The 71,766-nt window shown below is 36.0% G+C and overlaps 2 protein-coding genes and 19 non-coding genes across 22 annotated transcripts in view; 12 read left to right on the forward strand and 9 right to left on the reverse strand.

Moving 5' to 3' along the window:
* The first annotated feature begins 17,781 nt into the window (after nucleotides 1-17,781).
* LOC128550401 (U5 spliceosomal RNA) lies at nucleotides 17,782-17,899 on the forward strand. The gene has a single exon (XR_008368264.1). It is a non-coding gene; the product is annotated as a U5 spliceosomal RNA (small nuclear RNA).
* A 565-nt stretch (nucleotides 17,900-18,464) lies between these two features.
* Nucleotides 18,465-18,568, reverse strand: LOC128550404 (U6 spliceosomal RNA). Its single transcript, XR_008368267.1, has one exon. It is a non-coding gene; the product is annotated as a U6 spliceosomal RNA (small nuclear RNA).
* A 2,591-nt stretch (nucleotides 18,569-21,159) lies between these two features.
* On the forward strand, nucleotides 21,160-21,277 carry LOC123537666 (U5 spliceosomal RNA). The gene has a single exon (XR_006683606.1). It is a non-coding gene; the product is annotated as a U5 spliceosomal RNA (small nuclear RNA).
* Nucleotides 21,278-21,842: 565 nt separating this feature from the next.
* LOC123537676 (U6 spliceosomal RNA) lies at nucleotides 21,843-21,949 on the reverse strand. Its single transcript, XR_006683615.1, has one exon. It is a non-coding gene; the product is annotated as a U6 spliceosomal RNA (small nuclear RNA).
* Nucleotides 21,950-22,705: 756 nt separating this feature from the next.
* Nucleotides 22,706-22,822, forward strand: LOC128550400 (U5 spliceosomal RNA). Its single transcript, XR_008368263.1, has one exon. It is a non-coding gene; the product is annotated as a U5 spliceosomal RNA (small nuclear RNA).
* A 565-nt stretch (nucleotides 22,823-23,387) lies between these two features.
* LOC123537675 (U6 spliceosomal RNA) lies at nucleotides 23,388-23,494 on the reverse strand. Its single transcript, XR_006683614.1, has one exon. It is a non-coding gene; the product is annotated as a U6 spliceosomal RNA (small nuclear RNA).
* Nucleotides 23,495-24,250: 756 nt separating this feature from the next.
* LOC123537684 (U5 spliceosomal RNA) lies at nucleotides 24,251-24,368 on the forward strand. The gene has a single exon (XR_006683623.1). It is a non-coding gene; the product is annotated as a U5 spliceosomal RNA (small nuclear RNA).
* Nucleotides 24,369-24,933: 565 nt separating this feature from the next.
* LOC123537674 (U6 spliceosomal RNA) lies at nucleotides 24,934-25,040 on the reverse strand. Its single transcript, XR_006683613.1, has one exon. It is a non-coding gene; the product is annotated as a U6 spliceosomal RNA (small nuclear RNA).
* Nucleotides 25,041-25,795: 755 nt separating this feature from the next.
* On the forward strand, nucleotides 25,796-25,913 carry LOC123537664 (U5 spliceosomal RNA). Its single transcript, XR_006683604.1, has one exon. It is a non-coding gene; the product is annotated as a U5 spliceosomal RNA (small nuclear RNA).
* Nucleotides 25,914-26,477: 564 nt separating this feature from the next.
* LOC123537672 (U6 spliceosomal RNA) lies at nucleotides 26,478-26,584 on the reverse strand. The gene has a single exon (XR_006683611.1). It is a non-coding gene; the product is annotated as a U6 spliceosomal RNA (small nuclear RNA).
* A 756-nt stretch (nucleotides 26,585-27,340) lies between these two features.
* LOC123537663 (U5 spliceosomal RNA) lies at nucleotides 27,341-27,458 on the forward strand. Its single transcript, XR_006683603.1, has one exon. It is a non-coding gene; the product is annotated as a U5 spliceosomal RNA (small nuclear RNA).
* Nucleotides 27,459-28,022: 564 nt separating this feature from the next.
* LOC123537671 (U6 spliceosomal RNA) lies at nucleotides 28,023-28,129 on the reverse strand. Its single transcript, XR_006683610.1, has one exon. It is a non-coding gene; the product is annotated as a U6 spliceosomal RNA (small nuclear RNA).
* A 754-nt stretch (nucleotides 28,130-28,883) lies between these two features.
* LOC123537662 (U5 spliceosomal RNA) lies at nucleotides 28,884-29,001 on the forward strand. Its single transcript, XR_006683602.1, has one exon. It is a non-coding gene; the product is annotated as a U5 spliceosomal RNA (small nuclear RNA).
* Nucleotides 29,002-29,567: 566 nt separating this feature from the next.
* On the reverse strand, nucleotides 29,568-29,674 carry LOC123537669 (U6 spliceosomal RNA). Its single transcript, XR_006683609.1, has one exon. It is a non-coding gene; the product is annotated as a U6 spliceosomal RNA (small nuclear RNA).
* Nucleotides 29,675-30,429: 755 nt separating this feature from the next.
* LOC128550397 (U5 spliceosomal RNA) lies at nucleotides 30,430-30,547 on the forward strand. The gene has a single exon (XR_008368260.1). It is a non-coding gene; the product is annotated as a U5 spliceosomal RNA (small nuclear RNA).
* Nucleotides 30,548-31,112: 565 nt separating this feature from the next.
* LOC128550402 (U6 spliceosomal RNA) lies at nucleotides 31,113-31,219 on the reverse strand. The gene has a single exon (XR_008368265.1). It is a non-coding gene; the product is annotated as a U6 spliceosomal RNA (small nuclear RNA).
* Nucleotides 31,220-31,977: 758 nt separating this feature from the next.
* LOC128550398 (U5 spliceosomal RNA) lies at nucleotides 31,978-32,095 on the forward strand. The gene has a single exon (XR_008368261.1). It is a non-coding gene; the product is annotated as a U5 spliceosomal RNA (small nuclear RNA).
* Nucleotides 32,096-32,661: 566 nt separating this feature from the next.
* On the reverse strand, nucleotides 32,662-32,768 carry LOC128550403 (U6 spliceosomal RNA). Its single transcript, XR_008368266.1, has one exon. It is a non-coding gene; the product is annotated as a U6 spliceosomal RNA (small nuclear RNA).
* Nucleotides 32,769-33,525: 757 nt separating this feature from the next.
* Nucleotides 33,526-33,643, forward strand: LOC128550399 (U5 spliceosomal RNA). The gene has a single exon (XR_008368262.1). It is a non-coding gene; the product is annotated as a U5 spliceosomal RNA (small nuclear RNA).
* A 1,942-nt stretch (nucleotides 33,644-35,585) lies between these two features.
* On the forward strand, nucleotides 35,586-55,023 carry LOC123536813 (uncharacterized). Its single transcript, XM_053528303.1, has 10 exons — nucleotides 35,586-35,807; nucleotides 36,061-36,300; nucleotides 36,535-36,563; nucleotides 37,024-37,492; nucleotides 37,593-37,929; nucleotides 38,076-38,208; nucleotides 41,311-41,660; nucleotides 43,981-44,191; nucleotides 47,241-47,683; nucleotides 52,847-55,023. The coding sequence occupies exons 4-7, from the start codon at nucleotides 37,053-37,055 to the stop codon at nucleotides 41,451-41,453; spliced, it is 1,053 nt and encodes a 350-aa protein (XP_053384278.1). The 5' UTR covers nucleotides 35,586-35,807; nucleotides 36,061-36,300; nucleotides 36,535-36,563; nucleotides 37,024-37,052; the 3' UTR covers nucleotides 41,454-41,660; nucleotides 43,981-44,191; nucleotides 47,241-47,683; nucleotides 52,847-55,023.
* Nucleotides 55,024-62,999: 7,976 nt separating this feature from the next.
* Nucleotides 63,000-71,766, forward strand: part of LOC123537395 (uncharacterized) — a 20,384-nt gene continuing 11,617 nt past the window's right edge. The window contains exons 1-3 of one of the 2 annotated variants that reach the window (XM_045321095.2): nucleotides 63,000-63,154; nucleotides 69,120-69,188; nucleotides 70,463-70,635. In XM_045321095.2, the coding sequence (XP_045177030.1) occupies nucleotides 70,474-70,635 (162 nt within the window). In that variant the 5' untranslated portion in view covers nucleotides 63,000-63,154; nucleotides 69,120-69,188; nucleotides 70,463-70,473. The remainder of the gene's footprint in view (nucleotides 63,155-69,119; nucleotides 69,189-70,462; nucleotides 70,636-71,766) is intronic. The other variant, XM_045321096.2, reaches the window with a different exon arrangement.

The raw sequence follows: 71,766 nt of genomic DNA on the forward strand, positions 1-71,766 counted from the left end.
ATAAGTTTTCTTCATGCACAAACTCCAGCAGGCTTGTATGGTGTAGCCATTAGATAAAAATGTGCTATTTTGGAGGCTTAAAGTTAACTTATAAAATCTTTGCAGTAGTACAAAAAACCCTGCAACCCCCGGGGAGCCAGGCTTAACAATATTGCATCATTGCAGAAGTTTTGATATATAATTTATATAGGTTACTACTGGCAATGATTTGTCAAAATGTGAGAATTTTCATCAACGTACTTTTAAAAAGTTGAAGCAGAGAAAATGAAATGAAAGGAAAAACAACCGTTTTCATCAGAAATAATAAAATTGTTACCAGCACATCTATTGTACAATGCAACCAACATCAGCAGTTAAATTTGTGACGGTCATAAAGTCAATCCCTCGTCCATTATGTATATTTGTTGGGTCTCTTTGATTTTGTATCAAAGAAACATTAATTGCACCCTAATGTCTTTCATGGCGCGATTTATTACAGAGATATTATGCAGTAAAATTTTGTAATTTTTTTTTTTTTAATTCTAGCATTGTAAATGTAGGAATTTTAAAGAAGCAATTTGAAATATATATAAAAATAAAGAGATGTCTATGTCAAAATATTTTTATTACTACGCGTATTTTATACGCTGACCAGTGGTCAATACCTTTCAGAGACTATTGTCTACATTTATGGTTACGTGCTAGGATACTTATTATTAAGATGTAAACATTGTTTATCCGGCCGCTGGGTCTGGTTTCCTTCGTGTTGTAGTACAGAATATTGGCGAGCTGTTTATATGCATTTCATTGGTTCTTATTTGATAAACTATTCATGTGATGTATGATTGATTAAAAATCTATTGGATAATTAAGTTTTAAGGAATTTTAGATAAAGAAACAAGGGGAGGAATTAGGTTTTGGATCTCCAACCGGAATATAATATTAGAAGTTACAATATTTCAAAATATCCTGTTTTTACCAACCATGCCAACGGAGAATTTATCCGTCCGTCGTCCGTCCGTCTACACTTTCCTTTAAAGGAGTATTCCTTGGATGGTCTTCTTTAAAAATTATTCAAAGAAATGAATTCCATGTAGAACTCTGGTTGCCATGGCAACCGAAAGGAAAAGCTTTAAAAGTCTTCTTGTCGAAAACCACAGGTCATAGGGCTTTTATATTTGATATGTAGCACCTAGTGGGCCTCTACAAAGGTTGTTCAAATTATTCCCCTAGGGTCAAATATGGCCCCGCCCTTGGGGTCACATGGTTTACATAGACTTAGATTGGGAAAATTTTGAAAATCTTCTTGTCCAAAACCACAAGGCATAGAGTCACAATATTTGGCATGTGACATCATCTGATGGTCCTCTATAAAGATTGTGCAAATTATGCCCCTGGGGTGAAAAGAGGTCCCATCACGAGGGTCCCAAGTTTTACATAGACTTATATAGGAAAAAACTTAAATAATATTTTTGTCTGAAACCAAAAGACCCAGGCCTTTGATATTTGGTATGCAGTATTGCCTTTTAGTTCCCTACCAATTTTTTTCAAATTATGCCCCTGGGGTGAAAAGAGGCCCCGCCCCGGGGGTCTCAAATTTTACATAGACTTAAATAGGAAAAAAACAAAAATCTTCTTGTCTGAAACCACAAGACCTAGGCCTTTGATGTTTGGTATGTAGCATTGCCTTGTGGTTTTCTACTAAGATTGTACAAATTATGCCCCTGGGGTAAAAAGAGGCCCCGCTCCGAGGGTCCAAGTTTTACATAGACTTATATAGGATTTTTTTTAAAAAATCTTTTTGTCTGAAACTGCAAGGCCTATGCGTTTGATTTTTGGTATGTTGCATGCCTAGTGGTTATTTACAAAGATTGTTCAAATTATGCCTCTTGGGTAAAAAAGGCCCTGCCCTGGGGGTCCCATGTTTTACATAGGGAAAAACGTTTAAACATCTTTTTGTCTGAAAGTTCAAGGCCTATGCTTTTGATATTAAGTATGTAACATCGCATAGTGGCTCTCTAACAAGATTGTTCAAATTATGCCTCTATTGTGAAAAGAGGCCCCGCCCCGAGGGTCACATAGTTTTTATATGAGTTATATAGGAAAAATACTTAAATAATTATCTGATCATATTTCCTTAACTGCTTAATTATAATTACCGTATGACCCCAAGTAATTAGGGTTCATTTGACTGTAACCTTGGCCTACTGACCTACTTTCTTGTTTTTTAAGATAGAGCATTGAAATTTGGATGACATGTGCAGTTTTGCACACCGATCTTAAAACTGACTTTCAGTGACCATGAATATGACCTACTGACCTACTTTCTTGTGTTTTAATATACAGCCTTGAAATTTGGATGATATGTACAGTTTTGCACACCGATCAGTCATCAGTCTTGGCTCTGATTATGTTCTAAGAAGAAAAGGGACATAACTATACAAAATTTGAATAGCTTCAGGAGTTATCTCCTGTGAACAAAACACATCTCTGAACACACTATAGAAAGCCATGCTAGAATTTACTTATGTTAAACACAGCTTTCAAACAGTATATATTTTGCCACTGTGATTTCGTTGTTATTAATCAAATGGCTTTTCTCTCGCCGCTCTTTCAAAAACAATTGACGAAACTTTGGAACTAGCATCATCATCATAATCATCAGAATCATCAAATTCGATATTGTCATTATATTACAGGTTCTTAACATAATTTTTCATTTCGGCTGGTTTGAACGTATAATTATAACAGAATTATTTTTTCTAAAAAAAGAAAAAGGGTAATTAGTCAGTAGCCAGACTAGGCTTTCTATAGAGAATTAAAATCATTTACTTGTGTGTTTTCCCTAGCTGACTTAAAATCAAGAAAGGTGACATTGAATTTTTAACACAGTTTATATATATATAGATGTATAATAAATCAGCAAGTTGATAAACACTAATTTGAAAATAAATAGAACTCTCACACCTTGGTTAATTATCAGACGCGGAGAATCAACAGGCCCATAAATCAACGTGGTCTGGGATATATAGGTCAGCAACAATAAATAGTCGAGGCTAGCTGTGGTATTTACGTCGCAGATAATTTTGGGCGGCAATGCCAGTGTGAGAATTCTAGTTATCATTCTGTTAAAAAAGAAAACATATGGATATATTCACCAATGGTTTAAGGTCAGTATTCAAATATTTTACTATAATAAAAAATATAATTATATTAATACTTTAGTAGTGTATTTGAATAGCATAGAAGAAGTGCATGCTGTACGTTTAGCGCGTGCGTATGGTGCAGTGTCACAGGTTATACCCTGCGCTTGGACGAATGGCCGCCGTGTTGACTACCCACCTTGATTTTTGACCGATATCATTTTTTTTTATAATCATCGGTGAATTAAGAATATTTTGTAAAAAGCGTTTAAATCAAAAATTTTGGTTATTTGGTGACAACATGTGTAAGCAATTTCAATATGATAGATATCGGTCAAATCACGGCGTGTAGTCAACACGTCGGCCATTCGTCAGCCGCAGGGTACCTGTGTGCAGTGTGTGGGATGAAAAAATCGAGAATTCTGTTGAAACACTACAGTAGATTAAGCAAATATTTTAAAATAATAAGTTTATAGTCTTCTACGAGAAAGTGACAACCTCGAACCACAGGTCTTTGACGCTCAATCAATAAAAATGTATATGCAGGTTAGATAATCTCTTAAAGAGATGGTATATTAAGTGGGTGGAATATGAAAATGCATACATTTATTTATAGAGCGCTTCAAGCGCATGTGCTCCAATCTAGCTCCATTACAAACAGGAGTCTGGCGAAAGTCAGTTTTGAATTACCGTTGTTTAATGGATAATAATAATAATAATAATAATAATAATAAAAATATTCAGGAGATGGTTAATACAACTGAGAAGAGTTTATATTCAAGAAATGATGAAATATTGTGAAAAAAAGTGAATTTGACCTTTTTCTGAGTACTCCAGGTCCGTTTTTTAAATCATACCAAGTTTGTTAATTTCCCTCGTACCCCTTTGCACAAGGTACACTATGCACAAGGTACACTGTGCACAAAGTACACTGCCTTGCTAAAATATAGCAAGTGTAAGTAATGTGCATAATAACTGATAATAAGGGATTAATAATTAACAGGCAATAAAACACTTGTAGATCAATCATCTCCCACTGGGTAGACTGTGGAAAGTTGTGATACGGAGATACCTAGCCAAAATAAACTGCGGAAAATGTCATCAGATTTGTGATATAGTGAAAACACAATAACTTGATTTTGTTGACGAACAATTACTGCCGATAAAATAATGATAAAGGTCATAAAACTGAAGGCGATCTTACCTCAGTATGCATGGAAAATGGTACAACGTACAACCATTGTTTTATCTGCGACGGTAGTCAGACATATAATAATATAACGGGACAATACCATATTATTGTTTTCCTCTCTGATCTATTATATAATGAAATTCCTGTCTCAAATACATTATTATATTTTATGTATTTCAAATGATTGCGTCTCGTCGTTCCATGCTTAAAAAGTTCATCGTTTAAAAAAGATTTTTTCGCAAACAAATAAATTTACCATTTTTGTCTTCATTTTTGAACTGTATTATTATAAAATTACTAACCAGTGAGCCATAGAATATCGTTTGATACACCAAGAAAGTGAGCAAATGTGATTTTCTTCCATTATATACTATGGCTTAACATCTTTTTATCATATAAATGAATAAAAGCTGCTGATACTGCTGCTGATGATGATGAATGGTAATAATCAATGGGAATAATGATTATTGAATGATAAGTTTAAGAATGAATAACGATGACGCTGTTGATTAATATTTATAATGATTGCTGATGATGATAACGGTGAGGATGTTTATAATGGATAAGACAGATTATGACTGATGATTGGATAGACGGTGATGATGATTGAATAAATGACGAATGACAATAAGCACGATGTCATGAATATTGACGTATGATGATGATGATAATGGGTGAAAGCTGGATAAATGATGATGATTTGTGATGATAATAACGATAATTATGATGATGATTAGTGATGAATAATTATGATAAGTGATGAATGATTATCATGAATAAAACTGTTAAATAATGATGGTGATGAATTAAAGAAATGGATAAATGATGATAATAAAGCATAATGATGACGATGAATTTACCGAGACGCTCAATTAAATTAACCACATCTTGAAATTTCATGGTGAAAACCCCAAAACGCTGAACATAACATTTATTTTAGTGAAATGTGGCAGAAAATATATGAATAGATGAAAGTTCTTAATGTAGATTTTTTATTAACTGTCTTTCAGCTGTAAATTGTCTTCGTTTATATGATTTTATTTGAGACATGTGCCAACTTTAGGAAAGAGGATGCAATTACTCATAAATTATGATTCCATAATGCCTGTTAAAGGTTGTATTCTAGGTTATAGGGATAAATGGCTTCAGATACAATATCATTTAAAGCATTTTAGTTTCAATTGTTAGTCGTGGCATTTGTTCTCAACATAGCTCATAATGAATATTAAAACGTAGCAGAAAAGTTGTTCAGTAAACAAGTGCAGGATTAGTCGTATTGTATTTTCGCAGTATTATTCTAACTTAAACAGAAACCGATGTCCGCCCATTACATGGGAGCTTAAAAATAAAAATGTGATCCACACAATTGACTTGCCTTTAAATGGCCTTTGATACAGCAACTGTATCGCAAAAGTCCAAGCTCACTTCCTTTGTTAGTCAGTAGATCAGCATTCTAATTTTAGCGATCGACTGGCTTTCAATTTATCATTGGTGTTAAGGGCGAGCGTTCTTGACCGTTAGAGGGGCCTTTACCTAAATGGTCGGCCGAAGTGACTGTCGCTTATTTAGAAAGGTGTTTCTCAACTCTGGCCAAATGATAAGTGATCCGTCGGCAGTGGAAAAAGTGCAACGTACTTGTAGGTCAATACATATGCTATATAAATTATATAAATATATTTGTGGATCACTTTGCTACAAACCTCTATAACCTTGATCTGTTGGAACAGACATGAACCTCCACCCTCCCCGTTTCCTTAGTTGAGTGTGCAAGTTTGTGCAGTCATTAGCTTGCATGGTTAATAATTGCATTGCACAAGTTGCCCCATCAAAACAGGCAACCGAGCCTGTTATAAAAACATTAAAATGAAGGATGAAACATTATACTAATGCATCAGATTGAAATTTTATTTTTGCTAACACAATTTAAGTGAAACTAATATTGTATCCTCATGCACTTGCATTGAATTCATATTTTGGTTTCATTATGTTGAAAATTCGTCGTGCATTTAGTAGAGACTTACCCTAAGCCCTCAGGGAAACAATCTGTTTAAATGAATTTTTATGGTATTGAACAAAACGATTTTGATTTTAAATTGTAAAATAACCTCTAGACTAAATCAATCAAATAAGTCAATCATAACAAATTCTAAGCTAGTAATTTTCTGTATACGTAGAGTGTTAACAGACCCTACTAACGACGGTAGGTTTTTGTTGTACAACAAATTAATTATGTCAGCAGATTACTTTAGATTGTACATTGTTCCGATAAATTAGTATGTTCATTCGATAGTTTCTACGAATATTTGACCAGTACAAGCATTGGTAACAATTACTGAAAGAGCAGTGTAATTCCATGAAAAATAACAAATTAATATCATTAATGGTTCCATGATATGAGTGAATGATAGCAGTTAAATGATTTGAACCCGCCATGAGAAAACCAACATAGTGGCTTTCGACCTAGCATCGACCACCTTGCATCGTGCAGGTTTTTCGTAACATGGTTTCTCCAAATCGCATTAGTTGAGTTAAGAAACCGTACACTATCTGACCAGACTGCGCGAGATGCTGGTTCCGGGAAACGCACTATGTTGGTTTTCTCATGGCTTGGCTCAATCTTATGTGTCATGCTTAATCATTCATAGAGCCATTTTAATATCGAATATTATGTTTATTTTTGGTCAATTTGTTTCTGATTTCATGCACTTGTTTACCATAATCTTGATTTACCATGGTGTGGTCTGTCAACGTGGTGACTAAGATAATACTTACGAAATTAGGACATGTCCTAATCTGTAGTCAAACTTAAGATTTACGAAATCAAGGAATAGCATCGTACACACGGTAATATTTGGCTGTACATCTTGAATTTAATTGGTGTTGTACAACAAAAACTTACCGTCTGTAGAGGGCTTAACAAAGTGCTTTATCAGTTAATCCCTTAAAGCTTAACAGACGGTGGGTTTTTGTTGTACAACACCAATTAAATTTAGGATGTACAGCCAAATATTATCGTGTGTACGATGCTGTTCCTTGATTCCGTAAATCTTAAGGTTTAGCAGTATATCACAAAACAACAGATTTTTTTAACGAATGAACAGCATCTTGACACACAACTTATCTGTCCAATACATGTTTTACTGTTCTGTCCCACAGAGTTGGATACTTAAAATATTCTTAATGAGTTGTCCCCCTTTAAATAAGAATGCCATTTGTAAAGAAATAAATGTAAACAACTGTCAAAAATGATGTTTTACGTAGTTATGTAAAGTTTAAACACTCGCACAATGTTGCAAATGCATCAAAACGAAGACGTGTAACAGCTTTTAAAAAATGGCGAGTTTTTAAAGGCGCTGAACTGCCCAGAAGTGTGGCCCCTTCATGCAGTCCCTTTCCGGAATTCAATACATATATCAGTAAATTGACAATGGTTTTGTAGAATAATATAAATGTTTTATATGCTGTTAAATTTTCAAGTAAAACAGTGCTTTCTTTCTATGATTTGATGACGTTCGAACTTTTTTCTCCGAAACATGGACCTATACCTTAAAATTAGGACATGTTCTATTTCGTAAGTTTTGCCTTACGTACCATCCACGTTGACAAGCAACAAATTGGTAAATAATTAGTTGATAAGAGGCAAGTGAATGGAATTCCAGAAACAAATAACACAAATCTGAATATAAAATGGCTTCCAATGCATAATGGAAAAAGGATGACACTGAAAAGTTAAATGATTTGAACCGCGCCATGAGAAAACCAACATAGTGCGTTTCCGACCAGCATCCGCGCACTCTGGTCCATGGTGTTCGCTAACGGTTTCTCGAATTGCATTAGGTTTTGAAAGCAAACATCACTGATCCTGACCAGACTGCGCGGATGCACAGGCTGGTCTGGATCCATGCTGGTCGCAAAGCCACTATGTTGGTTTTCTCATGGCTTGGCTCATTTGTGTCATGCGTAATCAAATTCATAGGGCATAAATAGGTGAATATTATTTTTTATTATTAATGGTTACATTCTTTTCAGTACCTGATGCACTATGTTTACTAGGTAAATCTCTGTGATTTATATGGGAGTGGAATACTGTCTGAATGTGAAAGATAATTGTACATCTTTGTGATAATTAGTGTTGTACAACTAGAACCTACCGTCTGCTGAGGCCTTTACACCGCTTATAATATAGACTTTTTCATTTAAGATAACTACCAAGCTAGTTTGTGGAAGCTCGAAAGAAGCCATATGACCTAAACTGTGTGTGCATGAGGGATTGTGCACAACATTTCATTACTTCATGGTCAGAATTTATTAAACCAAGTATGTTTTATGTCTGCTTGGTTGCGCAAAGCGGGCGTACTTTTAGAGTAGCGGATTCCATTCAATGTAAACTCTGATTAAGCCAGTATGAGGGGGCATGAGGGGTGTTATATATTTCATTACCTCCCATTATTAGACTTAATTAAATCGAGTCTGGTATTATTTTCTTTGCTTGCAAAGGTTCTTCTAAAATATTTCATTCAACCGGGATTACAGCCTATATTTGTTTTAATTAATATCAACATCTCATTGCATGTAGGTATACTCAAGATCCATTACATGATACAGCTATTGCAGGCTTTGCATAGTTTGCCAGACACTTAAGCTGTAGAAACCGGTAAATATGAATTAAAATTAATAAAATTTCATCCGGGTAGACACATTTATCCGTAAATATATAATATTTCTAAATTACATACCTCAGTAAAATATTGTGATTTGTACGGGAAAACAAAATAAAATATGTTCTAAAGGTCGTTTGCAACCGAGTGGGTAGATGCGTTTACAAAAGTTTCTGTTTTCAATGAAGTGAACAAAAAGAGTTAATGACTCCGGATTCTGTTTTCAATGAAGTGAACAAAAAGAGATGCAATATGGGCAGACAGAAATTTATTCAATATTTAGTCATAATTATACCCGTTGCATAATAATTTATATTTGAACTTGACAATTATGGTCACATTCTGAAAATGATTGTCGATGGCGGATATACGCGTAAAGGGTACATTCATGAGAAATAAACCTCGCTGTTTTAGTATTTAGTCTCACAAAAGTTTTCCTGACAAATGCAAAGTTGTGACAGGAGACTATGTATTTTAGTTCTAGTACGTTAAAAGTGCAGTTACAAAGAAAAATATTAAATTTGAATTGAAACTACTCATCGTGGGTTAAACAATAAAACATAAGACTTTTTGTTTTCAACGTCTCTATATATTTCTAATGGTCTAAGTTATGTTTTCAGATTTTTCAATAAAGTTGATTTGTGTATGTTCGGTCTTTTTTTTTTTTTTTTATAAAAATACGGCTTAAGATTTTTCACATAAATCATTATACAAAACACATTCTAGCAAAATATATTGATTTCTACTTTAGAAATTGTATTGTTTGATAACTTGTACTCATTGTTATAACCAGGTTACGCCTGTTTACGCCTGGCTTTGGATTCGTCTCACGCCTGTTGATGAAAACGTGGCAATTAAAACGGCTTAGTCGTTGTTACTCCTTTGGTCCCGAATTAAACGAAATTTACCAAATTTTCAAATTAAAATGTTTAATAATATCTAAAATTAATTCAGTATCTAAACGTGGATCGGTATACCAGTGCACACCACAATACAATATACATATACATAACATTAGCCTGGCTCCCTGGCTGCATGGTTATTTCTTATATAAATAAAGGAAACATTTTATTAGAAAATTTTAAGCCTCTAAAATAGCACAAATATATACGATGGCTGAACCTATGTTTGGAGCCAGGGGCAATAAAAAATGTCAATGTAGAAACAACCCACTGGAGTTACTTCCCTCTTAATGAAGAAAACTGATATATGTAAATAAGAACAAACAAAGGGACGGGAGCCAGTCTAACATAACATATAAACCTCTACGGACAAAAGGCACGCTGAAAATGGGACGTGACATCGTTTAGAAATGGTCAGAAACTATGAACAGTGAACAACTTCACACTTTAGGATCTAATAATCAAGAAACACATAAACAAAGCGGTAAACTAAAAATAAAACAAAGAACAAACTAGTTGGGCACCGTCTTGCTTTGCTTTGCGTGTGCGTGCGTGCGTACGTGGATGTATATTTGTATGCGTGGACCTTTTAGTGCAAGAATTTGCAACAATTTTGCACCTCCTGTAAAAAGGACGAAGCCTCGGTGCCAATACACCTTTTAATTCTTAAGTTAACTTTAGCTGTCTCAGCAAAATAAAAATTAAACAATCTTCTTTAAGGAAAACTATCAAATAATGCTGTTTAACTCGGGCAAATTCACATGGGCTTTTGGTACTCACGCTCAAAACGTTTTCAAATTAAACTTCTTTGACATCATAATTTGAGCTTTGAACTACAGACTGCACGGCCCTTTGCAAGTGAAATTCTTTGTCATAGAAGACTCCGATTTCACATTGTCATAAGGATTTTAGCTACCTTTTCAAAACGCATAACAGTGAGAGGAAATAAATAACGGTGACTACAGGAAATCGCTGTTAAAATTTCATATTCAATATGTATCGAACTCGAGTGACAGCTAATTATACATAAAATATTTACAAAAATAAACGTAATAAAGGCAACTTTATGACAACTAATCATAACTTTTACCAACAATTACCTTACCAGCAATTACCTTATACGCTGGTACTGTATTACAGTTTGTAATAGTACATGTATATTGAATACCGGACCTCCAGCCTGCCCAGTACGGGTTGTTTAGAGGTCCGGTTACCGGACCCCTAGCCACTTGTGGGTTAGGAGGGAAATTTTGATCGGGTTTCTTACTGGTCACCATGTATTCAGTTTGACAAAAAATAACAATTATAATCTACAAACCTTTTTAGCTCTTGTACTACTTCCATGGCTTCTGACAAGTCGGTCAAAATATTTGCACATCCGGGATTAGTCTAAATAATGAGACCTCGGGTAGACCGATTTTACATTCTAATATTTCACGTTGTCTACCTAGAGGAGGGAGATATCGATCAGTCAAAAAAGTTTACGATATTCAACTCTTGAGTACCTTTCGGGATAGGCTACAGTCCGCATTCTGTTGACATTTGTAATCAACGCTTCCAACCGGACAATGGCGCGTGAGTCGTTATATGCTCTATTATCGTTCTCTCAGTGACAACAGTAATTACACTTCACTAATTGCCACTTCACTGACTTTTTAAGGGGCATCCCAGGCAGAGTGGTTAAAATCGCTGACTTTGAATCACTTGTCACTCACTGATGTGGGTTCGAGCCTCACTCGGGGCGTTGAATTTTTCATGTTAGGGAGCCATCATGCTGGCTTACGGAAAGTCGGCGGAATAATGCACGGATGGGGCACCTGGGGTATTCCTCCACCATCAAAGCTGGAAAGTCGCTATATGGCCTATAGTTGTGTCGGTGTGACATTAAACCCAACAAAAAAACTTGCAAAAATTGTTAAACCTTCAATATAGCCCTGTAGGACCAACAGATTTCGTACGTATGCGATCGCATTCGTAACAGGTAAAATGTGTTACGAATGTGTTTGTCCAACATGAGGGCTGACAAGAAGCACATTTGTACATGTTGAGTTTTATACTGCAAATCTTCAACAGTCGGTTTTCCATCGCAACATCATTAAATGACTGCCATAAGCACCATCACAAGTTCGTCGTCATCGACGTCACAAATTTATTTGAGCCGCATCATGCGAAATGGACCTTCGGGAATTCGAGGCTTTGCAAACCATTGTGGGCCCAAATCAGGCCAGATCAGCCTGACATCACGCAGTTTGATCACGGGAATACACCGATCGCTGTTATTTCAAAGAATCGCTTATTCTACCTGAATATGGACTTTTCTGACCCTAATTCAGATGCAAAAATGCACGGGTCAGCCTGAATATAGACTTTCCGGAAATTCCAAAAATGCCCGAATGCCAATTTTTCGTGACGTGGCTCAATTCTTATTATCATTTCTCATCCAACTGCCACTACCACTATAATATGATTACAACTTCAGCTACTTCTACTGTTCCCTCGACTAGCTGAAATGTAGACCTACAGGCTCAGGTCACTGGTTTCGAACCCGGGTTGGCCCGTCAACTGTGTAGCTATCTTTCGTTATAAAGAGCTGTTTCAATTTGGGGTTTGACAAACAGGAATTGCTTATGTCGTGGGACAAATTATATATAACTTGTCATGGACGGGGGTCGTTAGCCTTAAGTTAGGGGCCGATCTTGTTGCGGACTATGTTATGAGATTTTAAGAAATTACATTTTATTTTTTATTACCCTCACCCCACTGAGCCCGCCTCAGAGGTAATAGGCCTTCCCTATTATAACCCGCCGTGAAATAGCGGAGTTTGTGCGTTCGTGCAGTTATATATAGGTTTCTTGCCCTTGGTATAACTTGCCCATGCATAATTAGATTTCAAATATTTGGTACAAATGATCAGCAGGGATAGAAGGTTTGTTGCGATCATGATCCAATGTTGCTATATCCAAGATCAAGGTCACAGCTTTGAACTAAGATTTGTTTTGTTATTTTGTTGTAAATATACTTTTGTGTCCAGATCATAACTCGCTTTAGTCAGATTTTCAAATACTTTCGTACAATAACCCCATTTAGTGACAATCTGTAGTGTCATATTACACTTTTTACTGCAAACGTCTCAAATTTTGGCCCCTGTAAAATGGTTTTGATGAATATTATGTTTGTTTTTTGGGATTCAGAGCCCCTGTTTTCAACAGTATTTAGGTAATACAGTTTAGTGCAGTTATAATCTTACATTGATCCTACAAGGACCGTCCAAGATGATGATGAGTTTATGAAGATGATGATGATGATAATGATAATAAAAATGTCAATAATATTAAAATCAGTACAACAGTATCTTTGTTAGTAACAGAAAACTTCCAGCTCGAAACAGCACCGATATGCGAAATCCGAACAGATACGAAGTAGCTTTCCCGTTCTCGAACGTTCGTCCTTGACACTCTAGCGATGGTTAGTTCTTCCCATTAATTCAATTGAAATTATACCCTGGCTCATATACGATTTTTACACTCGTACTTTCGTTTACGGGTCGGTAAAACGCACCGATACACGTAAGTCTTAACTGGGGGGATGAGAAACCAATATCTCTGGAAATTCCCGGCCCGAACGCAGACCCCAGGCTGGCAAGAAACTCTCTTATTAAATATAATCCAATAAGAGTTCACGTCAGGGTTTTAAATGGGACATATTTCATTTGATGTATCAATTGTCGTCATTTTAAGTTTTTTTTTTATATATTTTGATGTTTAAAGCAATGCGAATTGACAAAGAAAAACAAAACGAAACGAAAAACATCTTGCAGCGAACCGCGGACGCCGACGACATCAGGATCAGACAATAGACATGAGCAGTCTAAGAATAGTCAAGTAGTCACTATTTTAAAGTATACTAAATGTATATATACCGGTTTTCTACGGAAACAAGCTTTTACAAGACTTCTACGTTAGCTGAGAATGCCTTGTTTCTTGTTTTTAGTGACATTTTATTTGTTGTTGAAGCGATACAAACCAGCGATTTATCGATTATAAAAGTTGAACAGGGATTGCATGTGGTGTGCATCTTCCCTTTAATCTTACATATCATATGCTTTAGTAAAATAAAAATCTTACAAACCAAGACCGATATGGGAAATTTATAAGTGATATGTACATGTAGTACCATGGTACTATGAACAGACCATCATGTAAACTGTTTTTCCCAAGTTTAATTGCCAGATAAACCCGTACCAAGATATTAACCTGACCGGAAATATCCCTCTAATCAAAAAGAGGGTCGTCATGACCACATCGCTCACATGAGTAATACTACATTATACATGTTATTAAATCTGCGATATTTGCCATTTCAGGGGCCCTAACTCTAAAACAAATAGTGTGATGTGGCTACTCTTCGGGGAAAAAAAGCAAAAATTTTAATGAATAATATTTCAATGCAAATTTGGTCAAAATCAAATAACAAATTAATGTGATCTCTGTCATGTTTACAATGCAAAGTCAGCAAATTTTGTCATTTTAAGGGCCATAACTCCAGGGCAAATGGTGCTATATAGCTGGTTTTCGCAAGGAACGAGATGTTATTAGATATATAACTTCTATACAAGTTTGGTCAAAATGAAATAATAAAAATGGTCTTCTCTATTGTCTTCAAAGACTAGAATAAGCAAATTTTGCCATTTCAGCCATAATCCCAGACGAATGGCGCGATATGGCCGTTATTAAAGGAAGTAGATCGTTCTAAGTTTTTAAAAAAATTAAATAACAAATGTAGTCTCATTGTGTTGACAAAGGGTAAAAAAAATAATGTTTTGCCCTATTTCCAAGTCACATGATGCAATGCGGTTGTTTTTGAAAGGAACCGAGATCTTATAGATATATAATTGTGTGCAAGTTAGTCAAAATAATGGTCTCTATCGCGTTCCCCAAGACTAAATCAGTAATTATTGCAGCTCTGGGACTATAACTCTAAGACGAATAAGGTGATATAGTTGAAAGGAACCCAGATTTTCATAGGTATATATAAGTTTGTGCAAGTTTTTTTAAAATCAAATAATAAATGTTGTTTTATATCGTATCACAAGAAAATGTGAACGGACGGCGGTTCGGACGACGGACGACGTACAAAAGATGATCAAACAGCTTACTTTGTCACTTCGTTTAAAAATGAGCTAAAACATGTTACAAATGTGTTTCAGATGTTTTAAAAAGCACTTTTTTTCATTTTTCCGATTGAAAATGACTTTTGACAAATGTGATCAGGTGTCACATCAAAAATCGGCATCGAATCACATTTGTCTCAAAATTGTTACAAATGTGCTTGATTTCTGTTACATATGCGATCGCCTTTGTAACACCTGTTACAAATGCGATCTGTTACGAATGTGGTCCTACATAGCCCCAAAGAAACATGTCTAAGTTGAGCGATATAGGGTCATTATGACCCTCTTGTTTTTTTTATGTTGGGTATAGGAAGAAAGCATTTTATATGCATATAAAATAGATTACATTCCTAATAAAACAGACGTGATATTGCCATATGATCGTCCATTTCCTCCAACAAAGGTACGCGCAAAGGTCCACTGCGCGCAGTAGTAAATAAATTTGCTATATGTTCTATACATGTATATAAAAATAACAATCTTCTGAGAGCTGTAACACATAGCCAGGCCCGTTTTAAAAACGAATTACTAGCCGTATGTTCTTAAATAACCTAAAAAGCAACAAGAAAAATAGGGGTCATGTATCTTCTAAGAGAGATATTTTGTCTGACAGGCCAACGCTATGTAATATTTTCCAAACTAACAGCTAAACTGTATGAACAGAGTAATAAGGTTTGTTTACCTAATGCAAAACATCTGCTTGAAAATGTTCCCAAAATGTCAAGTACAGGTCCAGAGTGAGAACAAAATGAAATACATAAAACATGAAAATGCCACTTCAACTGGAAAAAAAGAGGATTTTTTCTTTTCGCCATTATCCAAAATTGTACCTATTCCTTTCGTTGCTCTGAACATATTCCAGTTCCAATAGACGAGACGAATGGAATGCGCCTTATTAATTTTGGCTTTGGCTATTGTTTCGAAAGTGGCTCGGGTACTATTTTTGCATAACAGAAGTACAAAAGTATTTATATGACCATTGCTTATGACAATAAAAGAAAAGGATATTAAGGTACAAAAATAGGTATTTCATGATCAGAATAAATGATGATAATACGAATTTTTGAAATATGATAAATTTACAGCTGTAAGATATCTTAGTCCGTGCAGATTAAATTTAGATTTCAGGCTGCTAAATTACTGGAAATTTAGCGGTCCAGTTATGGATTTATCATCAAATAAACACAGCTTTCAGAATAATGGTGGCATAATTATAATAATATTAGATAATAATTATCACGATACTGACGATGTTTGAATGATCGAGTACAACTGAAAATTGATTTTCACTGTCTTACATAGGATTACTGAAATCAACATTTCCTTAACGCTAAATTAAACTGCTCTTAAAACGTTCGCTTACTTGTCGTACCTCATCTGCCATGAAGCAGTATTGATGTCAATCAGTAAGAGTCGGTTACTGATTTCAAATATAAATGAGCCGCGCCATGTGAAAAGCAACATAGTGCGTTTGCGACCAGCATGGATCCAGACCAGCCTGCGCATCCGCGCAGTCTGGTCAGGATCCATTCTGTTCGCTTCCAAAGCCTATTGTAATTAGAGAAACCGTTAGCGAACAGCATGGATCCTGACCAGATTGCGCGGATGCGTAGGCTGGTCCGGATTCATGCTGGTCGCAAACGCACTATGTTGGTTTTCTCATGACGCGGCTCAAATACGCTTTTAATGGAAAATTAATGATATAATATCACTCGACAGCAACCTCATTTTAAACCCAGTGCAGATCGGGGATTTTGATTTTGGGAAAGAAGAGGAGTTTCTAGGGCCTGGCTGTCGAATTGGCCGATCCTCTCGGATATGAAAGAAAAAGTATTTTCACACAACTGCGAGTGCGTGTGCGTGCGGATTGGGTGTAGATATTGGCAAACGCTGAGCCCATCTTTGATCGCCGTCATAACATGGTAGTTGTACTTGATGTAGCAGCAGTGGTGGTGGTGGTGGTGGTGGTGGTGGTGTTGGTGGTTGTAATGGTGGTGGTTGTAATGGTGGTGGTTGTGGCGGCTGAGGTGGTGGCTATGGTGGTGGTGGTGGTGGTGGTGGTTATGGTGGTTGTGGTGGTGGTTGTGGCGGCTGAGGTAGTGGTGGTGGTGGTGGTGGTGGTGGTGGCGGCTCTGGTGGTGGTGGTGGTGGTGATGATGGTGATGGTTGTAGTAGTAATAGAAGGAACTGCAGTTATATCAAATTATTATAATGGCGGCGGCGACGACGACGACGACGACGAAGACGACGACGGCGATGATGGTGGTGGTGGTGGTGGTGGTGGTGATGATGATGATGGATGATCGATGATGATGAGCTGAAATGCAAATATATAGATATAATTATATGATTATATATATATATATATTAATAGATATATATAATATTATCATAATTATATATTATACACATGATTGCCAAGGATGAAGTTCCAACTAAACCTTGGGATGACAGGCCATCTTTCCCTAAAAGATACTTTATCAAAAGTGAAAAGTAGTATGGGGGCCGTTTTGACTGCAAACGTTCCGCATGCGCCTAACACAATTGTATTAATTGAAACGAAATGTGGATTTTTCTAAACAAAAAATCGAAGGAGAAAATTAATTGACAGGTTTAAAACTTTCTCAACAAGTAGTAAAAAAAATCAGACAGCTATCATTTTGACAGTTCAGAATCAGCCACGGGCAAAATGCATCCTGGTGTTCATATATAAATGTGTGAGGAATATATGATAAGTCAACTCTGGTTTCTCTACAGTCACGTATAAAATCTTTCGCTTTACTAAAGATTTCCGTGCGAGGAACATGCTCATGAGTCTATGTTGACTTATTCTGTGTCCCTTATAATTAGGGGATTTATTGGTAAATTCCAGCGTGATGCTTGTTAGACATTGTTGAATGAGTTGAGATTATGCGCGGCGTTGATGCATGTGTTGAAGATAAGATTACATACGCTGCGTTCTCTGTCATTACAAATAAAATATGTATACGTATTGTTGAAGCCATGGTTGTGTATGAGGTCGTCTTAAAAGGTATAAACTCTCGTAAAATACTCCCGCACGTTTGGATCAAAATGTTTCTAAATTATAGAGGGGTGATAAAAGCTGTGATTGTTTTTTTTAGTAAGGTAGTTAGAAAATCGGGCAAATAAAAAAAGAAGGGCCGTGTGCTTGGCTTGTGCTAGACAAAATGAAAAATTCGGAACTCAGCAAAGTGTTCATAAGGGTGTCTACTGGAGGAAAGAATCGCATTTTTGATGACACTTCGCAAGAAAAGAAGATTATATTTCACAAAGTAGAGGTACCGAAAGTACTCCACCATTTGTAATCCGCATATTTGTCTATGATGTGGTCCAAATTAAAATGTATAGTTCGGAGAGTGCTGCTTATTACAGTGTAAGACCATAATATGTAATAGAAAAAAAATATTGGAACGCTTCACGAATTGCGGTCATCCTTGCGCAGGGGCCATGCCTAATCTTCTCTGTATCGTTCAATTTTAGTATATGTACTGCAAGCAAATTAGTGTTTCTGGAATCCTTATATACAGGGTTATTTTTCTAACCACAAGGCTTATGTAATATCACCTACAGACTTGTTAATGAGGAAATATGCCAAGTTCTTGTACGGTATTTGTGTTCATCAATTAATGTCTATTTCAAATGAAATAAAGTTCCTTTGATCCTTTCTTGAATCCCTTTCGAGGAGAAAGCTTTTCATACAAATCGTATAATTTGTATACATTTAAACTTATACTTTATAAGATTCATACCATGCTGGCAACGCGCGCGCGTTTTACGGACCTATTTGATTCCAAGCGGCTTTATGATACGGCCTTTAAAGAATAAAAGAGATAGTTTTAAGACACTAAGACGCCCCCCCCCCACCCCCTACAGCGAAGTAAAGGCCAAAAGCGAAATATCCAATAACAACAAAATATTTAACCTAAACGTCACAGTAACGTACAGATCGCTTTTTCCAAGATGAAATACTGCATAAAAAAATAAAAAAATCTGTAGAATTGTTTGTGATATATTATGCGGTTTAGTTTTGGTACTGCGAATCGTATGAAAATCATGACACGGGCAAAATGCATCCTGGTGTTCATATAATGTGTTGAATATATGATAGTCAACCCGTTCTCTACAGTCACGTATAAATTTTCGCCTTTTACTAAAGATTCGGCAGAGGAACATGCTATGAGTCTATAGACTATTTCTGTTGTCCCTTTAATTAGGATATTATGTAAATTCCACTGTGCTTTGTTAGAATTGTTGAATGGAGTGGATTATCGGCGTTGATGCATGTTAGATAAGATAATTACCTTCGCTTCTTGTCATTTAACAATAAAATATGTATAGTATGTTGAAGGCGGTTTAGATTAATCTAAATACCCGTTTGATCAAATTTCAAATATTTTAAATGATTGTTGTTCGAAGTTAAATTCGGAAATAAAAAAATGGCATATGGCTGTGTGCATTGAAAATTGGAAAAATTCAATAAGAGTTCTAAGGGTTTTGAGACTTTGAGAATTTCAAAGTTAAAAGTATCCAAATATCATTGTTATCCGGCATTGTCTATGATGTGGTCAATAAAGTATGTTCGGACTATATTTAAATAAAAAATAGAATAGATTGCGTCTCTGCGGGCATGCATCTTCCGTCTTAATTTTAATTCCAATAGTATAGTTCCGGAATCCTTTTCAGGATTTTTAACAAGGCTTTTATAAACACAGTTATGTTACATCGCGATTGCATTTAGGATTATTTGTTTTGATTATGGTTAATTTCAAATAAATAAATTTACTTTCTATATCCTTTCAAAGATTTCTTCAGAAAACATTATTTTGTACAAATTAACATATCATTTAAATTACGCATGTGAACGCCCGCGCGTTGGAACCAAATGTTTCAACGGCAATAGTTAACGATAAAGGCGTTTTAAGACAAGATTCCACAACCTAACACCCACCCCTACAAAGCGAAATATCCAAAAAAATATTTAAACAAATTAAGCGTAACGCGTACTTGTGTTTGCATAAAAACACAAAAAAATTAAATTGTTTGGGCCAAAAGCTCTGTGTTCATATATAAATGTGTGAGAATATAGATAGTCAACTCTGTTTCTCTACAGTAGTATAATTTCCTTCAAGATCGTGCAGGACATGATATCTTAGCTTATTGTTTCTTAATAGGGATTTATTAATTCGTGATGTTTGTTTAGAATGTTGAAGAGTGAGATTATCGCGCGTATCTGTGTTGAAAAAATACTAGCTTGTATCTTGTATAACAATAACTATGTTACGTATTTAAGCACTGTTGTAAGTCGGCATTAAAATATTTCTCTAAATATCCGCAGTTTCAATATTTTTAAAATGATATGAAGGTGTTTTCTTGTAGGTAGTTAGAAAATTCGGAATAAAAAATAGGGCGTGTCTTGGTTTGCTGAAAATTTGAAATGATCACAAGTATTAAGGGTTCTACTGGAATCGCTTTTTGATGACTTTCGCAGAAATTATTTCCAGTGTGTAGAAAGTACACATTTGTAATCGGAATTGCTTTGGGTCAATAAATGTATTTCGGGGCTTGCTATTCTTAAACATAATATAGTATAGAAAAAAATGACGTTCCGAATGCTTACCGGCAGGGCCATCAATCTTCTTGTATCTCCAATTTTAATTTAGCAAGCAAGACTTGTGTTCTTTGTGACCTAATACAGGTTATTTTCACATAAAGTTCTAATGTAATATCCCTCAGTACTTTCATCTCAGGAATAGCCAAGTTCTTGTACGGTTATTTTGTTCATCGATAGGCTTTAAGAAAATTATTTCTTGACCTTTATGAACGCCGTTTGAGGAGAAAGATTTTTAGCACAAACGTATAAATTAACAATTTAACGCTTCGTACGTAGAATATCATATCCCATGCCGTCGCAAGCGACGCGCGCTTTGAAGAAAATATGATCCAACCTATATACGCTTTTCTATGAATTGTTTGTGATATTATTATGCGGGTTGTGAGTTTTGGTAACTGCGAAAATCACGTAACTGAAAATCATTGACACGGGCAAAATGCATCCTGGTGTTCATATATAAATGTGTGAGAATATATGATAAGTCAACTCTGGTTTCTCTACAGTCACGTATAAATCTTTCGCCTTTTACTAAAGATTTCCGTGCAGAGGAACATGCTATGAGTCTATAGACTTATTTCTGTTGTCCCTTTAATTAGGGATATTATGTAAATTCCAGCGTGATGCTTTGTTTAGAAATTGTTGAATGGAGTGAGATTATGCGCGGCGTTGATGCATGTGTTGAAAGATAAGATTACATTACTGCTGTCGCTTATCTTGTCATTTAACAATAAAACTATGTATACGTATGTTGAAGCCACTGGTTGTGTATGAGGTCGGTTCATTAAAAAGGTATTAAACTCTCGTAAACTACTCCCGCACGTTTGGATCAAAATATTTTCTACAATATAGAGTGTGATTGAAAGCTGATTGTTTTTATCTTCGTAAGGTAGTTAGAAAATTCGGCAAATAAAAAAGATAGGGCCGTGTGCTTGGCTTGTGCTAGACAAATTTGAAAAATTCGGAACTCACGCAAGTTTCATTAAGGGTGTCTACTGGAGAATCGCATTTTTGATGACACTTTCGCAAGAAGATTATTTTTCACAAAGTAGAGTGTACGAAAGTACTCCACATTTGTAATCCGGCATATTGTCTATGATGTGGTCAAATAAAATGTATAGTTCGGAGTGCTTGCTTATTACAGTTTAAGACATAATATAGTAATAGAAAAAAATATGGAACGCTTCACGAATTTGCGTGTCATCCTTGCGCAGGGGCCATGCTAATCTTCTCTGTATCGTTCCAATTTTAGTATATGTACTGCCGAAGCAAGTACATTAGTGTTCTCTTGTGAATGCCTTTATATACGAGGGCTTATTTTTCTCAACCATCAACAGGCTTCTTAAATGTAATATCACCTACAGTTACTTGTTAACATCTGCAGGAAATATGGCCAAGTTCTTGTACGGATTATTTTGTGTTCATCAGATTAATGGTCTAATTTTCAAATGAAAATTAAAGTTTCCTTTGACTCCTTTCTAAATGAATCTGCCGTTTCAGAGGAGAAAGCATTTATTTCATGCTACAAATCGTGATAAATTTGTATACAATTTAAACACGCTATCGGTACGTTATGATATGATTCATATCCGCCATGCGCGTGCGCAAGCGCGACGCGCGCGTTTTGAACGGAAACAATATATTGATTCCAAGCCGGCTCTGTATGATACGGCCGTTTTAAACGAGAAATGACCAAAGAGATAGTTTTAAGACACTAAGACGTCCCCCACCCCCACCCCCTTACAAGGCGAAGGTATAATGGCCTCCAACAAAGCGAAAATATCCATATATCAACACAAAATATTTTAAGCGGCGTAAACGTCACAGTAACGTTACAGATTCGCGCTTTTTGCCATAAGCTGAAATACTGCATCGAAAACACAATATAAAAATTGCTGTATGAATTGTTTGTGATATTATTATGCGGGTTGTGAGTTTTGGTAACTGCGAAAATCACGTAACTGAAAATCATTGACACGGGCAAAATGCATCCTGGTGTTCATATATAAATGTGTGAGAATATATGATAAGTCAACTCTGGTTTCTCTACAGTCACGTATAAATCTTTCGCCTTTTACTAAAGATTTCCGTGCAGAGGAACATGCTATGATCTATAGACTTATTTCTGTTGTCCCTTTAATTAGGGATATTATGTAAATTCCAGCGTGATGCTTTGTTTAGAAATTGTTGAATGGAGTGAGATTATGCGCGGCGTTGATGCATGTGTTGAAAGATAAGATTACATTACTGCTGTCGCTTATCTTGTCATTTAACAATAAAACTATGTATACGTATGTTGAAGCCACTGGTTGTGTATGAGGTCGGTTCATTAAAAAGGTATTAAACTCTCGTAAACTACTCCCGCACGTTTGGATCAAAATATTTTCTACAATATAGAGTGTGATTGAAAGCTGATTGTTTTTATCTTCGTAAGGTAGTTAGAAAATTCGGCAAATAAAAAAGATAGGGCCGTGTGCTTGGCTTGTGCTAGACAAATTTGAAAAATTCGGAACTCACGCAAGTTTCATTAAGGGTGTCTACTGGAGAATCGCATTTTTGATGACACTTTCGCAAGAAGATTATTTTTCACAAAGTAGAGTGTACGAAAGTACTCCACATTTGTAATCCGGCATATTGTCTATGATGTGGTCAAATAAAATGTATAGTTCGGAGTGCTTGCTTATTACAGTTTAAGACATAATATAGTAATAGAAAAAAATATGGAACGCTTCACGAATTTGCGTGTCATCCTTGCGCAGGGGCCATGCTAATCTTCTCTGTATCGTTCCAATTTTAGTATATGTACTGCCGAAGCAAGTACATTAGTGTTCTCTTGTGAATGCCTTTATATACGAGGGCTTATTTTTCTCAACCATCAACAGGCTTCTTAAATGTAATATCACCTACAGTTACTTGTTAACATCTGCAGGAAATATGGCCAAGTTCTTGTACGGATTATTTTGTGTTCATCAGATTAATGGTCTAATTTTCAAATGAAAATTAAAGTTTCCTTTGACTCCTTTCTAAATGAATCTGCCGTTTCAGAGGAGAAAGCATTTATTTCATGCTACAAATCGTGATAAATTTGTATACAATTTAAACACGCTATCGGTACGTTATGATATGATTCATATCCGCCATGCGCGTGCGCAAGCGCGACGCGCGCGTTTTGAACGGAACACATATATTGATTCCAAGCCGGCTCTGTATGATACGGCCGTTTTAAACGAGAAATGACCAAAGAGATAGTTTTAAGACACTAAGACGTCCCCCACCCCCACCCCCTTACAAGGCGAAGGTATAATGGCCTCCAACAAAGCGAAAATATCCATATATCAACACAAAATATTTTAAGCGGCGTAAACGTCACAGTAACGTTACAGATTCGCGCTTTTTGCCATAAGATGAAATACTGCATCGAAAACACAATATAAAAATTGCTGTATGAATTGTTTGTGATATTATTATGCGGGTTGTGAGTTTTGGTAACTGCGAAAATCACGTAACTGAAAATCATTGACACGGGCAAAATGCATCCTGGTGTTCATATATAAATGTGTGAGAATATATGATAAGTCAACTCTGGTTTCTCTACAGTCACGTATAAATCTTTCGCCTTTTACTAAAGATTTCCGTGCAGAGGAACATGCTATGAGTCTATAGACTTATTTCTGTTGTCCCTTTAATTAGGGATATTATGTAAATTCCAGCGTGATGCTTTGTTTAGAAATTGTTGAATGGAGTGAGATTATGCGCGGCGTTGATGCATGTGTTGAAAGATAAGATTACATTACTGCTGTCGCTTATCTTGTCATTTAACAATAAAACTATGTATACGTATGTTGAAGCCACTGGTTGTGTATGAGGTCGGTTCATTAAAAAGGTATTAAACTCTCGTAAACTACTCCCGCACGTTTGGATCAAAATATTTTCTACAATATAGAGTGTGATTGAAAGCTGATTGTTTTTATCTTCGTAAGGTAGTTAGAAAATTCGGCAAATAAAAAAGATAGGGCCGTGTGCTTGGCTTGTGCTAGACAAATTTGAAAAATTCGGAACTCACGCAAGTTTCATTAAGGGTGTCTACTGGAGAATCGCATTTTTGATGACACTTTCGCAAGAAGATTATTTTTCACAAAGTAGAGTGTACGAAAGTACTCCACATTTGTAATCCGGCATATTGTCTATGATGTGGTCAAATAAAATGTATAGTTCGGAGTGCTTGCTTATTACAGTTTAAGACATAATATAGTAATAGAAAAAAATATGGAACGCTTCACGAATTTGCGTGTCATCCTTGCGCAGGGGCCATGCTAATCTTCTCTGTATCGTTCCAATTTTAGTATATGTACTGCCGAAGCAAGTACATTAGTGTTCTCTTGTGAATGCCTTTATATACGAGGGCTTATTTTTCTCAACCATCAACAGGCTTCTTAAATGTAATATCACCTACAGTTACTTGTTAACATCTGCAGGAAATATGGCCAAGTTCTTGTACGGATTATTTTGTGTTCATCAGATTAATGGTCTAATTTTCAAATGAAAATTAAAGTTTCCTTTGACTCCTTTCTAAATGAATCTGCCGTTTCAGAGGAGAAAGCATTTATTTCATGCTACAAATCGTGATAAATTTGTATACAATTTAAACACGCTATCGGTACGTTATGATATGATCATATCCGCCATGCGCGTGCGCAAGCGCGACGCGCGCGTTTTGAACGGAACACATATATTGATTCCAAGCCGGCTCTGTATGATACGGCCGTTTTAAACGAGAAATGACCAAAGAGATAGTTTTAAGACACTAAGACGTCCCCCACCCCCACCCCCTTACAAGGCGAAGGTATAATGGCCTCCAACAAAGCGAAAATATCCATATATCAACACAAAATATTTTAAGCGGCGTAAACGTCACAGTAACGTTACAGATTCGCGCTTTTTGCCATAAGATGAAATACTGCATCGAAAACACAATATAAAAATTGCTGTATGAATTGTTTGTGATATTATTATGCGGGTTGTGAGTTTTGGTAACTGCGAAAATCACGTAACTGAAAATCATTGACACGGGCAAAATGCATCCTGGTGTTCATATATAAATGTGTGAGAATATATGATAAGTCAACTCTGGTTTCTCTACAGTCACGTATAAATCTTTCGCCTTTTACTAAAGATTTCCGTGCAGAGGAACATGCTATGAGTCTATAGACTTATTTCTGTTGTCCCTTTAATTAGGGATATTATGTAAATTCCAGCGTGATGCTTTGTTTAGAAATTGTTGAATGGAGTGAGATTATGCGCGGCGTTGATGCATGTGTTGAAAGATAAGATTACATTACTGCTGTCGCTTATCTTGTCATTTAACAATAAAACTATGTATACGTATGTTGAAGCCACTGGTTGTGTATGAGGTCGGTTCATTAAAAAGGTATTAAACTCTCGTAAACTACTCCCGCACGTTTGGATCAAAATATTTTCTACAATATAGAGTGTGATTGAAAGCTGATTGTTTTTATCTTCGTAAGGTAGTTAGAAAATTCGGCAAATAAAAAAGATAGGGCCGTGTGCTTGGCTTGTGCTAGACAAATTTGAAAAATTCGGAACTCACGCAAGTTTCATTAAGGGTGTCTACTGGAGAATCGCATTTTTGATGACACTTTCGCAAGAAGATTATTTTCACAAAGTAGAGTGTACGAAAGTACTCCACATTTGTAATCCGGCATATTGTCTATGATGTGGTCAAATAAAATGTATAGTTCGGAGTGCTTGCTTATTACAGTTTAAGACATAATATAGTAATAGAAAAAAATATGGAACGCTTCACGAATTTGCGTGTCATCCTTGCGCAGGGGCCATGCTAATCTTCTCTGTATCGTTCCAATTTTAGTATATGTACTGCCGAAGCAAGTACATTAGTGTTCTCTTGTGAATGCCTTTATATACGAGGGCTTATTTTTCTCAACCATCAACAGGCTTCTTAAATGTAATATCACCTACAGTTACTTGTTAACATCTGCAGGAAATATGGCCAAGTTCTTGTACGGATTATTTTGTGTTCATCAGATTAATGGTCTAATTTTCAAATGAAAATTAAAGTTTCCTTTGACTCCTTTCTAAATGAATCTGCCGTTTCAGAGGAGAAAGCATTTATTTCATGCTACAAATCGTGATAAATTTGTATACAATTTAAACACGCTATCGGTACGTTATGATATGATTCATATCCGCCATGCGCGTGCGCAAGCGCGACGCGCGCGTTTTGAACGGAACACATATATTGATTCCAAGCCGGCTCTGTATGATACGGCCGTTTTAAACGAGAAATGACCAAAGAGATAGTTTTAAGACACTAAGACGTCCCCCACCCCCACCCCCTTACAAGGCGAAGGTATAATGGCCTCCAACAAAGCGAAAATATCCATATATCAACACAAAATATTTTAAGCGGCGTAAACGTCACAGTAACGTTACAGATTCGCGCTTTTTGCCATAAGATGAAATACTGCATCGAAAACACAATATAAAAATTGCTGTATGAATTGTTTGTGATATTATTATGCGGGTTGTGAGTTTTGGTAACTGCGAAAATCACGTAACTGAAAATCATTGACACGGGCAAAATGCATCCTGGTGTTCATATATAAATGTGTGAGAATATATGATAAGTCAACTCTGGTTTCTCTACAGTCACGTATAAATCTTTCGCCTTTTACTAAAGATTTCCGTGCAGAGGAACATGCTATGAGTCTATAGACTTATTTCTGTTGTCCCTTTAATTAGGGATATTATGTAAATTCCAGCGTGATGCTTTGTTTAGAAATTGTTGAATGGAGTGAGATTATGCGCGGCGTTGATGCATGTGTTGAAAGATAAGATTACATTACTGCTGTCGCTTATCTTGTCATTTAACAATAAAACTATGTATACGTATGTTGAAGCCACTGGTTGTGTATGAGGTCGGTTCATTAAAAAGGTATTAAACTCTCGTAAATACTCCCGCACGTTTGGATCAAAATATTTTCTACAATATAGAGTGTGATTGAAAGCTGATTGTTTTTATCTTCGTAAGGTAGTTAGAAAATTCGGCAAATAAAAAAGATAGGGCCGTGTGCTTGGCTTGTGCTAGACAAATTTGAAAAATTCGGAACTCACGCAAGTTTCATTAAGGGTGTCTACTGGAGAATCGCATTTTTGATGACACTTTCGCAAGAAGATTATTTTTCACAAAGTAGAGTGTACGAAAGTACTCCACATTTGTAATCCGGCATATTGTCTATGATGTGGTCAAATAAAATGTATAGTTCGGAGTGCTTGCTTATTACAGTTTAAGACATAATATAGTAATAGAAAAAAATATGGAACGCTTCACGAATTTGCGTGTCATCCTTGCGCAGGGGCCATGCTAATCTTCTCTGTATCGTTCCAATTTTAGTATATGTACTGCCGAAGCAAGTACATTAGTGTTCTCTTGTGAATGCCTTTATATACGAGGGCTTATTTTTCTCAACCATCAACAGGCTTCTTAAATGTAATATCACCTACAGTACTTGTTAACATCTGCAGGAAATATGGCCAAGTTCTTGTACGGATTATTTTGTGTTCATCAGATTAATGGTCTAATTTTCAAATGAAAATTAAAGTTTCCTTTGACTCCTTTCTAAATGAATCTGCCGTTTCAGAGGAGAAAGCATTTATTTCATGCTACAAATCGTGATAAATTTGTATACAATTTAAACACGTATCGGTACGTTATGATATGATTCATATCCGCCATGCGCGTGCGCAAGCGCGACGCGCGCGTTTTGAACGGAACACATATATTGATTCCAAGCCGGCTCTGTATGATACGGCCGTTTTAAACGAGAAATGACCAAAGAGATAGTTTTAAGACACTAAGACGTCCCCCACCCCCACCCCCTTACAAGGCGAAGGTATAATGGCCTCCAACAAAGCGAAAATATCCATATATCAACACAAAATATTTTAAGCGGCGTAAACGTCACAGTAACGTTACAGATTCGCGCTTTTTGCCATAAGATGAAATACTGCATCGAAAACACAATATAAAAATTGCTGTATGAATTGTTTGTGATATTATTATGCGGGTTGTGAGTTTTGGTAACTGCGAAAATCACGTAACTGAAAATCATTGACACGGGCAAAATGCATCCTGGTGTTCATATATAAATGTGTGAGAATATATGATAAGTCAACTCTGGTTTCTCTACAGTCACGTATAAATCTTTCGCCTTTTACTAAAGATTTCCGTGCAGAGGAACATGCTATGAGTCTATAGACTTATTTCTGTTGTCCCTTTAATTAGGGATATTATGTAAATTCCAGCGTGATGCTTTGTTTAGAAATTGTTGAATGGAGTGAGATTATGCGCGGCGTTGATGCATGTGTTGAAAGATAAGATTACATTACTGCTGTCGCTTATCTTGTCATTTAACAATAAAACTATGTATACGTATGTTGAAGCCACTGGTTGTGTATGAGGTCGGTTCATTAAAAAGGTATTAAACTCTCGTAAAATACTCCCGCACGTTTGGATCAAAATATTTTCTACAATATAGAGTGTGATTGAAAGCTGATTGTTTTTATCTTCGTAAGGTAGTTAGAAAATTCGGCAAATAAAAAAGATAGGGCCGTGTGCTTGGCTTGTGCTAGACAAATTTGAAAAATTCGGAACTCACGCAAGTTTCATTAAGGGTGTCTACTGGAGAATCGCATTTTTGATGACACTTTCGCAAGAAGATTATTTTTCACAAAGTAGAGTGTACGAAAGTACTCCACATTTGTAATCCGGCATATTGTCTATGATGTGGTCAAATAAAATGTATAGTTCGGAGTGCTTGCTTATTACAGTTTAAGACATAATATAGTAATAGAAAAAAAATATGGAACGCTTCACGAATTTGCGTGTCATCCTTGCGCAGGGGCCATGCTAATCTTCTCTGTATCGTTCCAATTTTAGTATATGTACTGCCGAAGCAAGTACATTAGTGTTCTCTTGTGAATGCCTTTATATACGAGGGCTTATTTTTCTCAACCATCAACAGGCTTCTTAAATGTAATATCACCTACAGTCACTTGTTAACATCTGCAGGAAATATGGCCAAGTTCTTGTACGGATTATTTTGTGTTCATCAGATTAATGGTCTAATTTTCAAATGAAAATTAAAGTTTCCTTTGACTCCTTTCTAAATGAATCTGCCGTTTCAGAGGAGAAAGCATTTATTTCATGCTACAAATCGTGATAAATTTGTATACAATTTAAACACGCTATCGTACGTTATGATATGATTCATATCCGCCATGCGCGTGCGCAAGCGCGACGCGCGCGTTTTGAACGGAACACATATATTGATTCCAAGCCGGCTCTGTATGATACGGCCGTTTTAAACGAGAAATGACCAAAGAGATAGTTTTAAGACACTAAGACGTCCCCCACCCCCACCCCCTTACAAGGCGAAGGTATAATGGCCTCCAACAAAGCGAAAATATCCATATATCAACACAAAATATTTTAAGCGGCGTAAACGTCACAGTAACGTTACAGATTCGCGCTTTTTGCCATAAGATGAAATACTGCATCGAAAACACAATATAAAAATTGCTGTATGAATTGTTTGTGATATTATTATGCGGGTTGTGAGTTTTGGTAACTGCGAAAATCACGTAACTGAAAATCATTGACACGGGCAAAATGCATCCTGGTGTTCATATATAAATGTGTGAGAATATATGATAAGTCAACTCTGGTTTCTCTACAGTCACGTATAAATCTTTCGCCTTTTACTAAAGATTTCCGTGCAGAGGAACATGCTATGAGTCTATAGACTTATTTCTGTTGTCCCTTTAATTAGGGATATTATGTAAATTCCAGCGTGATGCTTTGTTTAGAAATTGTTGAATGGAGTGAGATTATGCGCGGCGTTGATGCATGTGTTGAAAGATAAGATTACATTTACTGCTGTCGCTTATCTTGTCATTTAACAATAAAACTATGTATACGTATGTTGAAGCCACTGGTTGTGTATGAGGTCGGTTCATTAAAAAGGTATTAAACTCTCGTAAACTACTCCCGCACGTTTGGATCAAAATATTTTCTACAATATAGAGTGTGATTGAAAGCTGATTGTTTTTATCTTCGTAAGGTAGTTAGAAAATTTCGGCAAATAAAAAAGATAGGGCCGTGTGCTTGCTTGTGCTAGACAAATTTGAAAAATTCGGAACTCACGCAAGTTTCATTAAGGGTGTCTACTGGAGAATCGCATTTTTGATGACACTTTCGCAGAAGATTATATTTCACAAAGTAGAGTGTACGAAAGTACTCCACATTTGTAATCCGCATATTGTCTATGATGTGGTCAAATAAAATGTATAGTTCGGAGTGCTTGCTTATTACAGTTTAAGACATAATATAGTAATAGAAAAAAAATATGGAACGCTTCACGAATTTGCGTGTCATCCTTGCGCAGGGGCCATGCTAATCTTCTCTGTATCGTTCCAATTTTAGTATATGTACTGCCGAAGCAAGTACATTAGTGTTCTCTTGTGAATGCCTTTATATACGAGGGCTTATTTTTCTCAACCATCAACAGGCTTCTTAAATGTAATATCACCTACAGTCACTTGTTAACATCTGCAGGAAATATGGCCAAGTTCTTGTACGGATTATTTTGTGTTCATCAGATTAATGGTCTAATTTTCAAATGAAAATTAAAGTTTCCTTTGACTCCTTTCTAAATGAATCTGCCGTTTCAGAGGAGAAAGCATTTATTTCATGCTACAAATCGTGATAAATTTGTATACAATTAAACACGTTATCGGTACGTTATGATATGATTCATATCCGCCATGCGCGTGCGCAAGCGCGACGCGCGCGTTTTGAACGGAACACATATATTGATTCCAAGCCGGCTCTGTATGATACGGCCGTTTTAAACGAGAAATGACCAAAGAGATAGTTTTAAGACACTAAGACGTCCCCCACCCCCACCCCCTTACAAGGCAAAGGGTATAATGGCCTCCAACAAAGCGAAAATATCCATATATCAACACAAAATATTTTAAGCGGCGTAAACGTCACAGTAACGTTACAGATTCGCGCGCTTTTTGCCATAAGATGAAATACTGCATCGAAAACACAATATAAAAATTGCTGTATGAATTGTTTGTGATATTATTATGCGGGTTGTGAGTTTTGGTAACTGCGAAAATCACGTAACTGAAAATCATTGACACGGGCAAAATGCATCCTGGTGTTCATATATAAATGTGTGAGAATATATGATAAGTCAACTCTGGTTTCTCTACAGTCACGTATAAATCTTTCGCCTTTTACTAAAGATTTCCGTGCAGAGGAACATGCTATGAGTCTATAGACTTATTTCTGTTGTCCCTTTAATTAGGGATATTATGTAAATTCCAGCGTGATGCTTTGTTTAGAAATTGTTGAATGGAGTGAGATTATGCGCGGCGTTGATGCATGTGTTGAAAGATAAGATTACATTACTGCTGTCGCTTATCTTGTCATTTAACAATAAAACTATGTATACGTATGTTGAAGCCACTGGTTGTGTATGAGGTCGGTTCATTAAAAAGGTATTAAACTCTCGTAAAATACTCCCGCACGTTTGGATCAAAATATTTTCTACAATATAGAGTGTGATTGAAAGCTGATTGTTTTTATCTTCGTAAGGTAGTTAGAAAATTCGGCAAATAAAAAAGATAGGGCCGTGTGCTTGGCTTGTGCTAGACAAATTTGAAAAATTCGGAACTCACGCAAGTTTCATTAAGGGTGTCTACTGGAGAATCGCATTTTTGATGACACTTTCGCAAGAAGATTATATTTCACAAAGTAGAGTGTACGAAAGTACTCCACATTTGTAATCCGGCATATTGTCTATGATGTGGTCAAATAAAATGTATAGTTCGGAGTGCTTGCTTATTACAGTTTAAGACATAATATAGTAATAGAAAAAAAATATGGAACGCTTCACGAATTTGCGTGTCATCCTTGCGCAGGGGCCATGCTAATCTTCTCTGTATCGTTCCAATTTTAGTATATGTACTGCCGAAGCAAGTACATTAGTGTTCTCTTGTGAATGCCTTTATATACGAGGGCTTATTTTTCTCAACCATCAACAGGCTTCTTAAATGTAATATCACCTACAGTCACTTGTTAACATCTGCAGGAAATATGGCCAAGTTCTTGTACGGATTATTTTGTGTTCATCAGATTAATGGTCTAATTTTCAAATGAAAATTAAAGTTTCCTTTGACTCCTTTCTAAATGAATCTGCCGTTTCAGAGGAGAAAGCATTTATTTCATGCTACAAATCGTGATAAATTTGTATACAATTTAAACACGTTATCGGTACGTTATGATATGATTCATATCCGCCATGCGCGTGCGCAAGCGCGACGCGCGCGTTTTGAACGGAACACATATATTGATTCCAAGCCGGCTCTGTATGATACGGCCGTTTTAAACGAGAAATGACCAAAGAGATAGTTTTAAGACACTAAGACGTCCCCCACCCCCACCCCCTTACAAGGCGAAGGTATAATGGCCTCCAACAAAGCGAAAATATCCATATATCAACACAAAATATTTTAAGCGGCGTAAACGTCACAGTAACGTTACAGATTCGCGCTTTTTGCCATAAGATGAAATACTGCATCGAAAACACAATATAAAAATTGCTGTATGAATTGTTTGTGATATTATTATGCGGGTTGTGAGTTTTGGTAACTGCGAAAATCACGTAACTGAAAATCATTGACACGGGCAAAAATGCATCCTGGTGTTCATATATAAATGTGTGAGAATATATGATAAGTCAACTCTGGTTTCTCTACAGTCACGTATAAATCTTTCGCCTTTTACTAAAGATTTCCGTGCAGAGGAACATGCTATGAGTCTATAGACTTATTTCTGTTGTCCCTTTAATTAGGGATATTATGTAAATTCCAGCGTGATGCTTTGTTTAGAAATTGTTGAATGGAGTGAGATTATGCGCGGCGTTGATGCATGTGTTGAAAGATAAGATTACATTACTGCTGTCGCTTATCTTGTCATTTAACAATAAAACTATGTATACGTATGTTGAAGCCACTGGTTGTGTATGAGGTCGGTTCATTAAAAAGGTATTAAACTCTCGTAAAATACTCCCGCACGTTTGGATCAAAATATTTTCTACAATATAGAGTGTGATTGAAAGCTGATTGTTTTTATCTTCGTAAGGTAGTTAGAAAATTCGGCAAATAAAAAAGATAGGGCCGTGTGCTTGGCTTGTGCTAGACAAATTTGAAAAATTCGGAACTCACGCAAGTTTCATTAAGGGTGTCTACTGGAGAATCGCATTTTTGATGACACTTTCGCAAGAAGATTATATTTCACAAAGTAGAGTGTACGAAAGTACTCCACATTTGTAATCCGGCATATTGTCTATGATGTGGTCAAATAAAATGTATAGTTCGGAGTGCTTGCTTATTACAGTTTAAGACATAATATAGTAATAGAAAAAAAATATGGAACGCTTCACGAATTTGCGTGTCATCCTTGCGCAGGGGACAGGCGAATGTTCGAGGACAAACATGGAACGAACTTGGAACATATACATTATGCCATTGGTCAATACGCCCATGTTTCGCCCAAGAGTTCCATGTTTGTAACCAATCAAATCAGCACTCTAAATATACCACGTGATCAACTATATTTCATCCGCCATATTGGATAATATCGAGAAATTGTGCACAATCTTTTTTTTCCTCGGGCAGTATGTATTTTACGTTTTCTCATTAAATCATCAAAGAAACAGCATTTTATATACACGAATGCATCCATCAAGACCGAAAATCACACTCAATTCCGTCTGGTTGCAGTGATTCGCATGTCAGTTCTTAGCGTACAAATAGGTCAACTTTTGAAACAAAAACAAAGATTTCAATCGCCAGTAATTACATCTTATCAGCGATGTAGCTTATGATTTTCGCATGTAAACATGCCTGGGTATCAACGACAAACTACATCTACTGTTCGTTTCATATGACACCGTGCAGCATGTGCACATTATTCCATTTCAAAAAATAAAAATTAGTATTTTACTTTTGTTATTTTTTTCACCAAAACTGCATTTATTACATATTAAAATGTAAGAAAACATAGATATTAAATAGTTATCATCAGATTTATCTCTAAATCTGCATTTTCTTCAAACAGATATTCATCATGAATCGCATTCCTAAGGTAAACGTGACTGGCATGGGCGAGATCATCTTTCGCTGTTCCGATGAAGCCAGTAGTGTTGCCAACGAAATCAGTAAGAAGTCGCGACCAAGTGCTTTGTCACAGACAGAAGTTCATACAAACGCAGTCAATGCTTTGAAGCAGAAAGGCGTAAAGGACCCCAGTCTCTTTGACATTAGAGGACAGTACCAAATTCAGTTGGGGAAGTACTACATTGGACAGACTTTCTTTTGGTTACTCGAAAACGACATTGGTTATGCAAGCTTTCTCATTGCTTCATCCATGCGTGAGGGATCATTTCCAGATACCCCACTCGGAGACACCAAGAAGCAGCTATAGGTATCCTATTTCTGTCTCATATATAAAAAAATGCATACTGGTACAGGAAACAAAAAAAAACAACAAAAAAAAAAACCCAAAAGACACCTACAGCAAGACTCCCTCAGTTGCACTGTATAGAATAGAATAGAACAATCCTGGGGATGATGCAGGATGACAGTGATATTTTGCTTAATTCGTACGTACATACCTTAAACAGATCCAGTCAATATTTAGAATTGTAAATATTTGTTTTAATTTCATGTTTTTAAAGGATTACACTTGGATTAATGGTTTTATATAGAGGTAAATACTGTTCTTTATTGACAGCTCTACATGGAGAGCTTCCCAGCTGGAAGGCGTGCCCTGCAACAGAAAAAAAGGGAGCTTGAAGAAAAACATGCTTCAAAAATCAGTACTAAAAATGTGCCAGCAACTACTGTTTCACAGTCTTCCAAGTTAGTTGCCAGTAATTTGTCACCGCATGTGATAGCCAAGCGGATAGGAAAAATGTCTTCTCCGCCAAAGTTCAAACCAAATGTTCCGTCAAGTTCCGGTAATTGTTTTCCTCATAAATTATTCCATTATATTTTTTATAAAATAAAGAGAAGTGTCTAGCTGTCCGTTAACCGGACGCCTAGCCTAAGAATGCAGGTTAGGCTTCCGGTTACTGGACAGCTATATACTGCCAAATAAAAAACTAAATATGTCGGTAATTAATTTCCACTACATGTAAAATAAACACATTCTTCCCCCGAGTTTTATGACAAAACAAAACATGAAAGTTATATTTATATATACACACATAGTTGCACAGGCTGAATCACCAGCGTCTGAACTCGGCGATGAAGAGCTGTTGTCTATTGGTCTTTCCATGGAAGCGAAGATGCCTAAAACTTTGCCAGCTCCTCGTCCAAAGAAGACAGTGATGGTCATAACTGAAGCATCCTTGGTCTCTGAGACCAAGACAGCAAGTGTGTCGACTGTATCCAAGCTTTCGCAGCTAAGAGCAGAGCGCCCCTTCACTGGTCTCGCATTAAATGAGCAAGGTGAGTTATTATACATAAAATGTTTTTCTACATTTAATTAATTTTTTTATTTTAAAAATAGTATCAGTTACTGCGTTAAAAGAAACAGAAATAGTTATCGCAAGACACTTTATTATTTTATTGTATTAATAAACTTTCAGTAATTAAATGCCGGTGTAGATTATTCTGTTAATTTAGATTGTAAATGGCAGAATGCGAATGAAAAGGAATAACTGAATTTTATGTCCATAATAGGAAAAACAGAAGGACTTTCTCCTTGATTGGTAAGCATTTGGTGTTTGGTGTGCTATCTCATAATGTAGATTTCATGTAGCTTTTCACCTTCCATCTTGCACTATATAGTAAACTAGCTTTTTACTTTGTTTTAGCACTTCTTTCACCCTTCATCTCGGCACTACTGATTTTACAGGTTTTATTTTGTGTAATGCAGAGAAGACTGTATTTGCTGCAGATAATAATAGTTCTTACTTAACTAACTTTGGCATTGTTTGTATATTAATTATCAGTTGGTCATGTAATTTTACTAACAGTTTCATTTCATGTTACTTATTTTGTTATAAGATATGGTATCCAGCAGGGTGACATTTTAGTACATATTATTTTCTGAATTTTGGCTGTCCAACAGGGTGATATTTTAGTTCATATCTTTTTCTGAATTTAAGTGGTCAGGCAGGGTGATATTGTAGTACATATTATTGGCATGCATTTTATTAATTAATTCAGATGACCCCCTACCTGACAGATGGCGTGAAATGCTGAGTGATGTTGACCGACATTGGGTGTCACAGGCTCTTTTCCGGTTCAAAAAGTCAAGTGTGTCTGACCGTAGAGTTGAACTCAAAACTGAAAACTTGCAGCTGTGGCTGTATCCGCCACAGCCGTCACTTACTTTTAACCAGATTCCTACAGTCAATAGGTACTTTGCTCACCGTCTGTTCGTCTGTCTGCCGAAACGAATGTGGAAGGTACGTCTTCTGTGCCCATACCAGGACTGTGCTTCCAGAGAGTTGACACATGCTGGACTGTACCCAACTGTGAGACGTGTTCTTGATATAAATGACTACTATCATCTGGTAACAGAGTACCTGGAGTGTTCAAGTTGTGGCAAGAAGGTCACTGGTTGGAGTAAGATTGTCCTAGATCAGCTTGATATTGGCCACCGCTACCTGTTTCAAGTGATCATGACTTACAGGTAATTTTATTGAAATAAAATTATATTAAAGAGATCTTGTCATAAAACAAAGTCGTCTTTTCCGTAACAAAGCGCTTGATAAAACAAGTTTTATTTTCAGGTTCGCTTGTGATATAAGTGTGATCACACTTCTTCGTCAACGCGGCCTAGGTAACAGTGCTTCTCAGCTGCAAATAAAATTGGAAGAACAGCATAGCGAGAAATGGCTTCAGAAGACTATTCACTACCTTTCAGCCTGTCGCGTGTACAAGCAAGCATCTAAGAAAGGCTTGATTACATCTGTATTCTTTCAAGATCCACCCACACGTATCGCAGTACCAAAATATAAGTGGTTTCAACTAGTGTACTGCCAGGATGTCATGCGCCGAGCTGATGAGGTAAAGGCCGCAATAACGTCAACATTTGGGACCGTCCTAAAGATAGATTCGACAAAGAAGGTACCGCTATAAGTCCATTACTTTATATAAGTGTAAGAGAGAAAATTAAGTCATTGCTATTCAGATTTGGTCTTTAATGTAATAATGAATTTAAATAATTTTGAAAAAATTGTTTATTCTTAACACAAAGTAAATGTACATTTCAGATAGCACAGAAGTTAGCCGGATACAGTGCGAACACTGCCGCTTGGGCAACAAATGTAGGGAATGAAAATGGACAAGTGCTAATGACAGTGCTAACAGCAATGGAAGGTTATGGTCTGAAGGCAATGGTTAAAGGTATTGTAGAACGTTACGCTAATGCTTGTAAGTCTCCCCCTTCCATACTGTATGTTGACAGGGACTGTTGCGGTGACAGTCACTTGCGCAAGCCTGTTAGGGGTTTTCTAGAGGTACGGACCTCCTTTTTCTAGAGATTTAGGGTTATTTATAACTTATTAATATAAATTTTTTGGAAAATGAAATAACAAATAAGACTTAACCAGTCTTCACTTAAAACTTGGATCCAATTGGTTTACAAATACCAACATTCACCTGATTGCTTATCTTCTCTTTCAAAACCTAAATAACCGAGGAACTCCAAATGAATACACTGTTCCGATTAGTTTGTTTTAAAGTAAACTGTTGATAACAGCTAGATTAATGAATGAATCTATCCCTTAAATGAATTCTATTTGAAATTCAACAAAAAAAATAAAATAAATAAATAAATAAAAATAGGCATAATAATATGCAACTATCTATTTTGTTATTTAACAAGGTATAATGATAATTGGCACGGAACTGATTGTTTAATAATCAATTAAGCGACATAAAGTAAAAGAGACTGTGAATGTGAAAACGTCCCTTGTATCTCGTAATGGCTACCAAATGTGTGAAAAACATAAATACACTTGGGGTTAATTATCAATTAAAAATAGTTTTTTTCCCAACATATTTAACATTATTTTGTTTAATCTTTATATCTTTTTTTCTGCCAGTTCGAATCCTCATGATTTATTTGGAGTTCCTCGGTTATTTACGTTCTGAAAGAAAATGTAACAAATTGGATGAACGCTGTTTTCTGTAAACCATTTAGATCCAAGTTTTAGGTGAATGCTGATGAAGTCTTATTTGTTATTTCATTTTCAACAAAATTTGAAACATTAAATGACCCTTAATCTCTAGAAAAATGAAGGTCCGTACCCCTAGAAAACCTCCAGGGTTTTTTTTTACGACTGGGGGAAGAGGCCCCAGCCTGTCATTGGGGGAAGAAAATAGCACGTGACGAGCAGTTTTGGGGGATTTTTTCACTCAGGGGGGAATTTACAATTATGCATAATAAACACTTTAAACTATGTTTTTATTACATATTCTTGCAACTTTTAGCAACTATACGCACTGTCACTTAGCAATAGATGGATTTGCACTAATGTTCACTTATCATTGTAACAAGGTGGGTGGGGAGAGTTGAAATGCTCAAATCATTGAATATTTAAAGGTCACATGCTTTTATTAATGCTTTAAAATAAGAGTTGCTTTTGCAAGAGTCATCATATTATTATTAAATGCATACTTTTGTTGGCTTTTTATTTCAATTGTACTAGAAAATCTTGTCAGAAAGGATAAAAAAGTCCAAAAATCACGATCGCAAAAACGTGTGACAAATATGAAAAAACGAAAGCAAACATTAAAAATTCTTGATAAAATACCCGTTTTAAATTTCATCTTTTCACATGAACTATTCCATACTTACAATATCTGATTACTTAAAACATTTATATTTTATTTTGCTCTAGCAAAATACCTCGGCAGAGATAATAAATTTGTGTAACGGCCGATCGGCTTATTTAATCGAATTAAGCACATAAAATAATTACTTTAAATTAACAACACATGTTACACAATACAGCATAAGCTGTTACCGCTAATTAACAAGAGGTACAAACACGATACTCTGTTGCTGCATTGTTTATCAATAATCTATATTACATGCTGATGATAACCACGTGTCAGTCAGCGCGTGGCGTGATTGACATCTGGCAGTAGCTAATTAACATACGCCGCTCCGCCTAAGTCATACTTACGCTGGTTTCGATAAACAGTATGAAGTTCACTGGGATTTTGATTGACAAGGGGCAGAGCTTTCGAACTCGTTACGCATCAAAGGGTATTACCGCGAGACAAGCAGACGCCCACGGCATATTATGTGCGGGTCAGATACGAGTTTTTATCGATTTTCGCTGGTCAAAGCCGGAACCTCGGGTCCACTGAACGCTCTTCTAACATTTTTCTACTATTTCTAAAGGTTTTCACACCCATTGAAAATTGTGAAAGACCGTCTGCAATTGTGAACGGGTCCGATATTCGGTCGGGAAAATCGCTGGGAGTAATCTCCATTGCTTTGTTTACGATTTTGGAGGGGGGAATTTCGGACGTAGGGGAATTTCGACTGCGGTAGGGGAAATCCTTGGCTGTGGGGGAAATCCTCGGCTGGGGGACGAGGCCGATATTCGGCCTCTGCTATAGAATAAAAAAAAAACCCTGACCTCTAACAGGCTTGTCTAGAGGTACGGATCCGTACCCCTAGACACTTCCATAATTTATAAACCAAGAAACAAAGCCCGCTTTCATTTGCGCCTCGGAAAATGTTTGTCTCCATTACAATAATTACCCTCATGGAATTAAACTACCATAAAGGACCGATAAGTCTGGGAGATAAATAATAAATTTTGTTTCTTAGAAACCTTGATTAAATATATTTAATAAACCTAGAAAAAGTACTATGGACATGGAGAAAGTAGGCTACTTGTATGATATAGCAAACTGTTCGGTAGGGCACTTCATTTAGTGCTAGTATACTTTAGTCTGATCCATCAATTTTCGTCTTTTTTCGATGCTTTGGGTTATTAAACACGTTGACATTTGCAACAAAATGGCCAATTCGTTTTAGTATACCTTGCATAGGTTTATTGTTTTACTTATTGTTTCAAAGCCAAGGAAGGCAAGAAATAGAAATAATTTTAATAATATTTAGATTTATTTCTGTCCATTTCAGTTATACAAACATCTCAATGCAATGTGTATTAACAGCAATTATAAACAATGCCATGTCTTACTTACACTGTGTAATAATGGCAGTTGGTGGTTTTACTGTATAAAACATGGTGGCCGATAACTACTGCAATAATATCGCAATAGTAACCTGCAATAGAAGAGTATCGCAATAGTTTTTCAGCAATATCAATAGTATTGCAGTGGTCAAAATTGGCCTCAATAGTCACCCCTACAGGGCACATAGAGGCTTGTATTTTGAGTTGGTAGCCATGAAACATGTATTTGGTGTACGTGCTTTGTGTACATGATTCAGTTCTCAAAAGGGTTATTTCGGTTTTTTCCCAGGCACGTTGCTGATGTATCCAGCAGTGAGGAAGAAGCCGTCTGGTCGCATTGTTTTCAACTCTACAGACGAGGGAAAGGCTAAGAGGACCAAACAGCGAGTCAGGTGCATGACCAAGGACCAAGAACACAGGCAGTCAGACTAGCGAAATTTAAGAGAGACAGATCCACGATCCGGACGAGTTCACACTGCTTGGTTTCTACCAGATCCAGCTTGGGCAATATTAAGGCCAGACCTTCCACTGGATCGCAGAGAACGACATGAGCTGTGCAACACAGCTGCTGTGCCAGGTAGATTCCGAGGGAGGAAACACTGGGAATGAATGTTGAATGACAACAAGTGTGATCTCCGGGTAAGTTACAATTTAGTTTAACAAATGCTATGTGACATAATGTGTCTGCTACTACAAAAACATTTTGAATGTGTGTTACCGCATTATTTACTGCAATGAATAATGAATATGTTTTTTTTAGCTCACCTGTCACAAAGTGACAAGGTGAGCTTTTGTGATCGCGCAGTGTCCGTCGTCCGTCCGTCAGTCCGTGCGTCCGTCCGTCCGTAAACTTTTGCTTGTGACCACTCTAGAGGTCACATTTTTTGTGGGATCTTTATGAAAGTTGGTCAGAATGTTTATCTTGATGATATCTAGGTCAAGTTCGAAACTGGGTCACGTGCCATCAAAAACTAGGTCAGTAGGTCTAAAAATAGAAAAACCTTGTGACCTCTCTAGAGGCCATATATTTCACAAGATCTTCATGAACATTGGTCAGAATGTTCACTTTGATGATATCTAGGTCAAGTTCGGAACTGGGTTGCGTGCCATCAAAAACTAGGTCAGTAGGTCTAAAAATAGAAAAACCTTGTGACCTCTCTAGAGGCCATATATTTCACAAGATCTTCATGAAAATTGGTCAGAATGTTCACCTTGATGATATCTAGGTCAAGTTCGAAACTGGGTCACGTGCCGTCAAAAACTAGGTCAGTAGGTCAAATAATAGAAAAACCTTGTGACCTCTCTAAAGGCCATATTTTTCATGGGATCTGTATGAAAGTTGGTCTGAATGTTCATCTTGATGATATCTCAGTCAAGTTCGAAACTGGGTCACGTGCTGACAAAAACTAGGTCAGTAGGTCTAAAAATAGAAAAACCTTGTGACCTCTCTAGAGGCCATATATTTCATGAGATCTTCATGAAAATTGGTCAGAATGTTCACCTTGATGATATCTAGGTCAAGTTCGAAACTGGGTCACGTGCCATCAAAAACTGGGTCAGTAGGTCAAATAATAGAAAAACCTTGTGACCTCTCTAGATGCCATATTTTTCATGGGATCTGTATGAAAGTTGGTCTGAATGTTCATCTTGATGATATCTAGGTCAAGTTCGAAAGTGGGTCACGTGCCATCAAAAACTAGGTCAGTAGGTCAAATAATAGAAAAACCTTCTAACCTCTCTAAAGGCCATATATTTCATGGGATCTGTATGAAAATTGGTCTGAATGTTCATCTTGATGATATCTAGGTCAAGTTCGAAACAGGGTCATGTGCGATCAAAAACTAGGTCAGTAGGTCTAAAAATAGAAAAACCTTGTGACCTCTCTAGAGGCCATACTTGTGAATGGATCTCCATAAAAATTGGTCAGAATGTTCATCTTGATGATATCTAGGTCAATTTTGAAAGTGGGTCACATGCCATCAAAAACTAGGTCAGTAGGTCAAATAATGAAAAAACGTTGTGACCTCTCTAGAGGCCATATTTTTCATGGGATCTGTATGAAAGTCGGTCTGAATGTTGATCTTGATGATATATAGGTCAGTTTTGAAACAGGGTCAACTGCAGTCAAAAACTAGGTCAGTAGGTCTTGAAATAGAAAAACCTTGTGACCTCTCTAGAGGCCATACCCTTGAATGGATCTTCATGAAAAATGGTCAGAATGTTCACCTTGATGATATCTAGGTCAAGTTTGAAATGAGTCACGTGCCTTAAAAAACTAGGTCAGTAGGTCAAATAATAAAAAAACCTTGTGACCTCTCTAGAGGCCATACTTTTCATGGGATCTGTATGAAAGTTGGTCTGAATGTTCATCTTGATGATATCAGGTCAAGTTTGAAATTGGGTCAACTGCGGTCAAAAACTAGGTCAGTAGGTCTAAAATTATTAGAATCTTTTGACCTCTCTAGAGGCCATATTTTTCAATGGATCTTCATAAAAATTGATCTGAATGTTCACCTTGATGATATCTAGGTCAGTTTAGAAACTGGGTCATGTGCAGTCAAAAACTAGGCCAGTAGGTATAAAAATAGGAAAACCTTGTGACCTCTCTAGAGGCCATATTTTACATGAGATCTTCATGAAAATTAGTGAGAATGTTCACCTTGATGATATCTACATAAAGTTCAAAACAGGGTCATGTACCTTCGAAAACTAGGTCAATAGGTCAAATAATAGAAAAATCTTCTGACCTCTCTAGAGACCATATTTTTCAATGGATCTTCATGAAAATTAGTCAGCATTTTTATCTTGATAATATCTAGGTCAAGTTCAAAACTGGGTCACATGAGCTCAAAAACTAGGTCACTATGTCAAATAATAGAAAAAATGGCGTCATACTCAAAACTGGGTCATGTGGGAAGAGGTGAGCGATTCAGGACCATCATGGTCCTCTTGTTTTCAGGCATACATCTTTGGCTTCCCAGATGGTTGTGCGGCCTACGAACAGTGCAAACAGGAGTGGAAAGCCAAGAAGGATATGCTTGAGAAGAGGAAGCAAGCACAGGCTACCACATCCCTCGTTCACAGCCGACTTTCTGCCCAAGAGGTTGCCCGGAGGATCCCGGCACCATCACCCGGGAAGAAATCAGCACCGAACATACCTTCAACATCAGGTAAATTATATTAAACAGCCTTAAATTTTGAAATAAACTTTGGAAATACTGAAATGAAATTTAAATTGTAGAGTACCGTATTTTGGTGTGTATAGGTCGCACTTTTTCTACCCATTTTGCTGTCTGAAAAAGTTCCTGCGACCTATACGACAGAACGTTGCCGGCAGAATTTTTTTCCGGGCCAGTTTTCTGCACATAGCTCTCGCAAAATTACGTGCGTCTGTCACAAACGAACAAAATGGATAAAAAGTATCAATATCAACGGCTTTTCAACCAATATTGGTTATTTTCAATAAAATATTTCGTAAATAACCCATACAGACTATTAAAATTACGAATGACTTTAATTCAATGATGTATTTGCAGTTTGAATAACGTTAGTTTCTACTTCCATGTTACTGGACGCCATTGACAGGTACATGTACTTCGGGTTGGATAAAATCCGGACAGATCCGTCCTCCATTCCAAACATTGTTTATACTAATTCTTAGCGGAATAAAAACTTGAAAGCAAAGTTTTACTTTTAATTTTCAACTTAAATAAAACTCCAAAAAGAGATAATTTGTTAATCTTTTTACTCAGAATCAAAAGAACGTGGTTAATTACATGACGCGGAACAGGCCTCGACCTTAGCAGTGGACCGTTGGACCGACACAACCAAAATATCGACAGGTCCACTAACTATCAAAAGTTTGGTAGACCGACGGTCAACCAATTTTCAGTCACGGTCTGCAAATAAAATAAAACCCTTAAAAGTAAAAAAAAATAGGAGGGAAAATCGTACCCATATCGGCGAATTCACAAAACGAAAGTTGATTTTGCCTTAAGTACGGCATTCTACCGTTATAAGCATTGGCGAGTTAAAAGTCAGGAGAGCACAAATGGACTACTCCACCGATTGGGCGAGTGGTTTTTACGTGGTAACTTTACCAAATTGAGAAATTACATCAGGCAAAATTACCTGGATTGACTGGAATTTACCCGCGAATCGTAAAAATATCAAAACGTCATGCTGGTAATTTTCCATTCCACAAGCACGTGCGCCCTATCGTAATGTCTAATGTACATCGCGGTTACTTTTGACACAAAAAACGCGCGTAGTGCATTCATTTTTTAATATAATCGCTTTAAATTTTCAACACCGCTTGAGAACTTATACAGTTTGAATTCTATAACAATTTTAAGAAGATATCGACAGGAATGTAGGCAAAATTCTTTAAAAACGATCAAATTTTCATATAATGTTTTGTAAAATTTCAAACAGCGCAATCTTGATTATTTATTTCTTTCTTAAAGTAAATAAACGGTACATACTATGGTGATAAAATTCAGACTTTTGACCAGAAAGTACAAAAAACACAATTAAAAAATCTTAAATAATGAAAAAGCGGCAGCAATTTAAATACATGGAGTAAAAGATTTTTGACAAACAGATTTCTGTTAGCGCGGCAGAATAGCTTACGGGACCTAATGAACGTAAATAGAAATGTGGTATAAAATAAAGCAGTATGATGTTGTTGCGGTTTTTAATAAGTTTTAAATGATTCTTTGTACATTTATATTTTGACACAACACTTTGTTAGATATTCTTCTCAAACAATAATGTAAATTTCTTGAGGGCAAATAGGTCACAGAGGTAGGACATCCACTATCATCGTTCACGGTTTGACACATTTACATGTCAGTTTATTCGGGATATTGCACATTCGCTTTTAAAAAATTAAAGAAAAAACTTTTTTACTGATTTCTTCTCAACAATTAAAGGAATCGAGAATACGATCAGACAGTGATGTGTCAAATGGCGCGAAAACATGACGTAATGCCATGACAATCTCGGGGAAACTATACCGCTTTGATCTCCGCTTCAGATGCCACGAATAACCAACACACTTCTTTCAGCTCTTTGAGGGGGTGTTAATTGAAAATGAAAACAAGGCCAATTACTTAGTTTATCATCAGAATAATTACCGATAATTAATTGTTGATGTTTTCTTTTTTCACTTTCAACACGGGTCGGGAGGATGATGATTATTGTGTCCATATTTTGAGACACTTTTCAAAATAATTATTTTCGGGATAACAGATTGCTACAGTCTTTCATTTTTAATTATTTTAGAAATAAGTCCTTTTTCTTTGAGTCATATGAAGTTATGACGTCAACAACATCACAATTTATGTGATAGAATTGGAGGTCCACTAAAGTCTGAGCAGGTCTACTAGATTTTAGCAGTTGGTGGACCTGCTGGCAACTGCTGAAAAAAGTTAAGGTCGAGGCCTGCGGAAAGGTGTTATAATTGCTGTGCAAACAATTCTGGGTCACATGAGCTCAAAAACTAGTTCACTTTGTCAAATAATAGAAAAAAACGACGTCATACTCATGACTCAGTTCAAAACTGGGTCATGTGGGGACAGGTGAGCGATTCAGGACCATGATGGTTTTTGTTTATAGGAACTTAAGTAATTCTTGCAGAGTTCCCACTCGCGTAAAATACTACGTAAATCACGTTACAAAAATAAAATTCACGCAAGTATTTTTTACCCGGTGCGAGATCGCGCGCATACAAAACTGCCGGGGACGAATCCGCTAAGCTGGAATCCCACGCTATATGTACAAAAATAAACCTTGGAAATACTGCCGCAGTGCGTCATCTGCGAATCGATTGGCTTACAGCTCTCTGACGTCAAAAAATGTAGACGGGTTGTATCTTTTAACGCATTAGTAAATGAATGTACACTTATTAAACGGTTACCGATCTACATCCGGGTCCCCAGGAACTGTCTCATCTGCAAGAATGTTGCAGTCGAAGCTTTCGGCGTTTGGCTTCACGGCAAATTTCATACCCCCAAAATTTGTGTTTTACCCCCAGTTTTTGTACCCGGGGGGTAAGTTTACCCCTGAAAAAAAATCTGAGTGGGAACACTGTCTTGATATTTGTAATAAGTAAACACTTCATTAATTTAAGTAATGTTAAATCTGTTAACTTCTAATGTTAAACCTGTTAAAATTTGAGGCAATATTTTTTTGACTAATTCTGTTGAAAATTTGTAGAAGAATACCCTCTACTGGAAGGATGGAAGACAACACTACCCGAAGTTGACAAGAAGTGGGTTCGAAGATGATTATCAGGTTAAATGCCCAGGGCAAGCTGGAGGTCCATCCCACTCAGCTGTTGTACCATCCGGCACTAATCTCTTCAGATATTCCTTCAGATGACAGGGACTTTGCCCATTCCTTGCTAATGTGGATGCCCAGGAAGTTGTGGCTCGTTCAGCTGCGCTGTACCAACATCGCGTGCGATGGGTACAAGCGGACCTGAGCTTGAACTTACCCCCTGGTGTGACAGGTACTCAGACTGACAGATTACTACAACATGGTCACCGAGAACCTGGAGTGTAAAAATTGATTGGGGAAGTACCTTGCTTGGAGTGGAGGGATTGTTAACCAGTTGGACGTATCCTGGCGATGTCAGTTCCTGTGCTTCTGACTTATAGGTATTGATTGTGTTTACATTGTATATTTTTGAAAGATATGTTTATTAATAGTAGGAAAACTTGTGACGAAAGTGTTATTACACTCTTATGCACTTGGGGGATATGGAGCAGCACTCACCAGCTGCAGCGGAATGGTTCAAGCCATGCACTGGCACCCCTATTTCTTAAAGCTAAAAGTTCCTGAGTCCTTGAAAAAGCTGAAGGGAAGAAGTAATAATGGATTTTTTTGCATTTAATTTCTCTGGAATTTTTTTAGCTCACCTGTCACAAAGGGACAAGGTGAGCTTTTGTGATCGCGCTGTGTCCGTCGTCCGTCCGTGCGTCCGTCCGTCCGTCCGTAAACTTTTCCTTGTGACCACTCTAGAGGTCACATTTTTCATGGGATCTTTATGAAAGTTGGTCAGAATTTTCATCTTGATGATATCTAGGTCAAGTTCGAAACTGGGTCACGTGCCTTCAAAAACTAGGTCAGTAGGTCTAAAAATAGAAAAACCTTGTGACCTCTCTAGAGGCCATATATTTCACAAGATCTTCATGAAAATTGGTCAGAATGTTCACCTTGATGATATCTAGGTCAAGTTCGAAACTGGGTTACGTGCCATCAAAAACTAGGTCAGTAGGTCTAAAAATAGAAAAACCTTGTGACCTCTCTAGAGGCCATATATTTCACAAGATCTTCATGAAAATTGGTCAGAATGTTCACCTTGATGATATCTAGGTCAAGTTCGAAACTGGGTTACGTGCCATCAAAAACTAGGTCAGTAGGTCTAAAAATAGAAAAACCTTGTGACCTCTCTAGAGGCCATATATTTCACAAGATCTTCATGAAAATTGGTCAGAACCTTCATCTTGATGATATCTAGGTCAAGTTCGAAACTGGGTCACATGCCGTCAAAAACTAGGTCAGTAGGTCAAATAATAGAAAAACCTTGTGACCTCTCTAAAGGCCACATTTTTCATGGGATCTGTATGAAAGTTGGTCTGAATGTTCATCTTGATGATATCTAGGTCAAGTTCGAAACTGGGTCATGTGCGGTCAAAAACTAGGTCAGTAGGTCTAAAAATAGAAAAACCTTGTGACCTCTCTTGAGGCCATATATTTCATGAGATCTGTATGAAAATTGGTCAGAATGTTCACCTTGATGATATCTAGGTCAAGTTCGAAAGTGGGTCACATGCCGTCAAAAACTAGGTCAGTAGGTCAAATAATAGAAAAACCTTGTGACCTCTCTAGAGGCCATATTTTTCATGGGATCTGTATGAAAGTTGGTCTGAATGTTCATCTTGATGATATCTAGATCAGTTTCGAAAATGAGTCACGTGCCATCAAAAACTAGGTCAGTAGGTCAAATAATAGAAAAACCTTGTGACCTCTCTAAAGGCCATATTTTTCATGGGATCTGTATGAAAGTTGGTTTGAATGTTCATCTTGATGATATCTAGGTCAAGTTCGAAACTGGGTCACGTGCGGTCAAAAACTAGGTCAGTAGGTCTAAAAATAGAAAAACCTTGTGACCTCTCTAGAGGCCATATATTTCACAAGATCTTCATGAAAATTGGTCAGAATGTTCACCTTGATGATATCTAGGTCAAGTTCGAAACTGGGTCACGTGCCTTCAAAAACTAGGTCAGTAGGTCTAAAAATAGAAAAACCTTGTGACCTCTCTAGAGGCCATACTTGTGAATGGATCTCCATAAAAATTGGTCAGAATGTTCACCTTGGTGATATCTAGGTCAAGTTTGAAACTGGGTCATGTGCCATCAAAAACTAGGTCAGTAGGTCAAATAATAAAAAAACCTTGTGACCTCTCTAAAGACCATATTTTTTCATGGGATCTGTATGAAAATTGGTCTGAATGTTCATCTTGATGATATCTAGGTCAAGTTCGAAACAGGGCCATGTGCGTTCAAAAACTAGGTCAGTAGGTCTAAAAATAGAAAAACCTTGTGACCTCTCTAGAGGCCATACTTGTGAATGGATCTCCATAAAAATTGGTCAGAATGTTCACCTTGGTGATATCTAGGTCAAGTTTGAAACTGGGTCATGTGCCATCAAAAACTAGGTCAGTAGGTCAAATAATAAAAAAACCTTGTGACCTCTCTAGAGGCCATACTTTTCATGGGATCTGTATGAAAGTTGGTCTGAATGTTCATCTTGATGATATCTAGGTTAAATTTGAAACTGGGTCAACTGCGGTCAAAAACTAGGTCAGTAGGTCTAAAATTATTAAAATCTTTTGACCTCTCTAGAGGCCATATTTTTCAATGGCTCTTCATGAAAATTGATCTGAATGTTCACCTTGATGATATCTAGGTCAGTTTCGAAACTGGGTCACGTGCGGTCAAAAACTAGGCCAGTAGGTATAAAAATAGAAAAACCTTGTGACCTCTCTAGAGGCCATATTTTTCATGAGATCTTCATGAAGATTAGTGAGAATGTTCACCTTGATGATATCTAGTAAAGTTAAAAAGAGGGTAAATGTACCTTCGAAAATTAGGTCAATAGGTCAAATAAAGAAAAACCATGGGGACCTCTCCAGAGACCATATTTTTCAATGGAGCTCATGAAAATTGGTCAGAATTTTTTTTTTGATAATATCTAGGTCAAGTTCAAAACTGGGTCACATGAGCTCAAAAACTAGGTCACTATGTCAAATAATAGAAAAAACGACGTCATACTCAAAACTGGGTCATGTGGGAAGAGGTGAGCGATTCAGGACCATCATGGTCCTCTTGTTCTTTAAAATGCATTTAATCTGAGCAGCCGGTATAGTTCAATGGCAGAACAGCCTCGGGTTTTGTCAAATGATAACTTAGAGGTATGTCTGGGTTCGAGTCCCAGTGTCGGCCAGCTGATTAAATGCTATTAGTATTATTTGACAACTTTAAACTTTTTTTTCACTTAAAGAATGCACTAAAATTCTCCTCAATACTTAATATTTCATGATAATCTAAATCAATAATTCACGTATGATGTCATTAATTCCAATTTGAAATAAATGATATCATAGAATTGATAAATTAATATCAAAACAATTATTGATATCATACAATGATTTTTGTTATAAATAATATCGAATTTATTAATGATATCACAAAATGAAATTAAGATACAGTGAAACACCGCTCGCTCAAGCATCGATGTCTCGGGTATCCTGGCTCGCTCGAGCAATAATGTGGTCTCGATCGCTCGAGCATGACACTTGGTCCCTGTGTAATTATTTACTCTTTGTTGCTTCTGGCAAACTCGAGCAGAGGTGTCAAAATTTTTCACAACTTTGGCGGTCAGAATGTATCGGTTAATCTAGAATTTTCGTATGCAGTGAGAATTGCATGGTCTATTCCCCGACTATCTTAAATGTTTGTTTGTTGGTATATTTGATCTGATAATGAGATTAATTATTGATGAAAGGTTGAACAAAAGTTTTATTGATCAAATATTGATCAATTACTGTTTGTGTTAGATTAAAGCAAGTATGTTATTACTTATAACATCTTTTCTTCAGGATCCAGAAGATAATTATGAGATCTTAATTTGGAGAAGAAAATTGCAAGTTGGAGTACAGTTTTTCAAATAAAAGTGGCAGAAAATAAGGAAAAGCCAGATTTATAATTTGAAAATCTTCCATGTCATTTTGCTTACCTTCTCTATATGGTCAATACCAATCTTCAATTTTCTTCGTATGTTGGTCAATGTTTGGGCCACTCGAAACCATGGATAATTCGAGCCTTTTGCTCATCCCCTAGCGACCTCGGGCGAGCGGTGTTTCACTGTATTGTGTATAATATACAATGATATCAATTAATCTGTTTCAGATATTCATCAATATATGCTTGATATCCATCAATTGATTAATGATATCAAGAACTGAATTAAAAGCATTTCATGATATCGGTTTTAATGTTAAACTAATTTAATGATATCCTTCAATCAATAAAGTGATATCACATACAATTAATGATATCATTAAATTAGATTTTAATATCCAGAAATTTATTAATGATATCAAAAAGTAATTTAAGATATCAAAACATAGTTAAAGATATCATACAATGATGTTTGTGATAGATAATATCGAATTAATTAATAATATCCCAAAATGAAATAAAAATATTTCGTATAATATACAATAGTATCAATTAATCCGATTTCAGATATCCATCAATATCTGCTTGATATCCATCAATTAATGATATCAAAATACATATTTGAATTAAATTAAAAGCATTTAATGATATCAGTTCTAATGAAAAACTTATTTCATGATATCATTAATATTGCGCGGCATCCTTTTTTTGGGGGGTAATGCTATGCTACAGCCACTAGGTGGCGCGCCGGAAGCTATTTTGAGTAACATAGAAAATTCCAACCTTGGAATAGGTAACTGTTTTATACGCTCTTTTACAGCATGAAGGAATGACCAAAATGAACCAGTCTGGCTTTAATCAAAGAGGGAAAACTCCTGAGAATCTGGAACATAATTTTGTCATGTTGAAAATTGAATTGTTTCCCCTTTTCTCTTAAAAAAAAATGTGTTTTATAGAGTATTTTGAAGTAAAAGTGTAGAAATTGATAGTTAAAGGGCTTTTCCCTGGGCAAATGTGTATGCAGTAATATAACTAGTATTCATCAAAGTTATATTGCATTATCCCGTACCAGAAGTGGTTTTTCTGACTCAGTAAGCGTATTTATTTGGTATTTCATTGATTAGGCGTAAAAAAAAAATTCGTTTGTTTCCGGTATCCCGACCTACCCTAAATTTTTGGCCCGACCCTAAATGTTTTTATGGCCTTGGAGAATAATTTTTTTAAAACTTTTGACAAAAAGTTGCCCAAACTCCCACTTTTTTATGCTTTAAACATGGTCAGTGATGTTAAAAAATCAACTTCCTGATGCTCAAAAGGGCATAACCCCCTTTTTGTATTAATTTTTTGACACAAAAAAAATTTTCCCGAAAAGTCTCCCTTAATAAAAAAAATTCAAAAAAAATTTTTTTCCGACCTACCTACCCTAATTTTTTTGAGCATGTTACCGGAAACAAAGATTTTTTTTTAGGCCTTAGTAAGCCAAAAAAACATTTCATGTGTCCATTTGCCGTAACTCGCTGACTGATATGATCTGGATCATGCCAGTCATTGTTTCCTGTTTATATTCTTTTTCAGTTGTTTGATGATACAAGTGACATAGAACTAGAAGACAGTGTTTTGTCAATTATCAGCAGTACTGCCACAGTCACAAGTGTCACACACACAGAAATTCTGTCAGAAGAATCTTCTACTTTACTGCTGGTCCTATTCCAACAAACCCAAGTTACAGTCAAGCAGAAACTCAGGAGCCGAGCTGCTATGCTTATTTTGAGTACAGTCTGGCAATAGATTCTAGTCCTGAATTTATAGAGTTTATTGTATTGAGTAAGAGTAACTAAGAGTGACGCTAATGGTGTCAGAGTGGACCCGATATCAAACTGCATTGCACTTTTCATGTTGGGCCGATATACCAGCCATTATGTGGTCAATATCGAGCCATGCTGCACTTTTCATGTTGGGCTGATATACCAGCTAATATTTGGCCGATATCGAGCCGCGTTCCACTTTTCATGTCAGACTTACATACCAGCCAATATAAGACCGATATCGAGCCGCATTCCACTTTTCAAGTTGGGTTGATGTACCAGCCAATATCATGCCGATATCGAGCTGCGTTGCAATTTTCATGTCGGACTGATACACCAGCCAATATCAGACCAATATCGAGCCATGTTGCACTTTTCATGTTGGGTCAATATACCAGCCAATATCGGATCGATATTGAGCCACGTTGCACTTTTCATGTCGGACCGATATACCAGCCAATATCAGACCGATATCCAGCCGCGTTGCATATTATGTCGGACCGATATACCAGCCAATATCAGACCGATATCGAGCCACGTTGCACTTTTCATGTTGGGTCGATATACCAGCCAATATCGGGCCGATATCGGGCTGCGTTGCACTTTTCATGTCGGACCGATATACCAGCAAAAATCAGACCCATATTAAGCCGTGTTGCACTTTTCATGTTGGGTTGATACACCAGTCAATATCGGACCGATATTGAGCCACGCTGCACTTTTCATGTCGTACTGAAATACCAGCCAATATCGGATAGATATCGAGCCGCGTTGCACTTTTCATGTTGGACCGATATACCAGCCAATATTGGGCCAATATCGAGCCAAGGAAATCCATGTTTTTATTATGCCCCCACTTTGGGGGGGGGGGGGCATATAGATTTGCCCTTGTCCATCCGTCCGTCCGTCATTTCGTCCTCCGTCCATCCGTCCTTCCGAGAATGTTGTGCTGCGCCTAGCTCCAAAAGTATTTGACGTGGAGTCACAAAACTTTACAGGAATGTTGGTCAGCATGTGTAGTTGTGCACCTGGGGCTTCGCGTCCGGATTCATTCAGTCGTGAATGAGTTATGGCCACTGACTTTTTAAAAATTGGTCATTTTAGTGTTGTGTCGCGCCTAGCTCAGAAAGTATTTGACGCAGAGTCACAAAACTTTACAGGAATGTTGGTCAGCATGTGTAGTTGTGCACCTGGGGTTTCGCGTCCACATTCATTCAGTCATGTAGGAGTTATGGCCCCAGACTTAGTAAAAAATTGGTCATTTTAATGTTGTGTCGCACGTAGCTCCAAAAGTATTTGACCTAGAGTCACCAAAGTTTACAGGAATGTTGGTCAGCATGTGCAGTTGTGCGCCTGGGGTGAAAATACTCTAAATTAAAACTACCAGACAATATTTTTTGTGTGGAGTGGGCATATTTGCGAAAAACCAAGGCAGAAACTTTGATTCAAGACGATAGACAGTTTCCAAAACCATAAAAAGCTAACAGCAGATGAGGCGTTTATATGTTAGTTAAAGTAAACTGGTATTTTAAGTATATTGTTTAATTTTTAATTTTTATCTTAAATTACTAAATTCCTGCATTTTACTGATCAGCGTTAAATTTTTTGTTGTTAATTTTGATATATCTAATGCATAAACACTCGTAGGAATAACAATATATCACATATGCTATAATTGTTCTATTTTGTTACAGAAGGATCGTGCAGATCAGGTGTTAGACCAACAAGAAAGCTACGACAGAGATTGCGTTATATCCTGATGAAAATGTCCTGTAAAAAATGTGCCAGAAATAATTACAATTGTTGTCATAATCAAGTGGGAACGTTTCAGTGATGTGAAATTCCATACTAGTATATACCCTTTTGGTTCTACATTGTTATTCAGCGGATCGCTGGATTTTTAAATTTTCTATCAAATGTAAATACATGTGGTTATGGAAACTGTTATTTTTGTTGCTTGGTTTTTAATTTTCACACGTGCATTGTTCAACAATGTATTAGTTATTCTAAGTTTCGTATTTCTGCCATGTCACCTCTTTTTATTGATATCCAGTAACTTGAGGCGTTTTTACAATATTATTTTAAACGTAGTTATTTTACCCTCAGGTCATATGTTTTTATGAGACGTTTATGCTAATCTTTTTAAACCCATATTTTACCCATTAGCCTGTATTGTTAGATAGCAAATTGACATGAAACCCACGCATTTAATAAAGACGGGTACAACACTGCTTTGCGATTGGCTATTTACGGATTATCGTGGTCTATGGTCTGAAGGATCAAATGTCACATTTCAGCATTTTAATCCTAAATCCTATTCAAAATGTACCCTTATACTGTACTGCCTGGCAACTCAACACAGTATATTGTAAATGTTATGTTTTTTTGGTGAACAAAACTCAGGATAATTGTTCTATTAACTCAAGAATAGTCTGTTATTATGTTATACCTTATACATTTTGTATGTTCACTGTATAGATTAGTATATCATATCATCTAGTTTGGAGTATAGTCAAGATGGAAACACTGAAAACCCATTTTAAGTTCCTTCTGATACATCTGGAAACTTTAAGGCCAAATGCCGCCAATGCCTGACTTTTATAAGTGGCATTTAGTAGTAGTTATTTACTGTGTGCACTCATAACATGTGCCAGCTTTTAAAATAAAAGTATTGATTAGTATACTATAAACGTTCTTTAAAATATTTAAATATAATGGTGATGCAATACCATGGTATGTTAAAAGTAATGGTAATACATTATCTTCAAAACTGATGTAATGGTAATGGGGTAAATCTCAATATAATGGTAATAGTAATGCATTACGTTACCAATTAATTGACCCCATCCCTGGTCGATATACTAGCCAATATCGGGCCGATATCGAGCCGCGTTGCACTTTTCATGTCGGACCGATACACCAGCCAATAACGAGCCGATTACGAAGACATCGGGCAGGTGTAAAATGTTGGCTGTGAAAGCAGTATAAGACGTTATTTCGTAAAAGGCCATGCAGTAACACTTTGGAACGGTTACAATTACAAGTAGCATTTGTTTTATCAAGAAATATATCTCAATTACCGCTGAAATTGGCCTTCTTTAGCGTTGCTTAAGTTTAAAATTTTAGCACAGTACCATAATACCGTCACACAGTATTTTTTTTTTTCAATGATATGGCAAAAATTACAAGAAAACTGTTTTCCATGAAGAAACGACTAAAATGCCACAGAAAGTACAATGTATATGGAGTAAAATAAAACTCAGTTTTATTTATATTAGGCCTAAAAAAGATTGTTTCCGGAAACATGGTGAAAAAAAATAGGTGTTTTTTGTTGTTTTTTTTTTTTTGTTTTTTGGGGGGGAATTTTTTTATTAAGTTGGACTTTTCGGAAATTATTTTTGTGTCAAAAAATGAACACAAATAAGGGGATTATGCCTCTAGAGCATCAGTAAGTTGATTTCTAACATCACTGACCATGCTTAAAGCATAAAAAGTGAAGTTTTGCGACTTTTTGTGAAAAGATGAAACAATTCTCCAAGGCCCCAAAACATTTAGGGTCGGGCCAAAAATTTAGGGTAGGTCGAGATACCGGAAATAAACAATTTTTTAGGCCTAAACTATCAACAAAAATAATGTTCTGTAAGTAAATTCAAAGTGTTACTGGACCTTTAATTAAGATGCTTTAATAATTTCGTCGTCTTAACAAAAGTGTATAGTATTTGTGCATATACAGACATCACATCTCAAAACAAGAATATAATAGTGGGCAAACCAGTCTGTGAGATATCATGTATATATCATGTATGTATGCCCCCTGTGGTTCTGGGACGATCTGTGTATGAAAAGAATTGGAACCACTGCCTTACCCTTGCATGATCGTATGAGGCGACTAATAGGGTCTTAACACTTGGTTTTGCTGTAACTCTGTGATTCCAGCAGGTATGCAAATTTTGATTCCATACCACATGGTTTTATTTCGATGTAAATGAGATGTGAAACCAAAATTTGTAGTCCTGTTTTGCGCGATGTAACCTATACTGTGTTGGTGCGCCGTAAAACCCAAATAAATAAATCATGTATATATAGCAATAATTACTAATTGCTTTTTGTTTATTTGATAATTTATAATTTCTGAATTTGTTACATTTACACCAAAATCATTATAATCATGTTTATTCTTTGAAAAGAAGCCCTTTTTTCATTTTTTAAAACCTTTTTCTGTCTGGAGCCATTTTCAGCAACCTTTGGTTAGATTTCATGATTGAAACTTGCAAGGAATGTTTATATAGACGGGATTTGCTTATCAAGTATCGCGAAGCCATCGTGGCGCAATGGTAGCGTGTTCGCCTCAAAATCGAAGGGTTCCGGATTTTGAATTACGTTCTTAACCTTTTTGTATCCATTGCCTGTTCGGCAGGGGATATCAATTCAATGGCCTTCCGCCTACCATGTAACATTACGCGGTCGACTAGGAGACATTATATATGACATTTGCCCCCTAAAACCGTTTTCAGGCTATCAGCTGTCGGATCATCTTTCTGCTGTATTCATAAATGCATGAAAAAAACTTAAACGTTATCACAGATGTTCAGTGTCTGGTTTATTTACAGAGTCACTTGAGATTACGAGGACGCTCAGTTACAGTTCACAGACGCTATTTTGATCATTGTACAATATTATCAACAGTATAAAGGTAAGACGGGTAAACGAACTTGTCAATGCAATTGTATAACAGCAGGGTTCGAATTTATGGAAAAGTTCACATATCTTTCTTACCGTTTATGATATTGGTATCCTCATTATAAACAAATGTGCAAATAGCGTCTGTGAACTGTACAAACATCAAAAGCAAAGTTATTCACACTTAAAGTTGTAAAACAATTTCTCCGTTAATGTTTTATAAGATGTCTAGTATTTGCAAACAACATGTATACCAATTCTATTCGACAACCAACTTGATAGACATTTGGGCATACGACAAAATATGGAGTGGAGTCAAAATCACAGTTTTTGTTGTTGTTTTTTTATATCAGATATATTGACTACATGATGAAAGTCATAAAGAAGGAAAGTGGTGGAAAGAGAATGTTGCTGGAAATAGCGCAGCTACTGATGATGATGATGATGATGATGGTTTTTGCAGCATTATTTGATGATGATGTTTATAAATATTATGCTGATATTACCTTTGTCAATGCTTTTTTTTATACTGCTGATGATGAAAATGCAGCTGATGATGTTAATAGTGCTGATGATGATGGTGGCCTTTTTTTTGATTTGTGAAAGGGAGGGAAAAGAATGACATGTAGTTATGCCGCTTCTTTATGTAATTTATTTTGATTTTTGTTATTGCTGCTGCTGTTGGTGATGATGATGATGATTTTGATGACTGGATGTTTTTAATGATGATGTTGATAGCGATGAAGATAATTATTTTCATTATAATGTCAGCGAAATAAGAATGGCATGTATATGATAATGATGATGATTTATACTGCTATTATATTTGCGATGATGGGAATGTAATTAAAACATTTGTGATACTTCAATTAGATGTAATAACTGTATATTAGGTTTTAATTTTTAAATCATCGTCATCAGTAACATCAGCATCAGAAAAATCCTCATGGTCTTTTTACCAATATTGAACTGGAAAGCTCGTAGTTGAGCTTTTTTAATTTTTCAGATTATTTTAATATCATATTTGAATTTCTCAACCAAAAAAACAAAAAAAAAAACATAAAAAACAAACAAAACAAAAACACCATAAAAAAAACATCACGCCATTGGACACATGAAAACATTAACCTTGTTTATATTATACATAGACCACACTGGGCTTATCAGTGCAAGTCATATCATTATTCCACTGCTGCATGCTTGGGTACATTTAACATGAATGAATAAATAAAATTCGCTCTTGCTTGGAAAAAGGGACCATTAGAAGGTTTTAAGGTCAATTGCTTTGTCATTTCCCACATGTTTCAGTTGTTACACCTGCAAAATTGTTTCTTTAGTGTGTGCCTTATAAAATCCATTCATTATGTAATCACTACCACCACTATCATCACAACAACCACAACAATCCTCATTATCTACATTTTTATCACCACCACCATTATCATCATCATCATCATCACCACTGTCATCACATCCATACGACAATCATCATCATTACAAACATATCATCATCCGCAGCACCACCTTCATCAAGATCATCATCATCATCACCACCATCATCATAAACATTTTCATCTTCATCACCACCACCATCATCATCATCACCAACAACAATAACACCATAATTTATAATCATCGCTATCATTACCAACATAATCATCATTAACACCATCACCAGTCATCATCATCGTCATAATCATCATCATCATTACAAACATTGTCATCACCAGCAGCACCTACTTCATCAAGATCATCACCATCATCATCATTAACATTATCATCTTCATCACCACCACCACCATCATCATCATCACCAACATAATCATCATTAACATCATGATTTATCACCAGTCATCATCACCACTGTCATCATCATCATAATCATCATCGTCTGTCATTACATCATCATTATCATCGTTAGTTTAACAGATGTCTTTGCTGATGAACGAAGTGGAAAAACAGTTGTGGTCGGAAGATACCGGTTTGTTGATGTTATTGATGTTGATGATGACTATAGGTTTTGTATTTTTGTTAATGATAATGGTGATAATTGAAATTTAGACAGTTCTTTTTTTTAAGAGTGTTAGATGATTTTGTCTGTCAAGGGTGATAAATTGGTTTTCAGGATAAAAATGATGACGATAATGATGATGGTAACATGATTGGTGATATACATTTTCATCCTAAAGACACAAAAACAATCAATAGTTTTTGTTGTAAACATTTAATTATATATAACAAATCATCACCATTCCCATAATCAAAAGTATAACAACCAATCTCACGTTATATTACATTTGATTCTTAATACCAACAATCACAATTCTTACTATAGATTGCAACAGCAACAGCAACATACATTAATCATTTTTGTATTTCGTCTTATGAAATTTCTCCAAAAATAGCACTGCTTTTATTAAATCTTAAAAACTTTTCAAACTTTAAATGAAACAAAGCCTTGAGATGTCTGGTGGTTGCGGGTTTTGCTAGGTTTATTTTCATTTTAAATGCCAATCTATAAATATACATGTATAAGAAACAAATACTAATATGCCTTGATCTAAGATAATCTCTGCCTGACCTTACATGAACAGCTGGAAGTCAGTGATGTAACCATGGGCTGGAATACCTATCATTGACAAATCTTATATAATCTAAATGACCAGTGTGAATGGATAGAGGATGAATAAGAAATGCTTGATCATTGATAATTCATCCGCATTGTTCATGAATTGGACTACTTTGTGTAGCACATGAATAAATTCCTTTAGTTGTAATTTGGAATCAAATAAAGATGCTACATGATTGTCAGAAATACACTTAACTTTGTTTGCGGGATAAACCCGCAACCAAAAACCATATTCAAATATTTCTCCAAAATCTCACTCCAAAATTAGACTCCAAGGTCAATCCAAGATCTCACTCCAGACTCCACTCCAAGACACTTCAATATCACAGTTCCATTTTACAAGTGTGAGACTTCGTCCAGTCATCTCAAATTCTTGAATGAAAAAGTGTGTTTTCAGTGATGTTTTAAACGAACACAATGATGTTGAATCAGCTTTATGAAATTAAAAGAATACATGTAGTAATAAATTATATATATATGCACTTTAAGCCGCTTCTAACCCGACACATTTGAAAATCGATTTTCTCGAACATGGTTCAAGATATTGATTTGAAATACAGATTATGTTAGCTGGCTGCATTAGCTATACAAAAATGGTAAAATCGTTCAACTGCAACGATCGGTCACTTTTGCACGTGGGACAGGTACGATTTCACCATTCTGCACGAGAAAATCGAATTGAGTAAAACAATCGATTTTTATTTTGTTTTATTATTCAAGAAGGGAATTCACAACGAAAAAAACAACATAATTTTGATTTTAAAATTGTTATGGTTCGATGAATAACCAAGAATACGGTTGCGCCATTGTCATGCTGCAGGCCGGCCAATCACTCGAACAATCATGTATGTAAATGATTTTTTATTTATTAACAAAAAATTAAATTGCAAAAATATGCAGTATGAACATTTTTGCTATAAATCATAAGAAAAAAAATTGTTAATTTATCTTTCAAAACTAGTTTATATTGAATTTTGTTTCTTTACATGTAGCTCTCGAGTCTTTGACAGGCATGTGTCCGCCATAACCAGTGTACTGCAGAAGTCCCAGCGTACTGGCCGAGTTGATGACGAACCCAAGCAGCCTCGCGGAAGAGTGAGCCAAGTGAGGTCAAATGAGCTATTACTTCTCGGACGTACGGATTTTTTGTGATTCAGTGATTTTACACATGTTATGTCATTTTGGTGAATTCGGATTTAACAGAGATGTTTTTATTTGTTAAGTTTTATGTCTATATATTGATCAATTGAAAATAAATTTCTAGGAAGTATGTATGATAAGTTAAATTATTCAGAGTCCAGATTTGAACGAAATCTGTTGACAAATAAACCAATTATACTGAAATATATTAGTGTCGGGTTAAAAGTGGCTTTGAGTGAGTGAGTTGGGTTTTACGGTGAATCGACACAAAAAGGTCATATATCGCCGAGAAAAAAGTTAAATGAATAACGTTAATTGTAAAGCATATATAAAACTATTAAAGTAAAAAGGTATATACATATATAGTGTAAAAAGACAGTTGCAAACATAAAAATGTAAAAATGTGAATGAAAAAAAAAGTGGCTTTGAGTGTATAAATAAAGAATGTACCGGTTAATAATAAAAAAGCTATTAACCAAAAATATATATAATTATTCATTATTCTCATTTGCAAGATAATAAGTAAAACAAAAAAATATAGGAACGTCATGAGAAAACCAACATTGTGCCTTTGCGACCAGTATTGATCCAGATCAGTCTGCGCAACCTCGCCGTCTGATCAGGATTGATTGAATTTATTATCCACCATAGAGATGAGTTACACTATTATATCAAAGCATAGAAAAGAAAAATAACAACAGGAAAACATGTCTAAGGCAAACAAGAATATACCACAAACATACACTGCATTGTATACACGAAAATGTACGCTATATACAGAGCTGAAAAAAAGAAAAACAAGACAAAACAATCAGACAAACTAGAGACTGTTAGACATAATTCAGCAAATCCCCACAAGATGGCCGTATACCAGAGCTTGATAAATCAAATTAGCAATGAAGCATTGTCATTTCACATTTCCTATACTTATGTATATTTGGAACAACGAGTACAATGAGACAATAATTTATTATCAGGATTTTCAATTACATTGCGCAAGCCAGTTACCATCGAAACTACCTTTAGACGACTATTTAAAGACATAAAGTATAAATAATATACTGTTCACTTTCAGACCCTGACTGTTACAGACAGTATGGATCCTGATAAGACTGTGCGTATACGCATGCTGATCTGGATCCATACACTGGTCGTAAAGGCATAACGTTGGTTTTCTAATGACGCGTCTCGTAAGTTTCTTTCATAAATATCATCCGAGAACTAAAAATATTTATAATATTATTTCTACTCATATATCACATGTTCATGGCTCTTGTGTAAAAAAATCTTACGCCCCCGTACTTTGAACTACTAACAGTAGAACAGTATACACCGTAAAATGACTTGCGATTGATAATAGTATGAAAATTACGTTTATAATAACATATCAAATTTAGCAAAATTGCTTGCTTTGTGTATAATATAAACCTATATTCATTTCTATTTTGCGTGATTTGCGGGCGTTCTCAAACATTTTGTAAATCCCCGCACGCCTTATTGAAAGTTTCATGTTTTTAAATTAGGTTACATGAGAAGACTTTTCAGAACAGAATAGTGACATTGTATAAAATTAAAGATTCGGATTCAAATCACTCCACTTTCGGATGTTCAGGGAATTAAGAAGAAAAGGTAGGCCTAAATTTCTAAAACAAATACTTTTATTTTTTCAGCAAAAACTTTGCATATAAGGAAATATAGTTTTAATTGTTTTATAAAATATCACAAATTAGTTGTGAAACAAATAAATTGTTTATCAGTGTATAAGGCTTATTGTATTTTAATACAAACGACTTTCAGTCACACTTTTGCACGACGCATGAAACAAAATTATCATTGATACATGTACACACATTACTGGATCTTTTTTTTTTCAAGTTTTATGCATAAATAAACGCTGTTTTTTTTTTTTCGATACAATTTTCTCCCATGAAAACCGTGATCTAGTGCTATCAATCTTCCCCATCTTTAAACAAGGACACACGTTTATTTGTTCTTGTCTTACACATTTTCTAATTTTTGATCAGTCACAGCAAATCCTACGGTGGTATGTTTAGGACATGCATTTTTTTAAGATTGAATTATCTCGTGCCCACGACATCTTATCTCGTGCGCACAACATCTTATCTCGAGCACTTGACATCTTATCTCGAGCGCATAACATCTTATCTAGAGCGCTCGACATCTTATCTCGAGCGCACGACATCTTTTCTCGAGCGCACAGCATCTTATCTCGAGCGATCGACATCTTATCTCGTGCTCACGACGTCTTATCTCGAGCGTACGACATCTTATCTCGTGCATACGACATCTTATCTATATATATTAAACCTCATTGTGTGTATTCAGCTCATCAGTAAAAACATACGACTGCCACCGTTTTTGCTTTTGTTTCGTTTATACCTATAACCATTTCACGGGTTAGTAATTTAAAAACACAAACTGATAAAAAAAGGCAGATTTAGTATATAGGCTTCGCCCATATATCAAAGAATTGCCCCGTTTCCCCGTAATGCATGCATGCAATTTTATAACTTTTCTGACAATGAGCGAATTGATATTGTTGCTATTCTAACATGCAGTAAGCATCATTAATTATCACACTGGATAACCGGCTATCCTGACGACCGCTGGAAATGTAACCCAGCTGGAAATATAACCAAGCTGTAAATCGGTAGGTAAAGTTTTTCATTTATTTCTATTAAAACGAAGCCAATTCTTGCAAATCAACTTGACAGTTTTGTGAAGGAATGACCATGGCTTACATTTACAATTTCTGGGCCAAATACGATCGTTACCTTTTGAGATATTCGCTAACAATTTCTTCTGTGTGAAAAAATCGAGCAAAAATCCAAAGTTTTGCGCAAATTGTTTTGTTTATGAACAACCTGTGAAAACTTTTATCATCTGGTTTAACAGATATGTCCTTTCGGAACATCTGTGTGAAGTTTCCGGGTTCTACGTTATTCCTAAAAAAGTATATTAGCCGTTAAATAGGCATGGTCGGGAAAAAAACGTAAAGGACTGTGTCGGACAACAAAGACCCTAGATTGCTTTTATTGATACTCGTATTGACAAAAAAAATTCTAGGTTTAGAACCTATTTTCATTACACATCGGATGATTTTGAACTAGTCACGTCTTTGCATTTTCACATGAAAAACCAGTATTTTATCTGCAGTACACTTCGACAGCAACTTGTAATTTTTTGCCTATTAAAATGTGGACAATTCATTTCTCAGTTAGAAGCTATTCCCGGGCAATGAAATAGTCTTGTAACCAATGAGAATAATTCTATCGTAAACGGGTCTTTTGAACGGTGATGTCGGATTTTTATCCATGCTGTTAATGAAAACACTCAGAACTTAATTTTCTTGCACTGCTGCAATTTAATATCTGACTTTGATAATAGAAATAAGTGCTAAATTATTTTCACGAGACAAACGAAAAACAATATTTTTCATTGAAAGACTTTGTCAACTGCCATTATGGAACTTTTTAATAATAATACTAATGTATTTCATGTTCAAATGAGTTGTTTTACTGACGTTCGCGATTGTAACTGACAAGTATGGTCATCGCTACTGTTCTGAACACTCACTCGAACCAGAATTGCATTTTACGTTTGTAATAAGAAATAATGTCTATAATTCATTTTCTTGAGAATGTGAGATTTTAAGACACAATATTGTATATACGAAAGTCTACACGTTTCTTACTGAGCTTTTATATATCAACTTGTAGTACCTGTGTAGTAGTCAGTGACATTAAGACCTTGAAAGACAGTTCTTTAGATCAAATTGTCATTAATATGTGGTTGAAACAATTATAATGTTTCTTTAGTTTTGAATAGTACTTAGTATGTGTATATCGTACATAACTGATGTCACGTTATGAAAAAATACAGCCTTCCGACAATTATTTCATCCATATTAACATGACCAGATAATCCAAAAAAATAAAAATAAACAAATTGGCGAACATCAAAGAAGTTCTTACTACCATCCCTATTCTATAGTGCTAAAAGATTAACCACTTTTGGGTTTAAAACAAGCTTTGTACAGTCATGGAAATGATTGTAATTTTCTCATACCAGGCGTCTGTTATAGCAGTATTTTTGACTGAAAGTTGGACACATTCTTCCTTCCAAAAAGAACCAAAATTTGACAATAATGACATTTAAAAGAATTACAATAGTCATTTCCAGGATTACGTAAATTCTAATTTCTCTTAACTTTGGAATTGGAACATTAACTTTTTACGTTAAGTCCTCATTGCCCAACATTCACATGCAAAGACACAGAATTCCTTTGGCTATTGGCGTAAAGAGATTCTGTTAGGTTTGAAATTTTCAAAGTTCAAGCTTTTCAGTTTGAAGCAGTTATCATTTTGTGACTGGTTTCCAGTATGATAATAAGTTATGTAAAATCGTTGATGCAGAACGTTGTAATAAGAATAACAGAAATTATTCAAGTACGTTTTTTTCTTTATCTTGGTGCAGATGTTAATCTATACCGAACTTTCTTTTGATTATATACAGAATATTTGTGGAGTTTTCACATGTCGAGGATTAATCTTGATGCAGTCTAAAACATGCATTCAGAATTCACGAATTATCATTAATAATTTTAATAGATCTAAAGAACATAAACTTCCTAAACGAATCCATAATTCCTGATAATTCCAGCACCACTCCTTTAATTTTTAACGGGCACTGGTGATTTTTCATGCCGGGCGCTCTGCTTTTTAGGTAGCACCTAATTTCATATTAAAGTTTATGACGTCACAATGGTGCTAGTACTATGTGACGTCACCTTAGTACACGCTATTTTAGACAAGCCTTTTCCCTAGGGAAAGACAGGAATATCTGTCCCCGGCGCGTGCTCGGATAAATGTATACTTTCCCCGCTGGGTAGGCAAGAATTCAGCATCTTTAATGAATCTCAAATGCCCGTTCTTGTTTTGAAAAGTGTTCTTAGTGCGGTGCTTGATAGGTGTATAAATCTGCCATTTTGTTTTATTCATAAATACCTTTTCAACAAATACCAGTTTATTCATGGTCTAAAACTGCAAGTTGATGCATAGAGGCAAACGATTGTTTCAAATCTAAATAAGCAGAACTTTGCAAAATCTCACATGACTGTTAATCAGTTATTTCTTAACAAGGCAGCCACATGTAGCTTTAATCAACATATAACAAGGTAGATCGGAACTCTTCTTTGCTTGTTTACGATCTTACACAGTCAGCTATCAAATAAAACCACATGAAAATAAAAGTTCTACTATACGACACAATATATTTGAAATTTTGTCTATGCATGTAGGAGTTGCCAGTCTGACACAAAATACTTATTTATAGCTCTGTCTTCTTCTTGTCGTTCGCATAAATGGCTGTGTAGACATAGCGATATTGCATGGTGCTGTGGTTCGTTAAGAGAGTGCCAATGGCCCAGCACCTCTGTCTTCAACTCTCTAGCTTTCTTTCGGGGTTACCTCACCCTTAGTTCCGAGTTAAAACCCTATCCTGGGAACACAGGAGCTATTTGTCCCATAGCTGGGGGTCTGTTCATAGGCATCAGGGCGTGTCCACACACCGGTGGGCCTGGCATGCCACATGTCTGGGGGCAGACCTCCTCCGAGTCCTCTGCAGTTCTGCCTGAGGCCGCAAGGTGCTCAGTTACCGTGTGGCGCCAACTCGGAGGCACTGCAAAAGGGCTTGTCTGCAGAAGGGCTGTGTACTGGCAGGGAAGACTTACGCACTCGGCTCCTTTTTCACCAGAGGGCTAGCCAGCGGTGGAGGCTGAAAGCGGAAGGTGACAAGCACACAACACACAGCACACCACACTTGACGCATCAGCAGACCAATTGCCACACCTGTGTTAAAGATTGTTTTGTTATACTGACATTGGAGGTCGTCATTAATGAATGGGCCTCACTAATACTTGTATCATCGGCAACACATGTTTGAAGTGTAAAAATCAATACTTAAAAATCAGTCCATGCATGTAAAATCAGAGCCCGGACAAGACACTGCGGGCGGACGGACGGACGGACGGACGAAAGGAACAAAGCAACTTTTAGACCCTAAACCAAAAGGACAATGGTAATGAAATCAGCTAGAATTACTCGATATGGCAATAAGGACCATACATAAGTATATACAAACTGTTTACTGACTGCAAGTATACACATTTTACAAAAATGAAAGACGAAATAAATCGCAAAAACACAGACAGACTAAACAGATACAAAATATACATAAAGAAGATACGCTACGGCGCATATAACATGTCTACAAGACAGATTTTTTACTTTTATACAGCTGTAATCTCGATAGCCGACAGCTGACTTCAACGAATGCCTATTTCAAATACAGCGGCCGTTTTCGACAGTCTGTTTTTTTTTCGACCATGCCTATTTAACGGCTAATATACTTTTTTAGGAATAACGTAGAACCCGGAAACTTCACACAGGTGTTCCGAAAGGACACATCTGTAAAACCGATTGATAAAAGTTTTCACAGGTTGTTCATAAACAAAACAATTTGCGCCAAACTTTGGATTTTTGCCCGACTTTTCAAACTGAAGAAATTGTTAGCGAATATCTCAAAAGGTAACGATCGTATTTGGCCCAGAAATTGTAAATGTAAGCCATGGTCATTCCTTCACAAAACTGTCAAGTTGATTTGCAAGAATTGGCTTCTTTTTGATAGATATAAATGAAAAACTTACCTACCGATTTCCAGCTTGGTTATATTTCCAGCTGGGTTACATTTCCAGCGGGCGTCAGGATAGCTGGTTATCCAGTGTGATTATGTTTGTTTAATTTTGAAGATAGGGTGACAAATTAGGTGCACTGCTGTTCCAAATGATGTGATAAACTTGTACTTGTGGGAAGTTTAAATAACATCTGAATAGGCGGGACCCAAATTATCTACTTGTCCGTATGTTTTTATTGATGACCCAAATACACACAAATGGCCCTAATATAAATATATATATAGGTAAGTTGTCGTGTGCTCGAGATAAGATGTCGTGCGCACGAGATAAGATGTCGAGCGCTCGAGATAAGATGTCATGAGCTCAAGATAATTTAATTCTTAAAAAATGCATGTCGAGCGCTCGAAATAAGACGTTGAGCGCTCGAGATAAGATGTCGTTTGCACGAAATAAGATGTCGAGCGCTCGAGATAAGATGTTGTGCGCTCGAGACAATTTAATTTTTTTTTTAAAAATGCATGTCCTAAACATACCACCATAAAATCCATAGTTTCTGACGGATTGTCAAAGTAAAAGCTTTTTTGGCGAGGGATATCAAGTCACCAACTTAGCTTTTCTTTGCAGTGCGTTCTTTTTTCCTAGAACTGTACTTTGGTAGTGTACATTCCGATATATGCTTATGTTCTAAACTGCAACTGCTAGTTTGTATGGCATTTCATTCATTTAAACTTGTTTCATTTATTGTATGTCACATTCTCATGTAAGTCTTGACAATAAATAAATCTTGAATCTTAATTTCGATTAGGTACCGTGCGTAACGAATGTATATACTGTCGAATGAGATTTTTTCTAACTTTCTAACAAACATTTATTTTATAGATTTTATACAAATCTGTAAGAGGCCATTGCATTAAAAGAATTCTTCAGTCGCTCTGTGAACAGAATCAGGTAAGTGACCACTTCAACCTTTCCGCTTGAACCATCTTTCTAGCTCCTTTGTCTGTTCTCCATAAACATATATTTCCTGTTCGATATCACTGAGATGCTCCACTCCTGTACTAGCTTAATGTCAAGCCTTACTTATTAATGAAATGACAAGTATTACTTATAAATGAAATGTCAAGCCTTAGTTATTAATGAAATGACAAGCTTTAGTTATTAATGAAATGACAAGCTTTACTTATTAATGAAATGTCAAGGCTTACTAATTAATGAAATGACAAGCTTTACTTATTAATGAAATGTCAAGCCTTACTTATTAATGAAATGACAAGCCTTACTTATTAATGAAATGACAAGCTTTACTTATTAATGAAAAGTCAAGCCTTATTTATTAATGAAATGACGAGCTTTACTTATTAATGAAATGTCAAGCCTTACTTATTAATGAAATGTCAAGCTTTACTTATTAATGAATATATTCAGTTATTTTCTTCCTCTAACAATTTACGTCTAAATAATTTGTACAAATGTAATTATGTATGATTAACCAAATGTTGAACGAATAAACTGCAAGCGCAACATCAATTAATTGCGCTTAATTTGTTACCGAAATATCATAATATGATACAAGTTTATTCAAGTTCTTCCAGAAGGTCTTAATCCCATGTGGCAATACATGCTCACATATACTAAATATGGCAGAAGTACGTTTACATAAGCGTCAATATTCACATCAAAATTGTAGAAAAATTACAAATCGTAAAATATCGCAAGAAATTTACAAATGGTAATATATATACTCTTCTTTTTCTTTTTTTCAAATGTACTACAGTCTCTTATATGTCTTTTCATGTCGGTATTTTGAAAGTTTATTTAATAGTGAAAAAACGATGCTATACATTATGATTGGACTTTATAAAAATGTAGCCCTGAGTTACCGTATAATGATTTTTCTTACGTCAACGTTTTGAACAACACACTTGTAACCATTTACATTTAATTATTCAAATGATGATAATGGTATTACAAAGTATCAACAAGTATCAATATCGTGTTTAGTTACAATTATGAGTACCCATGACATGGCAAATCAAGATGTGGCCTATGGATATGGCAATATGCTAGATACAATAAAGTCTATATTACAAGTGTTAGAAAAAAGTTCTGATATACAAAAAGTTGTTAACGTTATACTTTTATTACATAAGGAGAAAGGCTTCCTGCTCAATCCTTTATGCGTTCACAAAATAATATAACATGTTGTAAATGTATATTTGTAGAATCAAACAGAATGAGGATCGTACTTGCGGTTGTTCAGTTTGCTATTCTGTATACCATCGTCCACGGTCATGGTCGACTGCATAAACCCCCTTCAAGGGCTACTATGTGGAGACATGGTTATTCCAATCCCCACGATACTAGTGACTCGGGAGGCAACTGCGGCGGCGCTTATGTATGTATGAGTTGGTAAATTTTCTCTGTTCGTGTATCTAAGGAATAAAATGCGTACTTTTGTCTTTCACCTTGGTATGAAAAACATTTGGGCTGTTGAAAGTCCAAAGACATCATTTAATTTGTTCGGCATACTTTGATTGAAACCATTACCTTGGCAACAGCCGTTTAATTTCATGTTACGGAAAAGCACTTACGTAAAAAGAGATTTAAAATGTAACAGTCAAAATATTAGTACATGCACAGAACAAAGTACAATGACATGGTTCATTTCGATAGTGCAATTTTGGCCTGCTCAGAATAGTTAAAGTATTTGCTGCCTTGAAAGAAAAAGTCAGTTTTAGACCTGTATCAATGACTTATGATAAATGTTTTATCATTATGTTGTACTAGGAATTTAAAGCACAAATCAAAGCCGATATTTTGACCTTTGTTTATAAACAGAAAACCAATATTATCAACAATAAAGATGTAAGACAGGTAAATCCCGCACGATAACTGAAACGATAACATGTTTGATAATTGTGATGTTTCTTCATTAAAACGTTTCAATACAGAAAATATTTTTGTATAACATTACAGTATGCACTTATCTTCTATCATTGACAACCCATAACAATCAAACAAGAATATAAACATGCTGTCGTTTAAATTATCGTGCGGGAGTATTGTGCGTTTTAATCGAGCTGGCGGGGCGGGGTTTCGCGACGGTCCACTGCATTATTGTGCAGGATATGTGGTATATTCGGCAACCTGATTTCTTATTCAGTGGCCATCTGCCTTACATTGTAATCAATGTAACGTTGAATGTTAGTCATTGTTTACGGAATTAAGAATTAAACAATTATATTGATCTACCTATTTTGCTCGTTTTTTAAGATTACCATTATCTGCATAAGTCAGAGATTAACTCCGCCCCGCCAGGTCGAATAAAACGCACAACAGTACATTTTTATTTATATGAGAATGAGAATGGTTGTAAACAAATCGAAAGGTGGTCAGCAAATGGAAACACGCTTTCAAAAAAATTGACCAAAAGACCATAGTATATACAATAAAAGTATTCTCAAGTAATTTTGAATCTACTGTAGGTAAACTTTACCATGCATTATAACTCTGGTCTTTTCTTGCT

The sequence above is a fragment of the Mercenaria mercenaria genome, chromosome 17, assembly GCF_021730395.1.
Source record: "Mercenaria mercenaria strain notata chromosome 17, MADL_Memer_1, whole genome shotgun sequence".
Taxonomy (NCBI): domain Eukaryota; kingdom Metazoa; phylum Mollusca; class Bivalvia; order Venerida; family Veneridae; genus Mercenaria; species Mercenaria mercenaria.

Excerpts from the sequence above, each read along its gene's own strand:
- LOC123536813 (XM_053528303.1), top strand. The coding sequence starts at position 37,053 with ATGCTGAGTGATGTTGACCGACATTGGGTGTCACAGGCTCTTTTCCGG. Across the intron at positions 37,493-37,592 it reads CAAGTGATCATGACTTACAG|GTTCGCTTGTGATATAAGTG; the intron begins GTAATTTTATTG and ends TTTTATTTTCAG. Across the intron at positions 37,930-38,075 it reads AGATAGATTCGACAAAGAAG|ATAGCACAGAAGTTAGCCGG; the intron begins GTACCGCTATAA and ends TGTACATTTCAG.